The 72,089-nt window shown below is 37.1% G+C and overlaps 2 protein-coding genes across 4 annotated transcripts; both read right to left on the bottom strand.

The window, feature by feature from the left end:
• Nucleotides 1-16,116: 16,116 nt before the first annotated feature.
• Nucleotides 16,117-63,059, bottom strand: LOC126373306 (connectin-like). The gene is made up of 3 exons (XM_050019411.1): nucleotides 62,803-63,059; nucleotides 18,150-19,190; nucleotides 16,117-16,930 (listed from the first exon to the last, which is right to left on the bottom strand). Exons 2-3 carry the CDS (start codon nucleotides 19,162-19,164, stop codon nucleotides 16,206-16,208), a joined length of 1,740 nt encoding a protein of 579 aa, XP_049875368.1. The 5' UTR covers nucleotides 19,165-19,190; nucleotides 62,803-63,059; the 3' UTR covers nucleotides 16,117-16,205.
• Nucleotides 47,595-53,011, bottom strand: LOC126373360 (uncharacterized). Of its 3 annotated transcripts, none has more exons than XM_050019507.1 (3): nucleotides 52,831-53,011; nucleotides 48,421-48,821; nucleotides 47,595-47,969 (listed from the first exon to the last, which is right to left on the bottom strand). In XM_050019507.1, the coding sequence occupies exons 2-3, from the start codon at nucleotides 48,743-48,745 to the stop codon at nucleotides 47,830-47,832; spliced, it is 465 nt and encodes a 154-aa protein (XP_049875464.1). In that variant the 5' UTR covers nucleotides 48,746-48,821; nucleotides 52,831-53,011; the 3' UTR covers nucleotides 47,595-47,829. The 3 variants fall into 3 exon arrangements, with proteins under 3 accessions (XP_049875464.1, XP_049875463.1, XP_049875462.1); XM_050019506.1 differs by lacking the exon at nucleotides 52,831-53,011 and adding an exon at nucleotides 52,301-52,382; XM_050019505.1 differs by lacking the exon at nucleotides 52,831-53,011 and having other exon boundaries at nucleotides 48,421-49,582.
• Nucleotides 63,060-72,089: the final 9,030 nt, after the last annotated feature.

Genomic DNA, 72,089 nt, shown 5'->3' with positions numbered 1-72,089 from the left:
CTTTTTACTAAACGTTAAAATACGAATTAACTATGGAGTTTGCATGAAAAAGCAATAAGGCCGCCTATTGTACTTATGTTTTTATTCGTATGTTTATGTCCTTTGTATATGTCGTTGTGCAATAAAGTATTATTGATTGATTGATTGATTGATTGATTGAAAAAGCACACTGTGACGTCATAGAAAAACTTGATAAAATGTCAGACTTATAATTACTTACGTGTTTTTTATTAAAACTCATAAATAAGTTAAAACCCCATGTATTGTTTACAAGGTTGTATTGTTTATTTAAAAACGAAAATGTTTTTCGTCAGATTTATACCTGTCTTTATTTAGTAATCAAATTTATGTTGAACCTAGTATACACGACCCAATTACGTCGAATAATTCTGATTATACTACACATCAACATTAAATAAAATATTTATCAATAATAACTTATAATAAATAAATAAATAGGCTATATACGTCCAAGTAGGAATTAACCAGCGGGAGTGTGGAGCATACTCCACCAAGCTGCTTTTGTGCGGATTATTGAAGGTGTTTGGGCTAGTAACCCGGGACCAACGTCGTACCGTGCTTTCTCATCCTATCTTTTAGCTTGAGATGTAGCGTTTACTACTTGGCGGGTCAAATGAGGATCTCTGAGGGCTCTCACCCGCGCGAACGTCGGCTCAGGGCGTGGTCTGAGAGAAAGAATTTAATTTAAAATAATTAATCGGCTCTAATGGGCCGATAGTGATTAGCGCTGAATGAGGGAAATCATCGACCACGCCGGCGGAGTCGGTATCGGAGTGTTGAAATGTTTGTTCTTGTGAGCTGAGCGAAAAAAGAGAGTATTTTTTTAATATCACCTAAAAATTTATGTGAAATTATTGTGTGTTTATTCGGAAGGGACGTTAAGCCGTTAGTCCCGGGTTACTAGCCCTAACACTTCCACGTGCACTGGAGCAGCGTGGTGGAGTACGCTCCACACCATACTCCCTCCGGTTGACTGAGCGGGCGCCTGTGCCTAGCAGTGGGACTTATTATAGGTTATTATTAATAATAATTATAATCTTATTTTATTATTTTTATAATCTTAGAGTAAAATTATGATTACTAAATACAATGTTAATAAAATATATAACATAGTCAAATTAAAAACCTACACTACAATAAGTCAAAATACACACACACATATATATATATATATATATATATATATATATATATATATATATATACGTAGCTATTTATCTTCATTCGTTCATTTAATTTATCAATTATTGTTTCTATATGCAGGTCCAAGTTCAGTTTTTTGAATACCTACACAACGAGTACAAGCGGAGTTTCGTTGAGATGAATTATAAACTGTGTGATTTGATTAACGACGACCCCTATATAGGGCCAACTGTAAGAAGCATTGGTATACCGTGCCCCGTACCTGTTGTAAGTGCATTGTATTTATTTATCACCCGACTACCGACGACGAGCTCTGACCTGGGGGATTAAAATGGCCACATCGAAGCAATTCATCTAAGAAAGCAATATTGCTATTTGACATTTGTTTGCATCGCACACTTACTTTTATATGCGCATATGTCAAATTGTAATATTGCTTTTTTAGATGAATTGCTTTGATGTGGCCTTTTAAACCCCCCTGGTGTGCGCGTGGATAACGCAAAAGGGAGCGGCCCTTAAGGACCTGGTAATTCTCGGCATGTCATGGGAGGTGTATAAGATCGCGCTTCTCGCCGGCGGGGTCGGTATCAGGGTCCTGAAGTGTTTGGTGTCGCAAGCTGACTCACTGCCTCTTTGGCTAGAGTAATCGGGTCGTCGGGATCGTATATTACGTCCTTCGGACGCCGATACTTTTCAGTACCGTCTCACAACCCACACCGAGGCTAAAAGCTTACTACCCTAGTACCCCTTTGTTGCAGGCAACATACCACATAACTAATAGAACATTGCTAGCTATACCAGCAGTCGAAAACTTTCCATATCAATGGCCATTTGAAAAAGGAAAAATTTTAGCTACTTTACGAACCAACCCAGAGAAAGAACTGGTGGTTGAAGCATACGGCATAGCTACTTTCAAACAAACGACGAAGAAGAAGAAAATGACAAAGCTGTAATTTGTTGTTTTATTTGGTTGAATAAATAAAAAATTATGTTTTTTTTTTGACGTGATTTATTGTAGATCCGCCTCGATTCACCGATTAATGGCGCAAGTGGCATTAACTACTTGGCCGGGAGAGGTTATTTATATAACATAATAACAAAATAACATAAGGTGTCGCAAACTCTTTAGTTAAGCAGCGACTGTCTGGTCTCCGGCATGTCATTGAATTACATTTTTATTTAATTTTTTGATACGTTTTTGTTCTTCGGTTGACTTTCTGCGGTGCTCCGTTGCTGTTACATATATGATAAAATTTATATTTATCATACTTACTATACATATTTACTACTTTTAATATTATAGCTAACAATTGCTTAAAATTAAAATTACCTCATTCCATGTTGGTAATGGTAATATGTAGAGCGAAGTTTTACAAGAAATTAATTATTTTAATACGCTTGAGTGAAATAATATCTTCAAAAACCTCACAGTAAACTTACAGGTAAGTAAGTAGTTTAGACATAAGTACATACCGTACTGTCGCGTAATGACTGCCGACTAAATACTAATCTATACAGGTTGAATACCTCATAATCTGCTTAGCTTTTTTGAGCTGTTTCGACGCATTCGACAAGATATTAGAGACGTGCACAGGCTGCGGAGTTTTCTCGAGAGTTTGTCAACGTTATTCGTCTTTAAAAATGCTAATCTTTATTCGGCACCCCGGATTATGAGCCTTCAACTTAATTTTTCTCGCAAATTGTACGTAGGAAAGTAACGCTTACGACCATCCTTCGCCATTCTAAGCCGTCCTACGCACGACATGGATCTAAATTGCCCGGAATAAAATTGCTTCTTACACATTCTAACGTCCATTCAATTTAGCTTTAATGAAAATACCGAAGTCCGTTATTGTGTAGGTACGCTGCATAACGTCGCCTTGTAAAGAAGACCTTGTAAGCGTCTTTGAATCACATTCTTATGCAATTTCCTACAACACCTCGAAACGGACACGCTACTTTGATTCCAGCACACCCCGGGCACTTCATACAAACAACCTCGTTTTACACAGACACTACACAATGATATTATCGTACACGCGCATCTGTGTGTGTGTTGTCTGACGCCAAACGATTGTAGACTAAAGTAAGACCGAGGGGGGTGAAGTAAACCTAGCTGAGACGCTGGTGGGGAGCGTAAAGTTGCCGTTCTATACGTAGTATTCCTTATTCTATGATTCCGTGGTCCAGTGATTGAGCGTTGGGCTCACGATCCGGAGGTCCCGGGTTCGAATCCCGGTGGGGACATATCACAAAAATCACTTTGTCACTCCTATTTTGCTTAGGATATTACAGGCTGATCACCTAATTGTCTGAAAGTAAGACGATCCGTGCGTCAGAAGGCACGTTAAGCCGTTGGTCCCGGGTACTACTTACTGATGTAAGCACGTAGTCGTTACATGAGTCATGCCAGGGGCCTTTGGCGGCTCAATAGTACCCCTGACACCAGGGTTGATAAGGTTGGTAATCGTACCTCACAACCCACACAATAGAAGAAGACCTTGGCTGAAACTCGAAGCTACAAAAATTAAGTGCTAAATCACTTTCGTTGTCTTCATAAGCGATAAAAATTACTTACATATAAATAATTATATAGTTTAATAATTGTATAGTTTGTTGGTTTCATTTACGGTAAATGTTGTGTACGCATGTTATTGGCAAGCATACATACCAAATTATTATTTTTTTATAATGCTGTCTGTGCAAGTTTATATGTATATTAATAGGTTTTCGGAAAATCTTATTGAATTTATATTTTTGCTTCACTAATTCTCTGTATAGAAATGTGATTTTGGTACATACTTACCAAGAATTTAATAACAGAACGTCTGTCGCCTATAGAAACATGTACAATGGCTGTTTTGTTGCTATTCAGTCACCACATTAATATAAACGAGCGTGTTACCTACCTACTAAATCACGCTTTAGAATCACAATCTAAAACTCCCACACCATTTAAAAAAATTAACTGCCTGCGTAATAAACATGAATTCGAAGGCATAAATAAATACAAAACATCCCCCACAGATTCATCCCACCTGCCTCTATATATAGTATAAGAGTGAGGTCACACGGTCTGAAATCGTTGCGACGCGACGTCGCGTCGTACGGCATAGCCGTCAGGATCAAGCGGAGCAGTGAAAGTTTAGAATACAATCGCTCTAACTAAATACCGACTAAGGGCGAGGTTTTTTTATTTCCTCCGCATGTCTTGCCTTCAACCTTAAGATATTCTGGAACGCTGCTAATGCAATTTTCAACGACGAATAGTAGATGATACCGGACCGGACCCCGAACTGGCACCCCGGTACTGGACTTGCAGCAATGAGTATTAGTTCATCTTTAGTGCAGTTTTCACTAACACAGTTGGCTCGACCATTATAAATGACAATACGGTTCACCAACTATAATGTTGGTCTAACAAAAAGCTCAGTAAGGTGTGGGTAAGTACTTAGTTCATCTCGTGACAGGTGGACACTAATTGAATTAGAGACGTGAGCTTATGTGTGTGTGTGTGTGTGTGTGTGTGTGTGTGTGTGTGTGTGTGTGTGTGTGTGTGAGGTAATGGGAGTTTTTGGTCTGGAATCTTAATCGCTGTCTAACAGGAACAATGGAAATAAAACAAGGAGTTCGCATTAGTTTTTATAGTTTTGTTTTACAACAAGGACGCGTAAAATACATGAAACAAGAAACATTTATTGTGAAGCTAGTAAAAATAAAAAATAAAAAGAATAAGAAGAATAAAAATAAGAATAGTAAGAATATCTAAGCTTTCCGTTTCCTAACGTTGCCACTACTACTATCAAAACTTCGCAAGTAACAACCTTGAAGTCCTAGAAGGTCGTTTGTAACGCTGTACGTCGCGACGACGTAACGATCGTGTGGCCTCACTCTAACGCCGACAAAAATACGATCCTACACAAAAGACTGAATAATAATGTAATAAATTCCATGTTCTGTCATGATTACGCTATTTGTCAAGATTGAGAGCGCTCCAGTTGTGTTATGGTGGTTTTATTTCATGCGTCACGGCCAATAAATACGGAAAACATTTGAAACATACCTGCACTACGTATGATGGAGCTATTCACATAATATTCGCATCTGTGTACCTTCTATGCTGGATTGGCGAATAAAGAACATGGGACACGTTTAGCTACTTATTTTCACGTCTCACGTTTTAAATACAGAACGACTTTTGATCAAAAAAAATATAAATGGTATCCTATGTATTATTCTAATGTATATAAGCTACATTATTGTAAAGATTCATTAAAATCCATTCAGTAGTTTTTGCGTGAAAGATTAACAAACATCCATACTCACAATTTTTCACATTTATAATATTAGTAAGATATTGGTGCTAATTCCTGTAAATACCATCTAATTTTATTTTAAGTTATATCTGTCATTTTCTTATCCGCCGAAAAGGAAAGGGACGGGTAATCGACAAGCATAAAATTTATGGAACACACGTCAATTTTAAGCACAAATCTAAACCAACCGTCTAAAAATTTTACACCCGTCAATAACCCGACATAGTTAAGTAGACAGCACGACAAACGGATTGCATACCAGCGACGTACCTTTTGATTCGCCCGGGTTATTCATTCATTTACTCATTCTTCCTAAAATTAAGAGCTGTGAATCATCCGTCCCTTTCCTTTTCGACGGATATGAAAATGACGGATATAACTTAAAATAAAATTAGGCGGTGTCTGCAGGAATCGGGGCCATTAGTAAGATTTTCAAATTCATATGATATAAAACGACGTTCACAGCTACTCCCCAAACGTCGATTCCCGCTATGGCGAGTGGCTCTACGTCGCGTTAATATTATAATGCTCGTGACCGTACACTTTGGTACCATGTCACATTAACTTTATTGACAAATTGAACTATAAGTCTCACTAAATGTCAAATATGTTAGTGCGACAGAGTCCTAAAACGGGTACATTATATTGCTCATGACTGTACAGTTCAATATAACGCAGCTAGATTTTTTTCGCGCATACAATAAATATTTTGAATGAATTAATTTCATTTTTTGAAGGATCAGGAAATTTACTTACACAATGTATTATGTAAACTTTTTTATGATGATAAATTATGAGGAAAGTTGTTAATAAAGCAAACAAGTAATTGAACTTACTTCCGGATATGTACGACTTCCACAAAACAATATGATAATTATCTTGATCCTGTCATCAAGTAAACAAAGTAATCAATCTCTATTTATTCACACTTAATCCTCGTTCACACTGAGCCACATTTACCCCGGAAACATCGGAAGATATCTAAATACGATGCGTGGCGTTCAACTTATTATTAATTTTTCTTTGATGTGACGTATTGTATCGAGAGCCGGGGAGGAAATATGATTGGCCACCTGATACGACACGATTCATTTATAACAAACATTATAGAAGGAAAAATTGAAGGGAAGAGAGGAAGGGGTAGACCTAGGATAACATTTATGAAACAAATAAAAGAGAAGGTGCAGGTCGTGTCGTATCGGGAGGTGAAGGTTTTGGCGGGAAGAAGAGAGGAATGGCGATTACTCCACCGACTAGAGCGCAGCTCTTAAATAGAGAGAGAGAGAGAGAGAGAGAGAGAGAGAGAGAGAGAGAGAGAGTGACGTATTGTAGATTTATAGCCGGGCACATGGGGAGCGCTGAGGGCTCTGATGTATCGGGGACACTGGTCGCTCGACAAAGTCGGCTAGTGGGGATGATGCTTTACATTCACGAGCAACAATCAACTTTGGTAGGATTGACATTAGCGATAATATTCATCAACATTGATTTATTCTGTAACTGGTAAATAGCAAATAGCGATCTTTCAGGATTCTCTCTCCACCACTACCTCAGCCTTGCAGGAGAGTTTCTAAGTCGTCGCGCCATCTTCATCATCTTCGCATGTGTGGCAGAAAATCAGTTTCAACAAAAAAATATGTAGTACGGGACCGAAATTGGTAAATTCACATTTTTATTAGCGACTTCAGATTTGGATTTGCATACAAAAAGAGTTTTTTTACAGCCTACAGTGATCGACAAAGAATATTACCCATGCTAACGATGCCAGATGCCGGTTCAATAAACCGTCGGGTACTGAAATTGTTTCGAATTAAAAACACTGGATGCGACTAGGTTTGAAAATCCACCTGGGTTGACGAATTTTATTGGAGTGCGCTCAGGTTCATATCACACACACACAAACACTCTGAACAAGTAAATCAAAAATATGTTAAATCTTTATTTCTTTATCAAATATTTATTTATTTGTAGAATTGGAGCCATATTCAAATTCAAGTTCATAAATATCTTCATTCAGTAGGTAACATAGTTACACTTTGAATCGTCATTTTTTATATTACTTATAACGAACGTTTCATCCGCCTAAAACTACTGCAGCTTCTCTCAACCTACAACCTAGAAGCTGGATGTGTGTATATATATATCTTTATATAGGAAAACTAGACGGGCCCGGTGGCGCAATGGCTAACATACTCGTCCCGGGTTGATAAAAGCTGCGGGTTCAAATCCCGTGCGAATCAGTTTTTTTTTACTGATTTAATTTTCTCTTTGTGATGTGGCTTTTGTAGTTACGTTTTTATATCGGTATCAAGTCACTCGCCGTAGCGGGAATCGCCGTTCGGGGAGTCGCAGTCAATGACATAACTCGACGTGAACACCCTCGAACGAGCGAGTACCACGCCATATGAAAGCCTTCCAGTGAATATTCTACATCATTGTCAGACCCTTTCTAAATTACCTTATTCATTTAACGGCAACACCCTGTAGCAGATGTGAATTTATTTGATTTTTTCAAACATAATTCCGCGCGTAAACGGTCTTTGAGGAAGTAAAATTTTCAGTTTCAAGTTGTAAAATAATGTTTTCATTAGAATATTTAGAATATCTTAAACGATAAACAAGTGGAATTTGATCATTCTTGGGAGATAATTAACTTCAATAATTAAGTGAAATATTTAATTACTTATGTACGTTCTAGTTTTGTTAGTTGATTACTGTCTTCTTATCGTGTCGAAGTTGATTACCGTAAAACGACGTTACATTGATTAATTTTCAAATTTAAATAGAGACAGCTTATTAAATTAAATTTAAAAATAATTATTAAAATAAAATTGTATAATTAAATATTAAAATAAAAATTATTATGTATAACACTACAAAATCTTGTAGCGACTTATGTTACAGATTTTATATTAATTGAAGTTATAATAGTAACCGTTTTTGATGCACTGTCTCGCATCCTAGTAGTTTTTTATAGCAGATTCCTGGTAGTGATTGCATGGAAGAAATTGCTTCAGAGCAATAAGGCCGCCCATTTGTACTGTTGGTAAATGTTTGTATGTTTTGTTTGTGTGCAATAAAAGATATTTTGATTAAATTTAATTTGATTTACCTAACCATATCGTTGTGAGAAAAGTAATAAAATACACTATTCTTCAAAACTAGAATGAATGGCTCACCTGACCCTGTACGCGGAAGGAACTTATGAATGCTAGGTAAGTGTGTATACATAATTGGGTTGTGGACTAGGTTCAAGATAAATTATGAAATTTTGATTACTAAATAAAGACAGATCTAAAACTAACAAAAACATTTTCTATTTAACTTATTTATGAATTTAAATCAAGAAAAACGTAATAATAAGTCCGACATTTTATCACGTTTTTCTATCACGTCATAATTTTTTTCATACAAATTCCTATTCATACAAAGTAATAAATCATACAAAGTAATTTCGTGTTTTGACGTTTAGTAAAAAGTAACTGATTTGACTAGTTGGAAACTAGACTATTAATTACTACTTAGTGAAAATAGTTTCCCCTAGTTTTGACCCTATGGTAATGTTCATCATTTACTCAATATAGGAGCTCGGTGGCGCAGCGGTCAACGCGCTCGGTCTGCGATTGTTGAAGTAAAGCAACTTGCGCAAAGGCCGGTCATAGGATGGGTGGTGTGCGTTACCCCAACAAGAAAGTATCTCCTAGAGTTATATGAGTAGAACGTATAGTTGGTGCCTTATCTGCTGTAAATGTGCGCCCACATAAAAAATATGTGCCCCCTGTCGTTTCGAAAAAAAATCGAAAAAACGATTCTTGCTGGGGTAACGTTTTTCTAGCAGGAAAATTCTAAACGAATGATCGGAGAGAGAAAAACTGTGCATGGCCAGATAGCTGATATGTGTGCCAAAATGTGCCCCCAAAAATAAAATCTGTGCCCCTTCAGATTTTCGAGATATTGCATTTCCTGCTGGAGTAACGTTTTGATGAATAGTATATCTCTAAAACCATTGCATGTGCCCCTGTAGAATAAACATACGCGAGTAGCTCTTAATGTGTGCCCCTTTGTGCCCCAATTAGATTTTAGAAAATATTTATAGTTTTCAAGTTATCGCGGTTTTATGAAAACCCGAAAAAACATCGCAGCGCCTAAATGAGACAAGGCATAACTTCGCTGAAAACTGTATTCGGTCTTTCTTGACGCTAATAATAACCATACAAAGTTTCAAAAATGTTCATGCATGCGTTTTTGAATAATCTTGCTAAAAGTAAAAACGATGGTGTCATAACTTTGACGGCAAAATACAAGGAACTGGCACAATCCCAGATGTGTAGGTGTAAACCAAAATCTTGTGCCTTTAGTCAAAAATATATGGTGAAAATATTGAGCTTCAAATGTTACGCATTAAGTAAATATAAACAAAAAACCAAAATATGTAAACAACGGCTGGTTATCCGACCAAATTTGAATGACTACTAAAAAGCGACGGATTCATACATATCGATGACCTTCTTTACTTTACTCACTAACCGGTTCACACGTGTTGTGCCTGAGTACACTGAAGTAGAAAAGTAATAACTAATAAAATAAAGTTGTTATTGGATTATATTTTAATAGCTGTTTCTATGACCTTACACATGATTAAGTACATTTATAAGAGCCATTTTCAAATAAAATGTACATGTGACTAACATGCTCAAAATCGTGACCAAACTGTTTTGTGACATACCTGTATTTTTATACTAATGTAAATAATAATTTCCACATCAACAAGCTGTTTCATTTATATAGTCACAAGGTGCATTTAATATATTTTTTAATTAGCCCTCAAAACTTTTGAACGCGACTGTAAGGACAACAGCTTAGGTATAATACGTCCAATAAAGAAGGTCCTCGTTAAGTATGAATCCGTCGCTTTTTAGTAGTCATTCAGATTTGGTCGGATAACCAGCCGTTGTTTACATATTTTGGTTTTTTGTTTATATTTACTTAATGCGTAACATTTGAAGCTCAATATTTTCACCATAAATTTTTGACTAAAGGCACAAGATTTTGGTTTACACCTACACATCTGGGATTGTGCCAGTTCCTTGTATTTTGCCGTCAAAGTTATGACACCATCGTTTTTACTTTTAGCAAGATTATTCAAAAACGCATGCATGAACATTTTTGAAACTTTGTATGGTTATTATTAGCGTCAAGAAAGACCGAATACAGTTTTCAGCGAAGTTATGCCTTGTCTCATTTAGGCGCTGCGATGTTTTTTCGGGTTTTCATAAAACCGCGATAACTTGAAAACTATAAATATTTTCTAAAATCTAATTGGGGCACAAAGGGGCACACATTAAGAGCTACTCGCGTATGTTTATTCTACAGGGGCACATGCAATGGTTTTAGAGATATACTATTCATCAAAACGTTACTCCAGCAGGAAATGCAATATCTCGAAAATCTGAAGGGGCACAGATTTTATTTTTGGGGGCACATTTTGGCACACATATAAGCTATCTGGCCATGCACAGTTTTTCTCTCTCCGATCATTCGTTTAGAATTTTCCTGCTAGAAAAACGTTACCCCAGCAAGAATCGTTTTTTCGATTTTTTTTCGAAACGACAGGGGGCACACATTTTTTATGTGGGCGCACATTTACAGCAGATAAGGCACCAACTATACGTTCTACTCATATAACTCTAGGAGATACTTTCTTGTTGGGGTAACGCACACGGATGGGTGACCACAAAAAAAAAAGTTTTCATCTCGAGCTCCTCCGTGCTTCGGAAGGCACGTTAAGCCGTTGGTCCCGGCTGCATTAGCAGTCGTTAATAACCATCAATCCGCACTGGGCCCGCGTGATGGTTTAAGGCCCGATCTCCCTATCCATCCATAGGGAAGGCCCGTGCCCCAGCAGTGGGGACGTTAATGGGCTGATGATGATGATGATGACTCAATATAGAGATCTTTTCTAGTGATTTAACATAAAGTTGGGTGAGGCACATAATGGTAAAAGGTTGGGAGACCCGGATATAATTGATTCAAAAAAGGAAATAGTAATTACTAAATTAAAATAGTTATTAGTTTCAACGGCGGCGGTACTAAAATTGATAAGAATCATTTTATGAAAGTGAGTTCAATAATAAAACTGTTTTAGCTATTAACTTAAATTACAATTTGCAATTTTAAACTATAACCTCATCTACTATTAAAACGACTAGTGCCAATGTTTTTCACTGTACCTACTTACAACTTTTTTAGGATCCCGTACCAAGACTGTATTAATAAATTCATTTATTCAACGTAATTATCTAAGTAAGTACTAGTTGTTAAGTGCAATAAAGTTTATATTTTTATTTTGATAAACTTGTTGTAAATGTGAAATTAAGGTGATCCGTTTTCCATACTACAGGAAACGATAAAATATGGAAGATTTCGCCAACTTCATCGCGTCAGAACTCAACACTAAATGAATAAATGGAGAAAATACGAAAACTTCTCAATTAACGTCATCTACTGACGCAACGTTACCTAGCTGACTGAAACGCATCCCCTTAAGTAAGTAGGTACTTATTGATTTTACATCATTTAACAAGATGGACCTGAGCTGCGAGTGTGGTGTTACGCCACAGAGTATGGCTCACCTAACCCTGTACGCGGAAGAAACTTATGAATAGCTACCGAAAATGCTGTCCGGGTGACAAAATACTGGGCTGAAAACATCTGAATGCCATCGAAACGACAAGAAGAAAACGAGATGTAAATGGCTGACCGTCCCAACGAGCTCTGACCTGGTATGCGCATGGAAAACGCAAAAGGGGCGGCCCAAAAAGACCTGGCGACGCTCAGTTGACCAGGGATTAGAAACTCAACGAGCAAGCTGCAGATGCTGCAAAAGATTTAGAATATAAATCTGTTATTTTGAACCCAACATTAAAAGGATTAGAAGAAGAAGAAAATGAAAATGCTGAAGATAAGACATCACAAGAAACTCCAACCGCCACTATTATCACAGCCTGGACACTTCACACAAACAACCTCGTTTTACACAGACACTACACATTGTCACCGGGATTCGAACCAGGGACCTCGGGATCGTGAGCCCAACGCTCAACCACTGCACCACAGAGGCCGTTAGTGAAAGCGTACACAGAAAAATGAATAAATGCAGTAAGTACTAACGAAAATGAAAGACATGTCCGTTCATTTCACACAAAGGGCCTTAATTGGCGACCAGCGGGGCGCTCGCTGTAGGGGTACGAAGAAACATGTTTATTTTGGCCAATATTTATTAGTTCCTCGGAACAGGGGTCCGACACGCAAACCTATCAAGCAGTATCGGAAGGGAAATTGAAAGCCATCAAATAACATTCCGGATTTCAGCGCAACCCATAAAATACGGTTGCCGCGGTAATATGTGGATGCTAGACGTATTTTGTAAATACAAAGTTCAAAGTTGTAGACGCTCGACGATTCGAATAAAGTTTGAATTGTATGAAACGTTTAATTGAATGATTGAATAAGAAAATCATCTTTGGTATCCTTGGTTGGGCCGTTGGTCCCGGTTACTACTTACTGATGTAAGTAAGTAGTCGTTACATGAGTCATGTCAGAGGCATTTGGCGGCTCAATAGTAACCCTGTCACCAGACACCACACGAGAGAAGATCCTTGATATCTGTTTATTTATGTGAAAACCGGACCTGGCAAGTTTTCAGGTTAGGTAAGCGGACCCTGTGAAAACGGGAGAACTTTAGATGATGACTACAAATACAAAATATACTTTATTGCGCTAAAACAAAGGAATAATGACAGTCTTCTTCTTATCTGACGGAGGATCTGGGAGGTTAAAATGGCCACATCGAAGCAATTCATCTAAAAAAGCAATATTGCTTTTTGACATTTGTTTGCATTGCGCACTTACTTTTACATGCGCAAATGTCAAATTGCAATATTGCTTTCTTAGATGAATTGCGTCGATGTGGTCATTTTAACCACCCTGATGAGCGCTGCAGATAGCGCCATAAGTGTTGCCAAGTTTTGGGCCGATACTATTTAATTTGCCATCGACACGATAAGAAGACAATGACAATATTATATTTAAAAAGGCTGCAGCGTCTATTTTGATTAGTCATATGAAATAATCCTACCTTTCAGCATAATTATGTTCGTCTCCTGTCCAGTGTCTGCGCTCACCGCCTCGACTGTGGGAACTTATAAGCAGGGGCTGAAATCGAACTAATTATATTATTAAAAGTGAAAAATGTGAAAACCTTTGTTTTTATTTGTTTGAACAGTTAGTAACACTCGCGGCGTTAGAATACAGGGTGTTAGTGACATCGTAACGAATACTGAGGGGGATGATTTAGACCACGATTCTGAATTAATATCAAGTGGAATTTCCTGTCGGAAAATTGATTTTATTTTTATTTTATTTTTTTATTTTTTTCAGTCCATACGTTTGCGATGGAAAATTCCACTTGATATTAACTCAAAATCATGATCTGAATCACCCTCGAAGTTTTCGTTACGATGTCACTAACAGTCTGTATAAAACAAGATAAAATGCAAAGTAATAGGATATTGGTGCTAATTCCTGTAAATACCATCTAATTTTATTTTAAGTTATATCTGTTATTTTCTTATCCGCCGAAAAGGAAAAGGACGGGTAATCGACAAGCATAAAATTTATGGAACACACGTCAATTTTAAGGACAAATCTAAAACAACCGTCTAAAAATTTTACATCACTCAATAACCCGACACGGGTAAGTAGACAGCACGTCAAACGGATTGCATACCAGCGACGTACCTTTTTGATTCGCCCGGTTTATTCATTCATTTACTCATTCTTCCTAAAATTAAGAGCTGTGAATCATCCGTCCCTTTCCTTTTCGACGGATATGAAAATGACGGATATAACTTAAAATAAAATTAGGCGGTGTCTGCAGGAATCGGGGCCGTGAAATATTTGTCGGATTCACTTAGACCATTTTCCTGTGTCTAAGACTAAGTAAACATTTCCAAAGTTTACTGCAACATATCGTAAACGGTGCGAAATCATGACACTAAATAATATATTTTGGCACGAACGGATATAGCATTGGATTTATTTATTTTTATTATTATAGGGACCCTCTGCGTCGAGATCTCTTCGGTTTCCATGTATAAATTGATTACATTTAATAACTTTGTTTTGATGGTATTGTGAAGAAAATAATAACATTAAATCTTTGCTAAAACGAGTACCGGACTTGTACCAATAAGTTATTTATGTTTTCACTAACATAGTTGGCTCGATTATTATAGACGGAGATACTACTCACCGCCTATCACGTAACGTTGGTCTAACAGAAAGGTCGGTGAGGTGTGGGTACTTAGATTATCCTACGATGGATGTACTTCTGACTACCCCAATGGGATATAGTCGTGAGCTTAAGTTATAATAAGTAACCTAACCTAATAACTTATTATTTAGGTAACTTTGTAAGTATCTTCAATAATCTTGGCTTTCGATCTAAATGTTCCAAGTAAACAACTTTATTTTTAAATATTCCTAAAGTGTTTCATAAATTCCAAGGCAAATTGAATGAAGTGGACTCTCCAAAATAATTTGATTACAAAAACTCCAACTGAAATTAACTTCAATGGAGTAGCACTAATTAGAATAAATTTGCCTTATTTTCAACTGTTGAATTATGCAAAATACGGCTGTGGCCACTTAATAAGCATCGGTAACGTTACTTTGAAGAGTAACCGTGACAAATTTTAATTACTAGAAGGAAGTTCCGTCATTTTGAAGTTTGGATGTCTTAAATACGTCACAGTTTTGGCCTGGGGTTTTGGCGATAAAGCGAGTAAGTACTTATAATAAGGATTTACACAGACATCTTATTCATTGACATTATAGTAGACAGTCTGACTGAGGGGGTGAGGCAAACCTAACTCAGACGCTGGTGGGGAGCGGAGAGTTCTACTCGTAGTTCGTATTCTATGCTAGAAACGGCCACCGGTGTTCGGGAGCCGCCGCATTTTAACCCGTTCTCACCTGTGGTATCTTACGATAAGTACCTATGCAAGGAGACGCTAATAAATAAAAATAACCTCCTTCTGTTTTTATGTCGTTTGATAAAAGTAAAAGATTAATAAGTAAGTAGACACCTGCTTCCTACCCCAAGTATAATAAAAATAAACGTAGAAATCTTTCAAATTCAGAATGATTGACCTATAAACCAACGAACATAAAAAAGATCTTGATGAAAGTAGAAAAAGCGAAAATAGGCGTGATTATATACGCAATATACTTGCTCCATCTAACGGTAACACGAGGAACTAAGGAACCTACTTAGTAAGTACCGCCATCTATTTTACCCGACGCGTACTACGTGTCAGTTTAGTTTCTTCTCTGACATAGAAAAGAACGCAGATTCAGTGTCATTTTAATATGAAGCTACAGCAACAGATGGCAGCACTAAAAAACAGGCAAAGTCTAGTTATCTGAAAACTAAGCTATGTTTCATGATCATGATATTTCTTTTACTATGCTGCTAATATAGGCTAATATTTAGATAACGAATGTTATGTTAACTAGGTAGATAACTAAATTTTCTAAATAATCTTAAATTGAGTAGGTAAATGAAACAGAAACATTTCTTAACAACTATTTATTTTAATGACTGTGAGAGATAGCTTACATTACCAATACATTAAACAATACACTACAATACTATTAGTACATTTAATGGAATAGCCTAAAGCATATTAGTGAAATGAGTGCTACACAGCCTGCATTTTTGTGTCCGTCGCTATGTGGACCTTTGTATTCATCTTGTAAACTTCTTTGGGCTTTTAGCTTGTCTGGTTTTGCTTCATCTGAAGCCATATCTTCATAGACGTTCTTCTTTTCAATGGGTTTAGCTGATACGGTAACTAATCGAGTGGTTGTATATGAATCGGGTTTCTTTTGGGGCGCTATTTCGTTTTCAACAACATCTTTAGTGTTGGGTTTAGGAGTAGTTTCATCGACCGACAGATCTAAAACTCCGTGACTTGGGATATTTTCGATGGGTTTATTTCTTTGAGACTGAGCAGCTGTAGTAGATTTCTTTGTTGTAGGTAATGTAGGCGTTGTTATTTTTTGAGGTGCAACGGTGGGGCTGGGCGCTTTGGTAATGATTTCAATTTTATCAGTATTGCAGATTAAGTCTCTTACATCAGTGTAGAATAGCTTTCCATTTAGCTGAGATTCATCATAGTATTCATATTCAGCTGCAGACTGCGTTTCATCTACTTCAAACATTCCTGAGTTCTTCTCCGTTTCTTCAAGGTTGGTCCACTTGTCCCTGAGTTTAGAATCTGGCATGCACTTCAGGTTTTCCATGGAGATCTTCAAGTTCTTGCTTCGAGTTCGATTCATGAGAGCCATGAACCATTCGAGCTCGCAACTGCACGGGAAGTTGTTGTCTGAAAAAGAAAAATGGAGAATATTTCAAGAAGAGTAAAATTAATCAGGTAATTAAGACTAACTTTAAGGGCCATATTTCACTACAACACCACAGTCGCGTCAGCAACAATGTGTTGACACGCGGATAACATAGGTGAGCTAACGTTTAGACTGAATATGTACATTTTATTGTTGTCCTAGCGAGATAGGATACAAATATATATGTGTACCCATATAGATACCCGTACAAAATCGGCTGACAATTTAACTAAGCATCCCAGGCGGATTCCACCAGTCGAGCTATTTTTACTATATCTTCGTCTTCCTTTTTTTGCGTGCTTCCTTATTTGTGCAATATGCCAGAAAAAGGAGCACACGACGAAAACATACGGTATGGGTAAGCTTATCTGTAACAATAAGCGATTTCTTCCAGCTCACCTACATGACAAGATAGATAACGTGGCTTTAATTCCCTGCTGGACTCGGAATGAAAAACAAACTTTCTACAGAAGCCTTTTATATATTGTATTCGAAACCACATTTCTCTTCTGTTGTTCTAAAGAGAATAAAATACTAGGTATTACCCGTATTAGGTATTAAAACGTTCAACCGTTCTTTGTTGACCAATTCACGAGTGCTATGAAAACAATTGAATAAACAAAGATACATATCAGATATTCGAGTTTCGAATACGAATTGTAAATTATTAAATTCCACAACAACAATATTGAATTTTCGGTCACTTATTTAACAATAGTATCAACTGAATCATTTCACTATCGAGAATTTTTGGCTTGTGGTTATTGCATAATTGCCTTCATTCCGGTTATTTATGTAAACTCTTATTTTTTTAAGCCTTTTCGGTCGGTTAAAGAGATGATTTAAATATAATTAGGCCTATAAAATACTTATTTTGCTTATAAAGTTACGTTTAAATTTGTATATTGCGTATTATAATAAATACCTACATAAACCATAGAGTCATAAATCACAAACGACAAACTTTAACTTTTGATATTTTCCTGCATTTGTGTATAATATGTTACTTGTATCTTCAAAATATTTCGCTAACCGATTCATGTTTATATTTTTTTTTTTGGCGTGACTTACTGTAGATTTTCCGCAGATGGCTTTAACCACTTGGCCGGACAAATGGGGAGCGCCGTAGGTTTTCACCCGTACAAAATTTAGGACAACAGGCCTGAGGGTGCCCAGTAAAAAGAAAGAATAGGACCTCACCTTCTATGTCCAAACGACCATCAGCTCCGTTTAAATTTTTCATCAAAGGATCCATCACCGCAGACTTCAGCTCACTAATATTATTCGCTCTTAAGCTTAGCGATTTCAACGCATCCAATCCTTCGAACGTCTTCACGTTCTCTATATGTGACAACTTATTATGTGCTAACGACAACGAATACAGCTTGACTAATCCCTTAAACGCCTTTTCGTCCAACATTTGTATCTTGTTCCCTTCCAAATTCAACGTCTGTAGATTCTTTAACGGCAAGAAAGTATTGTCTCCTATAACTTCCAAATTGTTATTACTGAGATCCAATTTTAACAGCTTCTTCAACCCAGAGAACGTCTCGCTGTTCAAACTGAACAGTTTGTTCTCGTTTATTTCGAGCTCTCTCAAGTTACCCAAATGGACGAAAGCTTTGTCGTGTATCGTTGTTATTTGATTGCTAGTCAAAAACAATCTCTCGAGCGATGGTAGGTCTATAAATACATCCCGGTTTATCTCTATTATGTTATTTTTGTCCAGTTTAATCTCAGTCAAATCCTTATGGTGGGCGAATGCATGGGCCTCTAATACTTTAATCTGACTATCTCTCAGACTTATTTCTTCTATAGAACTTAGGTTAGAAAATGCATACGGATGTATTGTTTCAATGTTGCCATATTTAATATCAAGTAGTATTAATCCTTCGAGGTGTCTTAGAGCGTGTGTGGGGATGTATTTTAAAGAAATTCCTCTGGTGTTGGTAATGGTAAGTTTGGATACAGTTTTGAGTATTCCAAAGGAGTCCCAGGCGTGGTCTGTGTTCTGGACATCTTCAGCGGTGAGGTAGCAGTCAGCTGATCTGATTTGGTCTTGTTGTCGTATATCTTTCACGCAGTAGCAGAGGAGTTTGCTGGGGTTGTTGTATGACGGGTCGCAAATAGAGGTGGTGTCTCGTTTCTGATGCCATCTCCCTTCGACTAAGACGAATGCTACGAAGATTAATGTGAGTATTCTTCTTGCAGACATTGTTGAAGATTCCGGGATACAATTATCTGGAAAAGGAGAAAGCATAATGTTAATGAAAGATAACAACATCAAGGCAAAAAAGCGAGTAGACCACAGTAACAAAGGCAATTCATTTTAAAGTTTTCGTCGAGATAAATAAATTAGCCTTTTTATTCAAAGTAAAAAGATTAATCTTCCAAGAACAGATGCAGCCTTAGAACTTCCGCAGAAGAATGCGCAAACTTTATCTTTAAAGTGCTTTTTATTAGTTCTTATTTTGCTGTATAATAAATACTATGACTATAACTTAGGTGTGTTTGCTATTGAATCTGGTATCTCAACAGACGAATATTTAAACATAGTTTAGAGTAAAGGTCTTTGTACTTTTACTGGAAAATCGCAGATGTGTTGTAAATGAAATCGAACCATATGGCGATATCGCGCGTGAGTATAGGCAAACGCCTACCTATTAGTAATATCGAGTATCTACCTATCGAGCGACGTGGGGACAATCACTAATCTTTATAATGAGATTATTCAAAAAATATATTTTCTTAAGTTATGGATCCATAACTTGATACATTTGTGAGATTATAAGTTGTCAAGGGTACATATTTGTAGCAATTACTTATAATAGTAAGAATTAGAGTCTGCGGTGCCAATTAAGTAAAATAATAAAAAAAATGTGATGAAATGGATCGAGGGATGGTAGCAAATGGAGTTCCAAGGCCTCCGTTTATCCTGGAGGAAAACAGGCGTGAGTTTATGTATGTAGGTATTTCAGTAAAATCTTAGTCAAATTACACAAAGATACAAAATAATATATCAAAATTGGCCCCGATTCCTGCAGACACCTCCTAATTTTACTTTAAGTGATACCTGTCATTTTCTTATCCGCCGAAAACGAAAGGGACGGATGATTTTCAGCTCTTAATTTTAGGAAGAATGAGTAAATGAATGAATATCGCGGGCGAATCAAAAAGGTATCTCGCTGGTATGCAAACCGTTTGACGTGTGCTGTCAACTTAATTCTGTCGGGTTATTAGTCAATGCAAAATTTTTATAGGGTTGTTTTTGACTTGTGTTCAAAATTGACGTGTGTTCCATAAATTATAATTATAAATTGTCAATTACCCAATTGCATAAAATTTATGGAACACACGTCAATTTTAAGCACAAATCTAAAACAACCGTCTAAAAATTCGCTCGGGTTATTCATTTATTTACTCATTCTTCCTAAAATTAAGAGCTGTCAATCATCCGTCCCTTTCCTTTTCGGCGGATAAGAAAATGACAGGTATAACTTAAAGTAAAATTAAGAGATGTCTGCAGGAATCGGGGCCATTATCTACATAAATATAGTTTACCTGTATCTTAGAACGATTTATGACTCATATTGTCATCTAGTCAAATACCATTGACATTAGCTTCCTACTCGTTATAATAAATGTAGGCGTGTGGCTGAGTGAGTGACAGGTGAGTTGAGATGATTGTGTGAGAAGTAGACGAGTAACATGAGTAGTACAGAAGGTATAGAGTATAGAAGGGATGCATAGAGAAATGATAGATTGAGTGAAGGAGTGTGAATGAGTGAGAGTGATGGAAGGAGGGAGAAGGGAAGGCTAGAGAGCGGATGGCGGACGAAAACGATGGTGGTGTAATTACGCGGAGGTTAAAATAAAAATAAGTGTTTGAACCGTACTTGACTGTTTAATTGAGCAAACCCAAAATCCCACATTTTGGGGGCTCGTCCGGGATGGGTGCTCATTAATTGGACAGGATACGGTGGGACAACGACGTTCGCAGACGGCGAAAATTTTCACGACGGACACGAGGCGCAGACGGCACCGAGTGGCTAGACGACGACGAAGACGCGAAATTATCGATCAGACGGCTCGATTAATTTCGATTATCATGACGACGGAAAATATGAAGGGCGGACGACGTGGACAACCAGATCCAGAATCGGTACCGGTTGTACCAAATTACTCGATGATGTACGACGGCATCATACCTAAATTCTCGGGAAATGACAAGATGTATACTGTGTCACGATGGGTGGAAGAAATTGAAGATAATGGCGAGATCTTCAACTGGACGCCTATACAAAAGCTTATTATAGCGAGGCGATCATTGTGTTCGACGGCGGAGCTATGGCTGAAGTCGGAGCGTGTTTTCAAGACGTTTGAGGATTTGAAAACCGCGATTATGAAGGAATTTTCTGATACAATTAACCAAAAAGAATTACACGAAATCCTAAGTACGAAGAAGAAGACGAATAACGAAACATGCTACGAGTATATGTTAGCTATGAAGGAGCTCGGCAGAAGAGGAAAATTACCTGATTACATTACTATCCCTTTCGCACCTGAGATTTTTTTTGTTCAGTTTGAAAAAAATAATGACAAAAATTAATTAAATCTAACGCACAGATAACTATAAAAATAGTGAAAAAAATCTAAGTGCAATCATCATTTAGAAAAACGGGTATCACGTTCGTGAGTTCTAGGTCTCAATTCTACCAATTCACGAACGTGCGTTTGTCTATTATGTGTAAAATTATAATGGTAATGGACTTTAAACTACTTCTCAAATAGTATTATTTTTAAATAGAAGTAAAAGCAACACATTTTAAATCAAAATCAACTATTTATTGTACTTAACACTTAACAAGGTACATTATATCACAGTTCTGTGAACCAATTAATATTATTATTGGGATTATTCAGAAAACTTTTTATTTTTCGTGCGCCCACGCGACTTCGTTGTTACTTTTCTCCAGAAGTTTGAAACAAATTCTGACAAAGTAAACCCAGGGCCAGTGGACAATGGACAGCGGCCGTGTACGGGGTAGTAGCTACACGTGATAATCCCATACACCGGTAAAAATCTTCGTCCAAGTACAGATCAGAACAATTTCCATCTTGAAGCAGTTCGAGGACGAGATCATCTGTTAATTGCATTCCTGAAATATCATTAATTTTATGAGAAATAACACAAATCATGATCGTGAGTTGGACAATTGCAACCTGGACCTCACGGGCGTGCGTTACAAAATTTAGGTCAACATTTAGAAGCAAATGCGACAACTAGTGTAGAACTTTTGTTTTCTAAAGTTAGTTTATAATCCTAGCTAACTAATTTTGCAAAAAAAGCAGTGTAAAAACAAAAAAAAAACATCAAAATTGTAATATTACTTACGCCGTCCGGTCGCGGGGTCATGGAACGTGGCCATGTTGACGTTTGCCACGACGCAACTGATTCCAATTTGAACCACAACGCGTTTCTATTGGTTATTCGATGAACGCACGATCGAGCGAGCTCGGTTTGGGCCGGATAAACAGACTTCGCGCCAAAATACGAATTTTCAAAGTGGGAACTCACGATCGTATCAACCAGGTGCGAAAGGGATACACAGTATATTGTAGACGGTATACAAGATTATGAAAACAACAAGATTATGTTGTATGGCGTATCGACGTTTGGAGACCTGAAAGAGAAGCTTAAAATCTATGAACATGTCTGTAAAAGTGTGAAGCAACGACATAATGCGACGAGAGAACAGGATAATAATACAGCAAGACGAAGACAGGAAGATAGACGTGTGAAGTGTTATAATTGCGGCGAAGAAAATCATGTTTCATCACAGTGCCCACATCGTGGAAAAGGATTAAGATGTTTCCAGTGCGGATTGTTCGGCCATATTGCATTGCATTGCCCGAAAAATCCAATGGTGATAGCAGCGACAGCGACATCTGGCGGTTCGGCGAAACCCCTGTCGCAATGCGACATGTCGGCAAAGCAAGTGAGTGAACGAAGACCGGTCCAGTCGGCGAAACAATGGTGCATTAAAGTGTCAGAAAATGGTAGGAATTTAGATACGAATACTGGCAACACTGAGATGAACGAGAATGACGTGAAGAATGGAGTTGAGTTTGACAGATCACATACCGGTGCATATTCGCAAGTTATGATGATAAACGAAGAAGTTAATGGAAGAAATCGGCCGTTAAAATCTGTACAGGTTAATGGAAAAACGGTCTGCGCGCTTATTGATACGGGAAGTGAAGCGAACTTAGTGTCTGCGACGTGTTATGAGAAGTTAAACATCGATAAACCAGAGAAGTGTGACGTGATATTATCGGGATTCGGCGCAAGCGACGTGCGATCGTGTGATTGTTTTGTTACTGTTGTGACAATAGACGGTAAATATTTTACGGACGTAAAGTTTAATATTGTGCCAATTCATGTAATGCCGTACGATATGATTATTGGTCAACAATTATTGCAGAAAACTGTCATGTTACTGGATCACAACAAAGTCACCTTTTTGCCTTCTTTTGACGATTCGTGGTCAACAAAAATCAAACATTTTCCTGCTGAGGTTGACTTTTTAGGTTGTGAAGTGAAGAGCAATTCCATACAAGACAAAGTTGAGTCCTTGGACACTTCCTATACCCCGACGAAGACGAGAGAATCTCCTACAGAGTTGAAGAATGTTTTGAAGGATGAAATACCTGTAATCCGGCGACTTAGACGTTTGACAGTCATGGAGCAAGAAGAGGTTGAGTTAGAAAGACTGGAGTGGCTTGGAGAAGAAGGTGTTAAAGTCAGTACCTCCAATGATGCTAACCCGTTAGTGCTACTCAGGAGGAAAAGCAGCAGGAATTTATGGTTATTAAGAGAAGAAAACCAAAATTACATGTACAATAGAGAAGAATTGAAACGAAAAGTCAAGAAGTTGAAAAGAAAAGAAGAAAATAAGAAGAATTATGATAGGATTAGAAAGGAAAGTACACAGGAAAGAGAGAGAGCAGCTAAAAGGACTCAGTTTAGGAGCAGTATGAAATTAATGCCAAAATTATTAGAACCCTGTAAGTCTATTAAAGTCAGATGGAGAGATTGTTGTGACGTTGAGAAGATGAAGAAGTTCGATGCTAGTGCAGACTTCATGCAGATGTATCCTTATGGCATTGGCTAGAGAGGCTTGAAGAGGTTTATTTTTTTTTGTTTACTATTTCATTATTTCGCATCACTTTTAATTAGTATTTTCTTTAAAATTATACTGAGGTTCAGACCCAGTAACCATGCTTTGTTTTTGCTTGAGTTGTTATGTAAAAGTTAGGGTGTAAATTTTTACATGTCATAAGTAAGATAATGAATATTAAGACTGTTTATTGAAATAATTAAGACTGTTGGTTAAGAAATTCATTTATTGTGTTTACAGTTTCCCTGATAAGACTTACTTGTACTGAATTTTATAGTTAGTTTGTTATTACAACATATGAGAACTTTATCTAGTTTTGTTTGATATTTAGATGTTTAGATTGTTGTCGAAGTACACAAGCTGTATTGTTTAAATAAAATTGAAGGAAATAGTTTTGTTTTAGATGTTCTTTTATAAAAAATATATTTGAAGGTGTTTCAGTTTAAACATAAGTTGTAGTAGGTATGTCTTGTTTCTTAGACGAGTTTTAGTGTGGAATGGAACTTTTTTTGCATTAAAATATTTTGAGAATATCTAGGGTGGATAAGACTTAGTATTGTGTAACAGTGTTTAATACCTATTGACTTGCTTATAGAGTTTTTGTATTTTTTTTAAGATTTATAATTGTAACGAGAATTTTAGGAGGTGTGATAGTGTATGAATGAGTTGTTATACGAGAATGTTTTGTTTATGTAATAGAGTCATTGTCATAGAGTCATTGTCATAGAGTCATTGTCATAGAGTCATTGTCATAGAGTCAATGTAGTAGAGTCATTGTAATAGAGTCATTGTAATAGAGTCATTGTAATAGAGTCATTGATGTTTTGGTGTAGAGCCATTTGTAAAGCTTGAGGGCAAGCTTTATGTCAGGACAGCCGAGTGTAGGCGTGTGGCTGAGTGAGTGACAGGTGAGTTGAGATGATTGTGTGAGAAGTAGACGAGTAACATGAGTAGTACAGAAGGTATAGAGTATAGAAGGGATGCATAGAGAAATGATAGATTGAGTGAAGGAGTGTGAATGAGTGAGAGTGATGGAAGGAGGGAGAAGGGAAGGCTAGAGAGCGGATGGCGGACGAAAACGATGGTGGTGTAATTACGCGGAGGTTAAAATAAAAATAAGTGTTTGAACCGTACTTGACTGTTTAATTGAGCAAACCCAAAATCCCACATAAATTAGTTTGTGAGACACATTCAATTTGAATACAATTTATCTTTGCATATAATAAGGTCATCTCTAAGCGTTAGGCATTGTTCACACAGTAAAAATAATCGTGCCCGAATTATTTATGGCCTTATAAAGGGCGTACCGGATTATGGAATTCAAATAAACATACTTAGATATACTTATAGGCAGAGTACGGTCACGAGCATTAATATGTATATGTCGCAGGGATATGATAAAAACGGGGATTTGATCAATTCCCTAAGGGATTTGATCAAATCACGGAGGATGTTAAAATAACCACACAATTTTATCTCTTCCCTAAACAAATCTAGTGAATTGAACAAATCCCTAAATTGGTTCAGTGAAATGACAAAAATATTTTTGCTTTGGTATTTTAAAGGTTTATTTGGTTAGATATACATACATAATTATGATAATCAGGTGTGTGTAATACAAGGAAATATTAATATAATAAAAAAACATTACTTAGAAAAATGTTTTTTTTTGAACGAACGAACAAAAATTTCTTTAAAAAATTTCTCTAAATGTCAAATATGTTAGTGGGACAGAGTCTTGAAGTAAGTAAGTAAGTAAAAAGTTTATTTCCCCTACAAAAAAGAATCCATAACAAAAGACATTTGGTTTGTGCATACAATTTTTGAGAAGAGGCTGGTGCCTAAACTAGGTGAAACCTGTCATATAGGACACCAGGTCTCCACCAAAAAAAAAAAAGGTAAAGTGGGTATATTATATTGCTCATGACTGTACGCGCCATGACAAATGAGAGACTTTTCAGGCTGCGTTCCTCAAAAACAATATAGATGGCGCTGTAAAGATTTTCCTTCCTACAACCTTCTTATTTCATGGATAACATATTATGCATCTTTTATCTTTGTTTTTGGGTATAATTGATGACCCCTTTCTACCCGATACCGACCCCGCCGGCGTGGTCGACGATTTCCCTCATTCAGCGCTTATCGCTATCGACCCACTAGGGTCGATTAATTCTTTCAAATATTTTTCCTGTCAGACGACGCCCTGAGCCGAGGTTCGCGCCCAACTGGGCACCCTCAGGCCTGTTGTCTTAAACGTTGTACCGGGTGAGAGCCTTCAGCGCTCCCCATTTGTCCGGCCAAGTAGTTAATGCCATCTGCGGCAAATCTACAATAAGTCACGTCAAAAACTAAAAATAAAAAAAATAATGACCCTTTTCATTACACCCAGACACAATTACATCTTGCATTATTATTCTGATCAAAATAAACAGAAGCAATATACGTAGAAATAATTATATAATATACATAATATGCCCAGCAGTGGGCGTACGGCTGATGATGATACATAATATGATCCAAATAACAAACAACAATTATTTTCATATATGCCTCTGCCATTAGATTATAAATTTGAATAATTATGTACGCCAAGCAATGAGAAAATTGGTAACTGGTGGTTGGTAATTGGTTTATTGGTTTTTGGTTTGGTTGGTTGGTTGGTTGGTTGGTTTGGTTTGTTTGGTAATTATCACGTTAAATCTGAACAGCGCCATCTATATTTTAGGGAACATAGTCGAGAATGTCCGTCATTGACAAGTCATAATGATTCTATGCTGAGGAACTCGGTGGCGCAGCGGTTAATGCGCTCGGTCTGCGATTGTTGAAGTAAAGCAACTTTCGCAAAAGCCGGTCATAGGATGGGTGACCACAAAAAAAAGTTTTCATCTCGAGCTCCTCCGTGCTTCGGAAAGCACGTTAAGCCGTTGGTCCCGGCTGCATTAGCGGACGTTAATAACTTCCCTAGGTCGTTAAAAATTCTATCCAATATTCCACGAAACCACATTAATAGTAATGAGAACTTTTTATTTTAGTATAAAACCAGTCAGACAACTCACTGTATCAATTCTGAGATTATGAAATTATTTTCTGTGTTAAAAAAATGGTTGGATCAAAGAAATACCAGTCCAAGAGTACTTTAAACTGTCTTGCAGGTACCTAAATATGAAGATGCTGATTAGAGAGAGAATAACAAATAGGCACCAATGAGAAATATGTTGCATCTACATGCCACGGACACTTTAGTACATTGTCGCTTTAACTTCTTTAACGAATTAATCTGTAAGTCCCACAGAATGTCAAATATGTCAATTTGACAGGGTTCTAAACTGAAAACATGATATTACTCATGACTGTATGAGCACGACATTGTTGCAGTTCACTGAAATTTTATTACACTTCTGACTTTGCCCTAGTAACTAAAGAACAGAATTAGAGGTGTTATTGTAGAGTATAAACTTACTATAATACAAATGACTGTATTAGATTACTTTCTCGCCCGTAATCTCTGCTAAGATGGTCAGAGATAGTAATAATTATGATAACTAGGTAGTTGCAGCCACTTCTGATATTTACCATATCCTTAAATAATCTACAATAATAAGTATCTATTATAATTACGAAAAATAATTATCTTTTCACGACTGCACCGCTGAAACGAACCTTACGCTGGTATATTAAACTAGTGTTTATAAGATTATGATACAGAGTGATAGTGACATCGTAACGAATACTAAGGGGGATGATTCAGACCATGATTCTGAGTTGATATCAAGTGGATTTTCATTTCAGAATTTTTTTGAATTTATTTGTGATTTTTTAAATTGTTTTCAGTTCCATACTTTTGCGACGGAAAATTCCATGGTATTAACTCAGAATCATGTTCTGAATCATCCCTCAAAGTTTTCGTTACGATTAACGATAAAATTAAATTTGTAGTATTTTTTAAAGACAAATCAAGCTCTTATCGGTGCGGGACGGAGTGTCCCTTCTGTACATATTATTAGTTTATTCTATGGTCTAGGTGACGCATGGCGCTCACGCAAATTATTCAGTTTATGATCTGTAGCAAGAAACATGAGTTCATACGCTAACTACGGCTTGTTTACTGGTTGAAACTGGTTATTACCGGTTTTGAGGTAGGTTAGTGTCACTTGTATTTGTTGTTGTTACCTATTCGACAGCCTGTCGTGAAGTGAGGATGACACAAGTGCAGTCGGAAGTCGATAACTTTTAGTACTCATGAGAACCACTTTCGAACTCAGTCGCGTTGGACTGGTTTTTCCTTTGCGGGTTGAAAGGTCCGACAGTTGCTTTTATAAATAATCGGACCTGGTTTGACTTCTGGTTAGGTTAGCGGACCCTGTTGGAAACGGGATAATGCTGAGGACAAGATGATTTGAGGTGTATATTTTCAATTATCAACTTTTTAATAAAAATATTATTTTCATTTTGAAAATTTTGAAAACCCTGCCTCTACACAAATCCCTGTCCAAGTTTTTGTAAGATTTCAGTTTATAAGTAGGTATGATTATTAAAACAGCCTCCGTAGTCTAGTGATTAGAGAGTTAGGCTCACGATCTGGAGGTCCGGGTTCGATTCCCGATGGGGACATTGTAGAAATCACTTTGTGAGACTGCCCTTTGTTTGGTAAGGACTTTTCAGAAAAGTAAGATAATCCCGTCTTCGGAGGGCACGTTAAGCCGTTGGTCCCGCCTATTAGCCGTAAAAACACCTTCACCAATCCGCAGTGGAGCAGCGTGGTGGAGTATGCTCCATACCCCCTCCAGTTGATTGAGGGAAGGCCTGTGCCCAGCCTGTGTCTGTTTATGGTGATTATATGATGAGATAAATATGTAGAGGAAATTAAAAAACTACTAAGGATTGTGTTAATAAACTAATCTCAGCTTCGGGACTGCCCTCAAGAGCATTTCAATGTGACAGTTCTCATAATATATAAAACAGAGACTTGAGCGTGATCATGCTCAATCTAATATCACCCTTAGACTATTCTTATACCAAAAAAATGTTTAAAAACTAAAAGCGCTCTCCAAAATTCTTGCCTACAAACAACAAAACATACTATTTCTCCAATTACCACATTGCTTGAAAGCATAACACCTAGAAACCCGTAAACTATTGCATATACACCACATCGTCTAAATTTAACAATATAATATTGCAACACGTAACATCTGCAGTAACACAGGTGTTGGTGTAACGTACAAATTCCTGAAATTGTCTGCCGGTAAACAGGACGACCCAGATTCGATCTTGCTCTATGAAATTTCTTTAGAGTTGTTACACATTGATAAAACTTTATGAGGGCTTTTTCGCTTCTAAATCTGTATTAGAATTAATTCTGTGGTAGGTAATTCATATCGTATGTTGACAGGTTAGTACTTATTATATCTATTTATTATTTTCTTCATCTTAACTTGTATATCCTCATTAATTTAAAAGATGTGTTACTGTTGCAGTTTCTTGTCATTTCTTCTCCTCAGCCTCACTTTGCGAAATGACGTAAATACAAAAATGTTACATGGACATTCAATAAGTTTATCCATGATAATTACGTTGAATAAATGATTCTGATTTCTGATTTTCTTCAGAATCGGAAATCATTTATTCGCTTAGTTTGGTGGGTACAGAGTTACCTACTATTGGCATGCAAATATCAAAAAAACACTCATGCTAAAAACAATTATTAATAAGTCATTCGCGTAATTTATACGTCATTATTATTGTAGAACTTCTATGTTTTGTAGATCAGACAGGCAGTCGCTTCTGTAAAAAACTGGACCTGACAAATCTTTAGGTTAGGTAAGGGGACCCTGTGAAAAACGGGATAACGTTAGGGAGATGATAATGTTGTTCATATTTGTAGGTATTCAGCTTATTTGCTCGGTCACACCACCAACAAAATGTATGCAGTCATATAAAGGCAACCTTGGTTGGTCAACTTTACCGGGAACCGAATCCCCTGTAATTTCCCACTAGTAAAGCAACCATGGAGTCCTGTGAAATAGGACCCTTAGTATTTTTCATGCCATGGCGATATATAAGTAACTGTAAAAAAGGTAAATTAGTGTAATTGCAAGAAAGTGCAATCAACTAAAGTTAACAAACACATTTCTAACTTACTAGACTTTTCCGATCCAAAAATCAAAATTAACGATACAGTCTTCTCGAAATTTAATATGATACTTATTACAATCGAAATGTCTGAAAATAGCTCCATAGACAAGTCAGATTTAGACCAAGTTGATAGATTCTGCATAACATTATTCACACATAGTTTAGATTTGAGATTCAATCGCCCACATAACGTGTTGCCAAGGCCATGCTAGACAGTTTGCCTAAAATAAAGTTGTTACAAATTGTTATCTAAAATTGCGAATTGACTAAGGAATTACTTGTGTAGGTACAGTGCATCATCGCATTTTCGTACTAAAACTGAGAACTTGTGATTAAAAAGGCCATATCGATTCAATTCATCTTAAAAAGCAATATTGCAATTTGACATTTACACATACATATACTATAAAAGTAAGCAAGTGCGCAATGCACTCAAATGTCAAATAGCAATATTGCTTGTAAGTATAGATAAATTGATTCGATGTGACCTCTTTATGTTGACCCTGAGTATTTTATTGTTTTATTTTTACTTTTTTAAAATTTATTTATTCAATAAAAAGAGAAGAAGGCAGGAAAATAAGGCTATTAAACTTTACAAAGCAAAACCAACAAAATGGCTACACGATCCATACATTACGCGTTTGGACCATCTCACCCGACGATCCGATTACTCTAGCCATAGAGGCACCCGATACCGACCCCGCCGGCGTGGTCGACAACTTCCCTCAATCAGCGCTTATCGCTGTCGACACACTAGGGTCGATTAATTCTTTCAAATATTTTTCCTCTCAGACGACGCCCTGAGCCGAGGTTCGCGCCCAACTGAGCACCCTTAAACGTTGTACCGGGTGAGAGCCTTCAGCGCTCCCCATTTGTCCGGCCAAGTAGTTAATTCCATCTGCGGCAAATCTACAATAAGTCACGTCAAAAAAAGGACCATCTTCCCTTTCGATGATGATGACCCTAAATTTAATCATTTAAAAAATCGGAAATTCTTACCGCGGAAACCGAAATCCACGCGGACGAAGTCGCGGGCAGCCGCTAGTTCAAAGTATAAATCCCTCCTGTCTAAAACTAGAGCTACATTATCCGTGACAGGTGCAACATTTCTTTGAAAAAATAACCCCAGTTCGAAAGCCCCAGCATCAATCTTAATAACATAAATATTCTAGGAGAAGAGAGGCATAGAAATGTTATTTGTAAAATGTGCATTTCTGGCATGGTCAACACGCGTGCCGATAGCTAGATAAAATGTTGTCTTGCCTACTTGGACTTCAATTTTAAGTCCGTCTCTGGAACATACAATTAAGTACCTACATATACTTGGAAAGTACCCTACATCGGTCCATGGGTTTCGTTCTGTCTATATGCCAATTTTCATTCAAATCGGCTTAACGGTTTAGGCGTGAATTTAACAGAGTTACTTTCGCATTTAATTTATATGACAAAGCTTTCAGTTTATCGCGCGTAGTAGATAGAAATATATTATTTAATCTTTATTTAGATGTAAAACTTTACATTACATTTGACATCATCATGATCATTTGTAATTAGTACATTTACAATGCTAAAAATGAATGTAAAACTGTAAAATCCTCTTTTCATCAAACCCGGTGGTAGTTTAGAATTTTTCGAAGCAAAAGCGACAAAATACACCTATCATAACAGACAGCAATGGAAGTCAAGGCAACGGAAAGGTCAACTAAGCATAGTAGATAATGGATGGATAAAGCAAACTTAATTACGAATTTACTGCTTTACTGGGGCGTTCACAAACTAGAATATAACTTTAAACCCTAATCCGAAGTAAACCGCCCGTTAAATACAATCTGGGTTAAATCATTAATCCTCATTTATTTGAATCCAGGGTGGTCTAGGGCAATATCTTCACTAATTTAAGAGCCACGCTCTTGTCGGTGTAGCATTCTCCATTCTTACCTTTCAAAGACTTACTGTGTGTACTTACAATGGTGCTAATTCCTGTAGACACCATCTAATTTTATTTTAAGTTATATCTGTCATTTTCTTGTCCGCCCAAAAGGAAAGGTACGGGTAATCGACAGGTATAAAATTTATGGAACACACGACAATTTTAAGCAGAAATCTAAAAGAACCCTATAAAAATGTACATTGGCTAGTAACCCGACAGAATTAAGTTGATATCACACATCAAACGGTTTCGCCCTGGTTATTCATTCATTTACTCATTCTTCCTAAAATTAAGAGCTGTCAATCATACGTTCCTTTCCTTTTCGGTGCATTAGAAAATGACGGGTGTACTTTAAATAAAATTAGGAGGTGTGTGCAGGAATCGGGGCCAATGTCTGATGTTGCTTAATACAGAGATGTCTGCACGGCACGAATTGTACGATATAATTCGCGTCGGGCGCGGCGCGGTTGTCATGCAGATTCTGCTGGTATCAAAGTACAAAGTAATTTCTTTTACGTAGTATTATCATGACCGTAGTATTATATTAAAAACTTAAAGGTTACCCAGGTGAGATTGTAGTCATACGCAAGACTTTTTTCATTTGTACACTATTATTGCATTTGAGATTGACAAACAAGCTCACAGCTATATTCCCAACTGGGGTAGTCAGAGATACAGTACCCGTGTTTTACCGAGCTTTATTAGTGGTGAACCGTATCTTAAAGGTTACTGAACTGTGATAAATCGTTTCTAATTAATAAGCGCGCTTAGTTAATTCTCGAAATACAAGAAGGAAACTGTAACTAAATATAGGTTTTACAAAAGATATTTTCTATAACTCTACCTCTAACGGAGAGATAAAGAATAAAAAACGTTTACATAAATGATGAGTTTTTGAACTAACAGCGGCTCAAGAGACTATGTGTAGCGGGAATCGCCGTTCGGGGAGTCGCTGTCAACGCTACAATTCGATGGAACAAGGTAAAAAATAACTAAGAAAAATGAATGCGTTGGGATCTAAGGGCTACCTATCAAAAGTGGCTGCAAGATACTTCCTGATTACTTGAGGCCCTACCAAACCTAGTAGGTACTAATGATGTCAGTGTGTGCATGTATGTAAGAGAAAAGTAACATAGCATCACGCCTGTATCCCCAAAGGGGCAGGCAGAGGTATAGTATAAATGTCGTGACCAGACGTAGAATTGATCGTCTCATGATATGTTCGACCACAAAAAGTAACGTGGATTGACTAAACCTTATAATTATGTAGGTTAATATTTCATTTTAATTTGTTCTGTATATTTTTTTGTAATTTTTCTATAACTATGGCTTTATTGGCTGAAATAAATGAGTATTATTATATTTTATTATTTCATGAAATAGCCAACTTAAGGTGGATGGAGCTTCACATCCTATATTTATGATCGCCCGAATAATGTCCTACTAACACTAGTTTTTAAGTCGTTTGTATACTAACATTCTATGGACTTTGTCCGAAATAAACGATTTTTATTTTATTTATTTATTATTTAAGTTGACCATATCGTTGAAACGCCAATGTTGTTTCAATTAAAGGTTGGCCATATCGTTAAAGTAGGCGGTGTCCATGCTATGTGGTGCAATAAAAATAAGAATAGTCGACTAAATTCTTAGGTTCAAAATTATGCACCTATTCGATATGAAAAATTGTACAATTAAGTACATTGATTCATCGATTATAATATCAATCTAGTTTTAAATATAATCTACACCGGCGCCACTATCGGCGGATAAAGTTAGTAATTTTACGAAATCATTGCAAACGTTTGGCCATATCATGAAGTAATTATGCATTTAGTTGCTCATATCGTTAAACGTTTTGTGTTCATTGATCTGGCCAAACTACATCATAATGTGCCCAACGTGTGATATTCTATTTCATGAAATATGACCATTTCATGTAATGATCGAGCACATCATGAAATGATCAATTCTAAAATCTGGCCATGACATATACACCCATTTCTCGCCGCTATGTTTAAGTCCCAAGAAAATACCTTCACAATAAAAAAGTCCCCTGAATAGCGACTATTTTGAAATATTTCGACGCGAACAAAGTAGCGGCTTGCTAGTTTAATATAAGTATTCTTTAGTTATTTACTGAACTAATTAAACGTCTGACTATAAAAATAGAGCGGATTTAAGTGGATCAGGCGAGTCAGTTAATGACCACTCTATTATACCAGAGCCGAAGTGAGTGAAAGTCAAAACACTCAGAACAATTTGTCAGTTGCCTAGTGATGGGACGAATTTAGAGTCGTTGTTTTTATCTTTTGTTGACATGTTGATGGACGGAGTTGAGGAAAGGATAGCATCAGACTGCACTTCGGGGTGTGTGCCCGCGATCTACATGAGCTCATTCCACCATCCTCCTTTTATCTTAAGACTAACAGACTTACGTCCGGATTCCATCGCTATTTGGTGGATATCCCAACAATTCGCACAAAGCGCTTCGCATCATCTTCCTTTATTATGCGCACTCCTAGGAAGTGGAATTCTTTGCCGTCTTCTGTATTTCCGAATGCATATAACCCGGGTGCTTTCAAGGCCAGAGAGAACAGGCACCTTCTGGGCGAGCTCACTCCACCTTAGGCCTCGTCAGTGCCTTCGAGCAAGTCTGGGGCCAAGGGCAAACCCATCAAAGGTAAAAAAAACACAAGTGCCAGCAAGTTATGTTCTGATTACTAACGGATGCATTCAATTCTTTAAGGTCTACAGGCGTGAGTTTATGTATGTTTAAGAATAAAACCATTGGAGTTAAAAAGGTTACGTGGAAGCAATTCATCTAAAAAGCCTCCGTGGTCTAGTTCCGGATTCGAATCCCAGTGGGGACGTATCACCAAAAACACTTTGTGAACCCTAGTTTGGTAAGGACATTGCGGGCTGATCACCCGATTGTCCGAAAGTAAGATGATCCGTGCTTCGGAAGGCAAGTTAAGCCGTTGGTCCTGGTGACTACTTACTGATGTAAGTAAGTTGTCGTTACATGAGCCACGTCAGAGGCCTTTACCGGCTCATCCACCTCACAACTCAGACGATGAATAAATATCTTAAAAGCAATATTGCAATCAAGAAAATGCTCGGTGTCAAGGGGGGTTAAAAAGGCCACATCGAAGCAATTCATCTAAAAAAGCAATTACCATTTGTTTGCATTGCGCACTTACTTTTGTATGCGCAAATGTCAAATTGCAAAATTGATTTTTTAGATGAATTACTTCGATGTGACGTTTTTAACCCCCAAGTACGTCAAATAACAAAGCTGTGCTTAGAAATTATTCATCCAGAATATAAACATTATGATTTTTAATGCGAAGATGTTAGAAAGGGCACAATCCATATATCGCCTTTTACAACCAAACGACTGAATACTTTTTTTTTTTCACAAGTCCAGTAGAAAACTACTTACCTCAAAATCACGAATCCAACCGGATGTTTCCAAAACATCATTTTACTTGTGCAAATAAAACCAGGCAATATCAAAAGCCAGTCCCTCCTAGATTAAAGTTTCCCTTTGCCCGACCCCAGACTAAATTTTCTCGATAACTCTCTTTCTGAATTCGCAACTGTCCGGAGAGCCGGCAAATATTCTCTTTGCTTTTACCGTGAAATCTAAAGAGAAATCGTTTTTATTCTGTGGTTTGTCCGGCCAAATAGTTAAGGCTTTTTTATCTTAGGACGTCCACCACCACCTTATGATCATTTCGACGAACATCCGTTTTGCTTCCCTGTAATTGTTTTGTGAAAATTTTAAATGATGTTATTGTCTTGTTTTTATATGTGGCGTCGTTTTATAATAAACAATTTCTATTCTATTCCATTCCACTCTATTCTATTCTTAATGCCATCTGCGGCAAATCTACAATAAGTCACGTTAAAAAAATATTCTGTAGTAAAAACTGATTCTGTCATCTGTCTGTGATACACAGATTGGAAAGAAAAATGTTCTTTTCAAGAGCAGGACAGTGAGCGGCTATAGTATTATCCAGAATTGTCAGAGCAAAGAATAAGTTAAATGTCGAGTTTTATTTGATGATTTATCGCTCCTGGCTTTTGTTAAGCTCTCTAAGATGGACTGGTTGTGGAAACTTAGATTTTCTTGCCTTGCGTGGTTTTGGAACCTTAGATTCAAGTTGTTTTTCGAATAAAGGAAAATCCGTATTTTTTTTACCAATATAATCCGTATGAAATATGATAATTATTATTAACATAACATAACATAACAAATACTTTATTGCACAAACAGGAAAAAACAAAATAAAAAACAAAAGAGAAATAAAATGAGTACAATAGGCGGCCTTAGTACTATTATACTATTTATTATTATTATTTTATTTCTTTTGTATTTTCGTATTCTACTATTTTTAAATTATTATAAGTTAAATTATTACTATTTTCGTGGATTATAATATTAATAAAATGTTGCAAAAGCAATATTCTATAAAATAAGTAAATCAAAATATTTACAAACTATACAGTCGAAACTTATCTTCTAATTGGCAATAAATAAAATCTCCTACTCAAATATAAAAGTCAAGAAAGAACAAGCATAATAGCATAATATATCTATCACCGGACATGGCATAACAAAGACAAATTAAATCATCATTTTATCGTCTCATAAGCGATAAATATTCGTAACTGGCCTACTATAAAGACATTAGGATAGCCAAAAAAATAAAATGTATGAGTGTGTGTGTGTGTGTGTGTGTGGAAAAGCCACTCATACATTAAAACGAAGTAGAGCCACAGAATAAACAATAGTATGAAGCTGAGAACCTCACTAAGAACATTCATAATGTTGGCCTACTCCGCGAGCGTGGCATAAATTAGTTGAAAAGATGTTCTACTATTGTTTTAAGGTTCAGAGACAGATATAGTTTTGCGTTTTCAGTTTTCCTTTTTATTTTTTTTAAAAACTATTTTAATTTTTACTTTATTATGTCACGATAAAGTACCGTTGACGAACAAAACTAAAATTGGCCTTTTTCAACTATATTTTGTTTGACATCATTTTAGAACTCTGAACAATTAGTTTTACGTTTGAATAGGATAGTGTCCAACTATTCAAATCAGTTACTGTTTACTAAATGTCAAAAAATGAAATTATTATGGAATTCATATACTTAATAAAAAGCAACCTGTGACGTCATAGAAAAACGTGACTTACGAGAATTCATAAATAAGTTAAATAGAAAAACGAAAATGTTTTTGTCAGCATTAGATCTATCTTTATTTACTTATCAGAATTTCATAAATTATTTTTGACCTAGGAAGTTTCCTAGGTAATATTAAGTAGCGGGTTAGGTATTGGGTTTAGTTGGGTTAACTAATTTTGGGTAATTACCCAATTAAAATATTTACCAAAATATCTTGTATACAAAGTTATTTATAATATTCATTTTAAAGAGAATACGCATCTATGTATCTGAGTTGATTTACACAAACAACTCTACGAACTATAAATTCGTCATCATGCAAAAGATAAATTATACGGAAACATCCTATTGATTGATATTATAACTTGGTAGTATTGAATAGATAGACCAACTTGCCCTTTCTCTAAAGTTCAAACTCGTACATTTCTCCATTTTTTATGCAGCCCAGCTAGTACGGTCACGAGCATTAATATGTATACACTTGGGTACCATGTCACATTAATTTTTTTGACAAATTGAACTGTAAGTCTCACTAAATGTCAAATATGTTAGTGCCACTGAGTCCTAAAATGGGTACATTATATTGCTCATGACTGTACATAAGGTATAGTGACCGGCTTGTTTAAGACCTACCGACATTAGAAATTGTTAACTTTATTATGAAATAAAAAATTAGAATGGTAGGTTTATTATAGCACATTTTGTTTGTCTCATAGTGATTTTCTGAGTTATTGTAACCTTAATAATTATTTTCCACTAATATCTGTTTTTTTGCATTTACGCGTCCATCCGTTACACACTAAGATAATTTTATATAGAGAGGTATTTTATAATTCTCTAGTTAAGTGAATTGTATTCTTTTGGAGAAATAAATTTCTTAAACCGTTTATAATAAAGCTTGATACACAAAAAGGTAAGTAAGTATAAGTCATTTCTCATATAAAAAGTAAATACATACATACATACATAAACTCACGCCCGTAATCCCTAATGGGGTGGGCAGAGCCACAAGTAATCAAAGACAACTTGCAGCCACTGTTGATACGAAGTCCAAAGATGGATATGATGAACCTTAAAAGTAAATGCCTTTAGCAAACATAATAACCTCTAAACTGCTATAACATTAGTCACAAAACGCATCTGAGCTCTAAAATTTTCACGACCGCAATAAAAATACAATGTGGCCAGATATTAGTTTCACTGCGACGTGCATTTTGCAGCTCCCCAGAAATATTTTCACGGAAAATGAAATTTTAATAAAATAAAAATTTTTGCTTTATATTTCCTCGCATCAGGGCATGGATAGAAAAAATAAAAAATAATGATAAAAACTTATCTGTCGTAGCGGACTTGTTATTAAAGTGGTCTGTATGCTAAAAACATACCTACTTAGATTTTGTTTAGGAATTGGTGGTAATTCCTGTACACACCATCTAATTTTATTTTAAGTTATACCCGTCATTTTCTAATCCACCGATAAGGAAAGAGACGGGTGATTGATAGCTGTCAATTTTAAAATGAATGAATAACCCGGCCGAATACAACAGGCATCTGGCTGGTATGCAACCCGTTTGACGTGTTCCAACTTGATTCTGTCGGGTTATTGACCAATATAAAAAATTGGCAGGGTTTTTAAAATTCCTGCCTAAGATTGACGTGTGTTCGCTATTGACCACTGGTAGGCTAAGTTACCACTTGCCGTACCTTCATTCTCTCCATCTTAGCACTGACAAAAGTGACTGAACATAACACAACATACCATAAGCTCGCTCCTATATCCCTTCTCTTCTTCTTTCTTCTTTTGATTGTGCTTCTCTTGTCACTTTTGTGATTATAAGTGTTGTGTTTACATGTGAAATAAAGCGTTTTTGTATTGTATATCGCTGATGTGAGACGGAAAGCCGCCAGACTCAAATGGGGTTGGGCCGGACATATTTGTCGCATGCACCCTGAGCGGTGGGCACGGATCGTCACGCATTGGGTGCCTCATGACGGGTACAGCGTCGAAAGAGATAGCGTGACGACTTGGACGCTTGCCGGAGGGACTGGCCGGAGTACGCACAGGACCGCGAAAAATAGAAAGAGGAAGGGGAGGCCTTTGCCCAGCAGTGGGATCTTGTAGGCTAGATTAGATTAAATTAGATCCCAAATGGGGTAGTCAAAGGTACATACATCGCAACGCATAGAGCTTTCTGAAAAAGTGACTGCTGTTATCTAATTGCTTCTGGCTTTCCTTCAGTGTCTACGAGGATTAAATTATAAACATGTAATGTGTGTGTTTTAGTCTCGTGAGAAACAAGCTTTAAAACTTTAGAATTAAATACGATGTTATTTATATTTTATTTATTAATCTATTGTTATTATAAAAAAAAACATAATTTTGTATCAAATTCACGGCCTACGCTATGATGTAAACGAAATCTTGTGGCGTTATGTCTGTGTTCCTGTTAAGATTCGAGGCGATTCTGAGATATTATTTCAAATATTTTTTATTATTAAATACTGTTTTATTTTTATATTTTTGTTGTTGTCTTTTTTTGTGTGTGTGGGGTCCTTTTATAATAAACTATTTCTATTCTATTCTATTCAAATATTTCTTCTTGTATCATTTAGATAGTAAATTATGTGCAACTATTTCTGTGAACACTGGCCATTTCTCATTCGTTCGATTCAAACTCTTTTAGATGTCATCAGTCTTTGGCTTTTTACAAGAGCTCACATTATAGTCCCTTTTACTAACATAATATGGATGTAAGTAATGTGTCTTAATCCGAAATAAACATTTTATTTTTATTTAATAGGCGGTACAAAGAGCGCGCCAAACTTGAAACTCGAAGTTTACTTACTTAATCCGCTTACTTAAATTTACTTATAATTAATCCGCGCTGTGATGTGTACTTATGACTCTTTCACATATATACTCGAATATTGTGGATTACCGAGACAACTGACTGAAGCAGAAACTAAAACCACTGCTTTACTTAAAGCGCTTAAGTTATACAAGCAGTTAAAGTTACGCTTATAGGAAATCGGTCCCGTAATGTAATTCCTTACCGGTATAATAATGGAAGCGTAACCTTAACCGCTTGTGTACCTTAATGGATTTCTAGCCCTACTTTAGATAGATAATAAATCGAAATATCATCATATTGTTATTGGTGCTAATTCAAGCACACACCATCTAATTTTATTTTAAGTTATATCTATTATCTTATCCACCGAAAAGAAAAGGGACGGGTAATGGACAGGCATAAAATTTATGTAACATAAGTTTTCAGGCAGGAAAAGACCCTCTTAAAATTACACCGACAGAATTAAGTAGACAGCACACGTCAAACGGGTTGCATAACAGCGAGATGCCTATTTAATTCGCCCGGGATTTTCATTCATTTTACAATTAACCGTTAACTGACAATTGTCAATCATCCGTTCCTTTCCTTCTCAGCGGATAAGTAAATAACGGGTATAACTTAAACTAAAATTAGGTGGTGTCTGTAGGAATCAGGCCAATGACTCGAAATATCATATAATATTATTATCTTGTACCGGAACACCGCCCTAAACAACAGATTAGTCTTATTAATAGACGGGCGACATCTGCTACGGAGTTATAGACTTTTTTTAGTTCGCCAGAAATTAGATCGTAAACGCCACCTGCCCGCTATATGGAGCACGTTTCTTAAACAAAATATATACCTAATTATAAAGTCAAATTATGACCTTTGTGTTTCAATCTCGGGTAATATAATTCGTAGCAAATATAATTAATTATATTAATATAATTAATTAAAGTAATTATAATTAATAGCGAGGAGAACCGATGGCCGATGGGGCGGAAAGGTTCTGGAATGGCGACCACGTGTCGGACGACGCTCAGTGGGTAGGCCCGCTACAAGGTGGACCGACGATCTGGTGAAGGTCGCGGGAAGCCGCTGGATGCGGGCAGCGCAGGACCGATCGTCGTGGAGATCCTTGGGGGAGGCCTATGCCCAGCAGCGGGCGTCATACGGCTGATGATGATGAAGGGAAAAAAGGTAAGTACGCTAATTCTAAAACCATTTCGAGATTTCGTCTTAATTAGCCTTATTTTTCTAATTTGAGCTGTCAAATCAGCGGGATGTTGTTTATTTTAGTAAAAATCTGCGTGAAAAATGTAGCCTGTTTACCCAAATTGTGGTTACTAAAAAGCGTTTATAATAAATACAATTTAATATTCTGTCGTCATCACTAGGGTAATGTGTCATACAAACATAATATGCGCCCGGTAACAATCATAATAAAATAACTATGTACTTGTACATTAATAATGGCCATTACTAACCCCCATCACGTTTATTAGAAGCATAGATTAATTAATGATAACTACATAATTAAAGAAATTAAAAATTAACAAAATGTTATTTATATCTACAGGTCCAGATAGGGCCTGAGTAATCTAGGGACCGGCCACAGTTTGGCCTAATTACCCTAACAAAATGTCAATACGTATTAAAATTTTAATACAAACTAACCAAAGGCAAAGGCATGAACATCACTCTGCCAATTGTAGGAGACATTTTATACACAATCATTCATTTAAAAATATAAAAGAACACCTTCAAAAATACTTTACATCCGGTACCCAACTAATTTGTTATTCTTCATTGGTTTCTTTAGAGTAAATATACGTAATAATTAATTTAATCTAGATTTGAAATGAGCGTTGTTTTTACAAGTACTTATAGATTGTTTTTCTAGCCTCACCTTGTTAAAACATAGATATATAAACACTGGATCAGTCAGGACAACCTACATCAATCACGCCGCTGCGTTCACTAAGCTTCCATCGTACTCGCGCATCAAAGCGCCTCGCTTTTGTAGTTTTAACCTGATTTTAAAGTCATGTAATATGTATGTTTCGTGATTGATGAGTCAGTTTTGTTCGATTTGTGAATTTGAAAAAGAATGCTGTAGGAATAACAATTACCCACGAAATGCTAACGGCTAGGTTAGGCATAGAATAAGGAATAAATACTACGAGGTGTTTTGTATGAAGTGACTTGTGAAAGTGATGCACATTTATTTTGCGCGAACCGTTTTCTTACTCTGTATAGGGTAAGCTGATGAAACAACATGTTATCTTTTATTTATGACCTCTAACAATACTTTCACTCTGATCAAAATGATGATATTAATTTTCTTTGTCGCGAAACCTTTGCCAACAAGCACCTGCCTATTTTATTTTAATTGTGTCACTTCGAATTAAAGAAAGCTTCAGTGAGTCATTCTGTAAAACAATTTATTTTAATTCTCTTGGTCGTTACACCAGTTTTGATTTCCTCTTTTTTAGTTGCCTGTAACCTGAAAAAATATTTTGTTGATTATGTCCCCACCGGGATTCGAACCCGAATCCTCTTGATCTTGAGAGGCAAACTAAACTAACTTAAATCACTTTCAAATTCCAATTCAAAAATATCTTTATTCAATAGGTAACATAGTTACACTTTGAATCGTCAATTTTTACATAACGAACGTCTCATCCGCCTAAAACTACTGCAAACGACTACTGCAGAATTCAAAAATATCTTTATAGCTACACTTTGAATAGTCATTTTTAACATAAACATTCACCTAAATCTACTGCAGCTTCTCACAACCTGTATAGCCGAGGAAAAGAACCTACTAGAAAAACCTCGAAACAAGGCCCTGGACGTTCTTAAAAAAAACATAACTACGTACATGAATAAGTTTCAGGTAAGTAACTATAGATTTACCCTTACAAGGTTGATCCTACATCATATGGCCCTATCACAATAAGACCTGACGTCTCATCGTTTCCTGATACCTTCTTCCGACCCTCCCGTATCCTTTCCTGAACCCCGGAATTCAAATTAGGAACATTAAAGGACTAATACCAGACAACCTTGGGGAGCTCGGTGGCGCAACGGTAAACGCGCTCGGTCTGCGATTGTTGAAGTTAAGCAATTTTTGCAGAGGCCGGTCATAGGATATTATGGGTGACCACAAAAAAAAAGTTTTCATCTCGAGCTCCTCCGTGCTTCGGAAAGCACGTAAAGCCGTTGGTCCCGGCTGCATTAGCAGTCGTTAATAATCAGCAATCAGCACTGGGCCCCCGTGATGGTTTAAGGCCCGATCTCCCTATCCATCCATAGGAAAGGCCTGTGCCCCAGCAGTGGGGACGTTAATGCTGATGATGATGATGTACAGTACAATAAAAAAAGATGTCATAATTACATTATAAAAAGAAAAAATACAGTTCTTAGGATCTCATTTTATGTAGGTATGTTATGTTATGTTTATTCAAGCGTAGAGTGATTCCTACCTTTGTACTACTTTTCTTTTAGAAACTCTCCATGCTGACGAGCTTAAGGCTACGTCTATAAATACGACCACATAATTGAATAGCGGTGGATTACTTGGAAACCTTATCGAAGAGTTTTCGATCTGGTCCTACATTAATCTTCAACTCGCCGCGTCATCAAACTTCATGTTTACAAGAAACTCTCAATAAGATTAACCTCCACACTTATAGGGATGGCGATGAGGTCAGAAGACAGTCGAGAAATGGCAACATAATAATATAACATGTAACGGCCCAGTAACCGGTACGGTGAGCCTAAACGGTACACTCATGAGCAATATCATGTACCCACTTTAGAACCCTGTCGCACTATCATACTTGACATTTAATGAGACTAACGGTTTAATTTGTCGAAAAAGTTAATGTGACATGGTTTCAAAGTGTATACATATTAGTACTCGTGACCGTACGTGGGGTTACCACGTCCACACGTGATAGCCCAGTCGGAAGAACGCTTGACTCTCACTGCGAGGTCGTAGGTTCGAATCCCGGCCTAAACCAATAATTTAACGGCCTCTGTGGTCCAGTGGTTGAGCGTTGGACTCACGATCTGGAGGCCCCGGTTTTGAATCCCGGTGGCGACATATCATAAAAATCACTTTGTGATCCCTAGTTTGCTTAGAACATTACATGCTGATCACCTGACTGTCCGAAAGTAAGACGATCCGTGCTTAGAAAGGCACGTTAAACCTTTGGTCCCAGTTAGTACCTACTAATCTAAGTACGTAGTCGTTACATGAGTCATATCAGGGGCCTTTGGCGGTTCAATAGTAACCCTGACACCAGGGTTGATGAGGTTGGTAATCCACGTCACAACCCACACGATAGAAGAAGATGATATACTCTATTGCTAAAAACACGTGCCTGTCATTTATGTGTATGTGTGTATATTAGTATAGTTGTATTTATATAAGTACGTGTTATTAGTCCTAAAAGGCAAAATTTAAGACTCTTAACATTTGTAGTGTCTCAGATTCCGTGATGAGTGACTCAATCAATCAGCGAGTGACCTTTCTATGTGTAAAGATAGGTAGATAAAACATAAACGTCAAAATACCGAACTCGCGAGCGGAAAGCTGGATGATGATCATCATCCCACCAGCATTATCCCGTTTTTCACAGAATCCGCATACCTAATCCGAAAATTTGACAAGTCCAGTTTTTTACAGAAGCGACTGCCTGTCTGACCTACCAACCCGCGAAGGGAAAACCAACCCAATACAGGTTAGCGGAAAGCTGGTTGATAATAAAGGAAATAATCGAAGCTTTTTAATCGACAGTCTTCCATCCCTAATACATAGTCGAGCGAGCTAAGATCATCAATCCAGGAGGAGTCAAGATAAATGATGCCACCATATATTATTCCAGTCGACGGCCAGTGCCGCGCGATGTGGTATGTGACACGACCTAGTGACGCATGCAAATGTGATTTAGGTAAGTGCAAGTTGGATATGGAATCTGGATATATTGCTTGTTCGATCGGACGAGAATCCGAAATAGAGTCAATTTATAAATAAATGCTCACTGCTTTCTTATTTAATTTGGTTGGTGAAATTTTAATTTAAAACTGAAAAATCTGACAGCGCATACAAAAACTTAAACAAATATACATAGAGATTCATATCCCACAAACAGATTTAGTCACAAGTATACCCGGTAAGGTGGGGACATTGTCGAAATCACTTTGTGAGACTGTCCTTTGTTTGGTAAGGACTTTTCAGGCTTGAATCACCTGATTGTCCGAAAAAGTAAGATGATTCCGTGCTTCGGAGGGCACGTTAAGCCGTTGGTCCCGGCTATTAGCCGTAAAAACACCTCCACCAACCCGCAGTGGAGCAGCGTGGTGGAGTATGCTCCATACCCCCTCCGGTTGGTTGAGGGGAGGCCTGTGCCCAGCAGTGGGACGTATATAGGCAGTTTACGTATACCCGGTAAGAAAACTATATAAATACGTATATATATGAATTCGTATCTAGTAAACCGTTCTTATATTTTCGAAAATGGGGGTAAATGGGGCGAAACCTGAAACGAACCTTTCCCACTAATGCTAAAGCTATTTATGTTGATGTTCTGTCAGCCGCATGTGTAACATTTCTTATTTTATTTTTGTTACGGGCCATTTACTCATAAAAAAATATATTCACTCTTTATACAGTATCATTTTCTCTTAGTTTGGAACCGAGATAGCCCAGTTAGAAGAACGCTCGACTCTCACTGTGAGCTGGTAGGTTTGTGTCCAGCACCAACCTAAACCAATTATTATTTTCGAATTGGTTTTCGAATTCATATTTCGATCGTAAATTTAAAATTATTGCACATATACGTCTGTATACCATTCGATAAAACAAAAATATCTGAAAACAAAATCGAACGAATAAACACACAGGGATTCGAAATTTGAACCTAACTTGTCCGGATTTTTCCAGATATTTCCAGATTTTATCCGCGTGGATTTTTATCGTAGATTTACTAAATTAATAAATAAATACGATCCAGCTATTAAGGCGTGAAAAGATGACAAGCAAAGAATTACTCGTATTAATTTGGGAGAATATTAAAATCTTCAATTCCGTATTTCAGTAACAGTCTTATTACTGTCATCTCTTTCAATGGACAGTGATGAATAAGTGTACCACAGGGACCTTAGCCAAGTTACGAACCATTATGGCAATCGAAAGTGACAGTCATGATATAAGAAAACCAGGTAAGTATGCTCAAAAGTGACAGCTAACGTTTCAAGGTTAGCCCAGCTAACGTCCCACCCTGCGTTGCCATTTCGTAAAAAAATATTACCCACGACCAATGTTTTTATATTTACTTTGCAAGGACATTTTGAACTTTTAGTAAAAGATTTACTTACATTTTTAATGATTTTTATATACTACGTGATAACTAATAGTAATTAAATATTCACTTAATTTTCAAAAAAAAAATTACGTCCTTGAAATGTTGGAGATACCAATTTAATGGTAACACAGTGGTAACACTTACGTCATGAAAGGACTAGCAATGGCGGCTTGTCATAGGATGGATCATACCTGGTTTTGTTATACCATGGTGACAGTGATGAAAATTGTATTGACACAAGCTGACATGTCTATCCCATATATTCATATGACTGTCACTGTAAGTTGCCATAACCGTTCGTAACTTGGCTAACGCCCCAGAGAATCAGTGACAGGGCTATAAACATAATAAATGACTAAGCAAGTAATTTACAAATTGTAACAACACGATCTGGAGGTTCGGGTTCGATTCCCGATGGGGACATTGCTGCGATCACTTTGTGAGAGTGTTCATTGTTTAGACCACATTGCAGGATTACTGCAATTGACTGCAGTAATCCTGCAATGTGACTGCAATGTGACTGCAATGTGACTGCAATGTGACTGTGACTGGAATTTTCCGTCACAAAATTCTTGATTTTTAAATGTTTTTTTTTTAATATTTTAAATTCTACCTCTATACTTTTGCGATGGAAAATTCCACTTGATATTTACTCGAAATAGAGCTGAATCATCCCCCTTAGTTTTTGTTACGATGTCACTTACCTACACCCCGTACAAGTACGTACAGGCAGCGATACAAGTATGTATGGGTATTAATGACACCCTAACGAAATACTAAAGGGGATGATTCAGACCACGATTCTGAGTTGATATCAAGTGGAATTTCCTCTTGCAAAATTCAAGTTGTTTTGTTTTTTTAATTATTTTCAGTTCCATACTTTTGCGATGGAAAATTCCACTTGATATTGACACAGAGTCATGAGCTCAGTCATTCCTCAAGGTGTTAAGATGTCACTAAGACCCTATATAGCCTATTTTTAGCGATTTGGAAAATAATTATTTAAAAAAAAACGGTCAAACGTAGGCAAAAATACTTATAATTTAAATAAATTTAAATAATTACAAATGAACTAGAAAATAGGATTTAAAGCACAAGTTTAGTAAAAAGCAATATGAAAACAGTGAACGTCCGTTCGGTTCCGTAGCTGCGACAAAAGTGAGCCGCGCGCCATGCTCGCTTCTTTTATTGACAGCTGTCGGTGACGTGTGGCGCGTACTCCCTCCTAGGCCTAGTCTTCATCTAACACGGCCTCTCCTGACGACGGCGCGTCCTCGCCCGTGAAGCTCTGAAAGTACTCGGCTGCTGAGGATGGCCCTGGCACTGCACCGTCAGAGTCATCGTGCAGGTCGTAGGAGCTTTCATCTGCACCTGTAATTCCGTCAGAAAAAACACATTGTTAAGTTTGGGCACTAGTATTATGTAGTGATCGTATGTATGCAAAATAGAGAGTTATCCATTGCACATACATTATGCGGAAACAACCAAAATATCTTAAACCACTTTATTATAGAATGCAGAGCCCAGCTCAATGCAAAACATAACAGTACAGTGGAGCCCAGCTCAACACATTAAATAAGCGTGGAGCCCAGCTCAACACATAAAATCAGGGTGGAGCCCAGCTCAACACATAACCAGGGTGGAGCCCAGCTCAACACATAACCAGAGTGGAGCCCAGCTCAACACATAAACAAGAGTGGAGCCCAGCTCAACACATAAACAAGAGTGGAGCCCAGCTCAACACATAAACAAGAGTGGAGCCCAGCTCAACACATAAACAAGAGTGGAGCCCAGCTCAACACATAGCAAAAGTAATACTCACTCTCAAAGAATAAACTACAAGTCTCAGGAGTCCATTCGCCACGCCACAGAGTCATAAATTCGGCGGCTGCTTGCGTGGTCTTGCCATAAGATCCAGCAAGCAGTTTCATATCGTACCGCCCATGTGGCAATACTTTTGTAATTATGTAAGGGCCGCGCATGCCTGAATCAAGCTTGCCAGTTGCTTGACTGCCCTTGTTCACAAAAACGACGTCATCAACAGCGAAGGTTCGAGGAGGTCGTCGCCTCTCATTCACGCGAGCGTCTTGCCGGGTGCGGTTCATGTCCAGCAACTCGGTGGCGCGCTGGCGGGCCATCTCCCGCATAGCCTCTCGGTTGGGGCTACTCCCTTCATGGGCTACGTCTCTCAGCAGGAGCCGAATAACGGGCGTCACTGCTTCACTGCCAATCAAAAGATTTAGTGGTGAACATTTTGTTGACTTATGAGTGGTGATGTTTAAGGTCAGTTGCAATTTCCATAGAACGTCAGACCATCGCTCTTGTCTAAAATTACTTTCTACGCGAATCATGTTTAGGACAGTCCTACAATAGCGCTCCACTTGCCCGTTGCTCTGGTGCATATCAGGAGTAATGAAATATATATCACTCCCCATACCTTTGACCCATTCTACAAACGCCGTACTTTCGTACATACGTCCGCGATCAACGACTAGTAATTTAGGTGCGCCAAATAATGAAATTGCTGCTTCAAACACTCTCCGTAACTCGTTCGAGTCCTGGCGGTAAATAGGGTACAAAAGACAGTATTTGGTGAACGAGTCAACTATTAATATCACATATTTATAACCGTTAGACTCGGGAAGAGGTCCAAGCACGTCACTATGCACAGTTTCAAAGGGTATACTCGGTTTATTCCACGATGTAATCGGTTGGGGCGGTTGACGCGGCACCTTTTTGTGCGACAAGCAAACAATGCAATGTTGGATATACTTCTTAGTAAACGAGCGTAACCCGGGAAACCAAAAGTGTTTCAGTATCAGCTCGACTGTCTTATCGAATCCAATATGATGGTGTTCATCGTGGAATATCCGTAACAAACTTAAGCGATGCCCCTTTGGTACATAGCACAACAACCGCGAGTCCTCTCCCGTTACATGTAACTTGTAATACAAAATATGATTTTGTTGAACGTAGCGATTAGGATCAAGTTGCCCCTCGTTTAACTTTTGTAACAATTCCTTCGTTTCTGTATCCGCGGCCTGTGCCACTTGTGCCCAGTTGGTGGGTCTACGTACTTCGCAAACATTAACCGGGTTTCTGCTCAAATAGTCCGCGTGGGACAGAGCCGTGCCTTTTCTGTATTCAAGCTCAAAATCGTAGTCCTGTAGATAGACCCACCAACGAGCCACTCTAGGCAGCAAATCTTTCTTCCGTTGGGTTAACTTCAAGGCATTGCAGTCTGTTACAACTTTGAAATGGATACCGATGAGGTAATGGCGAAAATGCTGCAATGCCCTGACGACGGCCAGCGTCTCCAGCTCATAGGAGTGGTACCGCGGTTCGGCGCCATGTGTTGCCTTACTGAAATATGCCACAGGTCGCTTGTGCCCACCCTCATGAGTCTGGAGAAGTACCGCGCCATAACCCAACGAAGAGGCGTCCGTGTGGACCTCTGTTGGCAAGGACGGGTCAAATATCGATAACGTAGGCTCCGTGGACAAACGTTCTACTATATCTCGACGCACGATTTCCTGTTCTTCACCCCAATTGAATTGTACGCCCTTACGAAGGAGATTACTGATGCTAGCCGTCTTGATCGAGTAGCCCGGAATGTATCGCCTAAAATACCCCGCTAGGCCCATGAACTGCCTTACTTGTTTTATATTGGATGGAATCGGAGCTTTAACTAAAGCCTCGACTTTATGCTTGCTCGGGCTAACCTGACCGTTACAGATGGTTCGGCCTAAATACTCAATCTCCTTTGCAAGGAAAGTGCACTTTTTTAAATTGATTGCGAAGCCTGCGTCCGTCAAAGTTTGTAACACGTCGCGTAAAGTTTCCAGTCCCTCCTCTATCGTCATACTAGGAATAAGTACGTCGTCAATATAAACATAAACTTTTCCTTTGGCAATAAAAGAACTTAAAGTGTTTGCGATTATCTTTTGATACACCACCGGCGCATTTGACAAGCCGTAGGGCATCTTGAGATATTCAAAATGCCCTTCAGGCGTCACGAAGGCCGTCATGTGTACAGATTCCGGGTCCATGGGGATCTGATGAAACCCCGTTGCCATATCAAGACTCGTGAAGTAGACGCTTTTTCCTAGACGATCTATATGATCATCGATCAATGGCAACGGGTAGCGATCTTTGTAAGTGTTCGCATTAAGGGCCCGGTAATCCACGCACATCCGGTCGCTTCCGTCACGCTTCTTAACGAGGAGTATGGGACTCGAAAACTCAGATTGTGACTCGCGAATTATATTTTTTTCTTTCAAATCATTGACTATCTCACGTACGCGTAGTTTCTCGCTATGAGACATCTTATAAGGCCTATAGACGACAGGAGTATCGTTCTTCAATTGAATGCGCATTGTTCCGGTTTTCACGGTGGTATTAGCCGTGCCCGTAATGAGGTTTTCAGAAAACTGGTCTATAATGTCCAATAGACGTTCCTTGTCGGCACCATCTAAACTAGTATTGATAGGAACGTGCGCGCTCGATTCAAGAACGAATACTCTATCAACGCGAGTTAACCGCTGTTCGCCCCTCGTACGTACGTAAGTAACGCCGTCCCTATTCAAAACGTCCGTACCTACAATCACGGGTGTATTCATACAGCGGCTAGGTACCACATAGAAGTCAACTTCTAGAGTTATTTCGGGGAATTCAACTGTTAAAGTTGTATAGGATGTTGATTCCACATCTTCACTCCCGATACCACGAAGAGCACGATATGAGGGTATCTTATTACACTGGAAATGATCGACTACAGATTCCGAGATTAGAGAGATTGTAGAACCACTGTCGATTAATATATCAACCGGTATGCCCTGAATCACGCCTGTTGTGATATCGTTCTTCCTATAATCGCCTTCGATTTCGCGGCAGAAATTGACATTAGGAGTACCACGTGCACGGGAGGCCGCGCGCTGCTTGGCGAAACAGTCATCTACTTTATGACCTAACTTCTTGCAGTATGTACAGAGCACTTGTTTATCATTTGCATTATTGGACGTACTGGGGGTAGGGGAAGAAATATTCGGAACAGAAGTATCTGAACGCACTCGCTTCGAACACTGATAATGTTTGTGACCTATGTTACCGCAATTGAAACATTTTGTTTTGGTATCGACACGTTCGCGTTTGCGTGACATGTTAGTACCACCACGTGTATCTAAATTGCGATTTCCACTAAACTGGGATTTGTTACTAAATTGTGCGGGCTTCACATAAATGGACAGGAAACTGACTAAATTCTCGGGCAACAAATTTGCATTTGTTGCAGCTGCTCGTATTTGAGGGTCAGTGATCCCGCGTATGACAATTGCAGAAGTTAACTCCTCGCTCAATCCAGTAACAATTCGAAGTCGTAATAGCGATCGTCGCGCGTATTCTGCATAGGTGGGGTAGTTGTCCGAATTTGTTTTCATAACGTCGAATAATATGTTTGCGATATCTATTCGTTGCGGACACAATGCTCTAAACTGGGTTTTGAAATTATACCAACTCCTGTCATTTGTGACCCATTCGTTGAGCCACACTCGTGCGTCACCTTTGAGACAATTCCCGATACGCGCTAAGCACTCGCGGTCATCCCACCCGTTCAAAATACGCACGTGATCCACTTCATCACACCACATATCAAAATTATGCAAAGATGGGTCAAAACTAGAAATGTAAAAGCTAGTCGACCTTACCTGAGTAATGGCGTTAATTGCGTTAGCAATTTTATCCGTTACCTCCAACACACAGTTACGTTCGGTCGGCGTAGCAGTCGCGACGGAATGCGGCAGGCTAGGTGGCGATGACGGGCCTTGCACGTTAGAACCGTCCGGCATCATGATGGCTGGCACCTCGACGGCTCTGCCGTCGATCGCAGTAGACGGGTCAGCTTGCTGCAAGGAACGAGTGTCTTCCAACGCGTTCAGACGGGATAAAATCGCCTGAAGTTGTTGTTGTAGCCCTGGTTCCGGCGAACGTTCACGCACTCGTCCTTTACGCTTTGGTTTTGGATCAGACATTGTACTTAACTACACTAAACAAATGACGTATTCACTATTAAACGAAAAAAAAGCTCTATATTTGGAAATTTATAAGCAGGATGCCAAAACAGATGCGGATATAGAATCCCACTTCTGATTTTAGCGATTTGGAAAATAATTATTTAAAAAAAAACGGTCAAACGTAGGCAAAAATACTTATAATTTAAATAAATTTAAATAATTACAAATGAACTAGAAAATAGGATTTAAAGCACAAGTTTAGTAAAAAGCAATATGAAAACAGTGAACGTCCGTTCGGTTCCGTAGCTGCGACAAAAGTGAGCCGCGCGCCATGCTCGCTTCTTTTATTGACAGCTGTCGGTGACGTGTGGCGCGTACTCCCTCCTAGGCCTAGTCTTCATCTAACACTATTTATATTATATTTATGTTATATAGTACACAGCACATTACATCAATGACTAAGGCTATAAATTAATGATTAATTTTACAAATTATCGATATCTTTCTCTTCGCGAGAGACGCCTTGTACATCATTGTTCTACTCTGCCTACATAAATTCCATAAGCCTCCCTCATCATATCACACCTTCAAATTTTGTATCAAAAAGAGAATCCATAATTCTTGATCCTTTTATACGTTTGAACTGTTCATAAATGGCCTCTAATTATGCCTAATATGAGTCATATTGCTATTTATATAGAGTCAATTCTAAAATAAATTCATAGGACCTCAGTCTGAAAAGTAGGTTGGCTTCATACTTCAAAGAGCATGTTAAGCAGTCAGGACGCTTTTGGCGCTCTTTGGCGGCTTTGTAATAACCGCGACACCAGGGTTGATAAGGCGGGTCATTAGTCTCAAAAACCCCCACGAGAGAAGGAGAAACACGGTGCTGCTCACCAGTTTTGTCACTTGAACTTGGCTTGACACACTCCCGTGTGTCTAAATCATACAATTAACAATATACTGGGTGTTAGTGACATCGTAACGAATACTGCGGGAGATGATTCAGACCATGACTCTGAGTTGATATCAAGTGGAATTTCATGTCGGAAAATTCATGAAAGTTTTCGTGTTTTTATTAATTATTTTCAGTTCTATACTTTTGCAACGGAACATTCCACTTGATATCAACTCCGAATCATGGTTTGAATTGTCCCTTAAAGTTTTCGTTGCGATGCCACTAACACCCTTCATATCTGAGGACTTCGTGTGAAAAGTAACCGATTCTCTAGCGGTTCTACTCGCACATTAACAGACGTTAGATAAGAAAAAAACAATACATGTAGGAAAATTAGTAGAAAGGAACGCGTTAGATTGGTTATTATTATATTAAAAAAATATTAGTGATTGTCTATAAGGTATGAAAGCATGGGATTAGCTGTCTGGGAACTGATATTAGGCAGCCAAATTACTAAATTGTATAATAGTATTTTTTTTTATTTTCATTTAAAAAAAGAACGTCTAGGGCCCTGTGTTGAGGTTTTTTTTGCTGCTTCTTTTCCGCGGCCATACGGGTTGTGAGAAGCTGCAGTAGTTTTAGGCGGATGAGACGTTCGTTATATAAAAAGTGACGATTCAAAGTCTAACTATGTTACCAACTGAATAAAGACATTTTTGAATTTGAGTTTTGAATTGATAAGAATACTTTCTTTCTTTCTTTCTTTCTAGAATACTATGGAAGGATAAGAAATGGTAATTTGGTTGTTTATGATATGAATTCAGAATTGTTAATGAATAGGACGGAAGGAAGTTTTTTGTTTTAAAAATAATAAGGGTGGTCTATGATGATTCGGGTCGGAATGTAAAGGTGCATTTTTTGTAAAAAGGATAAAATAAAAGGAGTAAAGATAAACAAAATATCCCTTTTAATTCTACATTGAGACCTCCTTACTTTGAAGTCGGTTTAAAAGGACAGAGAGGAACAAGGTCATAATACTTCAATAAATAAATAAATAAATACGCTTAAAATAATCAATCCTCATGAATACTCGGTAGCATGGGAAAAACCTCTATAGATGTACTAGATACAGTTGATAATCTTTTGTATTTTAATGTGACAACATAACATAACATAAACAGCTTATATACGTCCCACTGCTGGGCACAAGCCTCCCTTCAATCAACCGGAGGGGCATACTCCACCACGCTGCCTCAATGCGGGTTGGTGGAGGTGTTTTTACGGCTAATAGCCGGGACCAACGGCAATTTAAAGGTGATTAATCTGAAATCTAAAACGGTAACTGGGCTATTCACAGTTGAGGTAAACAATGTTTTATACGCGACGAGATTAAACGCTTCCGGCTGCGTAGGATTCTCGAACGTCGATTTGAAAAACGTTGCAGTTTACCTACGTGAGGCGAGGGTGAATCAGCAACGTTTTCAATTCCAGTTTTTTGTTTGTGTTCTTTCTAACATGATGGACTAGTTTCTAGACCCATTTGGTAGAACGCTTGCCTCTCACTTTCAGGTCTCATGCCTTAACCAATGATTGTCGAATTTGTTTTCGAATTCATGTTAGGATCATAAATGATTATCACGTGCTCAGCGGTGAAAGAAATGCATTTTCGGTATTTGACCTAACCTGTATTGGGCTGGTTTTCCCTTCGCGGATTAGAAGGTCAGACAGGCAGTTGCTTGTGTAAAAATCTGACATCTTGAAGCTGTAAAATCAGACATCTAAATCAACTTTCTGACCAAAGATACAGCCATTGTGACATATTTTCAAAATCGCATATGGCTCAAAATCCATTCATAAAATCACGCCTATTTCCCATGGGGGTAAGCAGAGACTATGGAATTCCATTGGCTTCGATCCTGACACACTTCTCTTGCTTCCTCCACATTCATCAAATCGGTCGGAAATAGGCGTTAGTTTATACTTCACAAACCCACACGATAGAAGATTCTCGACGTATAGAGACAATAGTTTTAATCGTAAAGCGAAAGTCTCTCATAGATCTCTTTGTTAATTCACGGCAGTTGGAGCGGAACCCTTCCGGCCAAGTAGTCAATGCCATCTGCGGCAAATCTACAATAAGTAAAAAAAAAATGATCGGAACCCTCGCTGCGCAAGTCGAACTCGCACTAGTCGCACTTGACCGCCTTTTTTCAAATAAAAAGTATATACCTAAAGCAATAGAAAAGACAATTTGAATTGTTACTTTCACGTTTCCTTTGATGTCCGTTTGCTTTTTATCTTTATGAAGTTCCTAAAGCTTTGACAATGATTATTTGTCTCAAGGACAAAAAAAAACTAGATTTTAAAGACAGGTTGAAAATTCATTTCTAACCAGCCACGTTACGTTTTCAATTTCAACTATAAAGAATATTTGATTTGATTTGTTTATTGGTGATAATTTAATCAAAGCTTACAGCTTGTTGTATGCAACAACATGACTCTCCCATTTCTCCAGAGTAGATATCGCTGTCAGAACTGACACAGAACATGACTAAACCAATTGCGCGACGTTGTACGCATTAATTACACTCGCTTATCGATTACAACATAAACACAAACATTACATAAAGCTGGTAACATATCATGGATCCTTCTTTTTAATAAGCACAAGTTATGTCGAGAATTCGTCTTCTTAATAATCACGGGTTATATTACTGCGTATAACATGTGCGTATTATTTGTCTTGCAATTCAAACAGTCGCGCTTCATTTTTCCATAATTCAGATCACGCAATCGAAATTCAATTTCTTTTTGGCTGTCGATATTGACACGTGTTTTTTTTTTTTTTTAAAGATTTGAGTGCGTATGACTTTTTTTTTACGTGACTTATTGCATTTGCCGCAGATGGCATTAATTACCAGGCCGGACTAATCGGGAGCGCTGAGGTCTCTCACCCGGTACAAAATTTAAGACAACATGCCTGAAGGTGCCCTGTTGGGCGTGAACCTCGACTCAGGGCATCGTCTGAACTATAGAATTTCATTACCTTCGATCTACTATCTCTACATTCATCAGTCGATTACTTTACCCTACTTACTTATACTTGATGGTTACTTTTATATGTTAAACTTGCTTTACAAGTCAGTCGATTACATAAGATTACTAAATCTTTTAAGGAGCAATGTATACGTTTTTACAATAAGATTCCCATTGACATTCAGAATTTGCCTTTCAACTGCTTTAAGACAGTAGTTAAACAAAAACTTTACAAAAAAGGTTATTATAAAGTTAGTGATTATTTAGAAGATATGAATGCATGGGATTAACTGTCTGAGAACTGATATTGCGCAGCTAAATTACTCAATTGTATATCAATATTTTATGTTTATTTTTTTAAAGAACGTCTAGGGCCCTGTGCCGAGGTTTTTCTTGCAGCTTCTTTTCCCCGGCTATACAGGTTGTGAGAAGCTGCAGTAGTTTTAGGCGGATGAGACGTTCGTTATGTAAAAATTGACGATTCAAAGTGTAACTATGTTACCTACTGAATAAAGATATTTTTGAATTTGAATTTGAATTTGTTATGACAATAGATTAACTACATACCCCAAACTACTACTACCATAGATTGAACATCAGCGCTCAAAAAGTGCTATGTTTTCGCCGCATTTTTGTATCAAGCGCTGCATCTACGGTAGTAGTTAATGGTTATGATAAACTGAAAAACATACTTGGCTAAATCTAAACTATGGGATCCTATATCCGGGATCCTATGCCCTGGAGTACCGCCCCGTCTGACATCTCACAGCTAGACCAATCACGTGGAATTGTCTGCTCTAATTACATTCGTCTGTCGATTACGTCGCTTGACAGCATTCCAATCAAACTGACAAGCTATTTGATATAGATTATTGTATTAATATATACATAAGTAATTAATTATACTATCCTAATATTTGAATATGATACAAAATATGACCTCTATGGTTGATTAGACAGATATCTTTGTAACGGTGTCAACCTTGTTGAAAGAATGAAATATTATGTTTATCACAATACATGGTATAAGCAAGTATGCTCAAAAGTGACAGATAGCATTTCAAGGTTAGCCCAGCCAGGATGACGTCATCCCACCCTATGTTGCCATTTCGTAAAAAATAAATTACTAATTACTTTGCAAGGAAATTTAGAATTTTTAGTAAAAGATTTACAGTCGTAGTGATTTTTATAAATGTGACAAATAATAGTAATGAGGTACCGGGTTCGAATCGCGGCGAGGACATAATTGCCTCAAAAATCACTTTTTGAATCCTGATTTGGTTAGGACATTACAGGCTGATCACCTAGTTTTCCGAATGTAAGACGATCCGTGCTTCGGAAGGCTCGTTAAGCCGTTGATGCCGGTTACTACCTACTAATGTTAGTACGTAGTCGTTACATGAGTCATGTCAGAGGCCTTTGGCGGCTCAATAGTAACACTGACACTAGAGTTGATGAGGTTGGTAATCCACCTCACAACCCGCACGACAGAAGAAGATAATATAATATAAAGCACTCGGCTTTAGAAGGCTCAATAATAACCCTGACACCAGGGTTGCTGAGTTTGGTAATCCACCTCATAACCCACACGATAGAAGATCAAACACACGCAACTAGGTAACGAGTACTTAAATTTATCGGTTATCGTAACCCAGGGTCCATTACTTTACAGTTCTTTTCTTTAAGTTTCTTCAAAGAAAGAAACCTCTACCTTTTATTTTTTCCTTTGTTTTAAAAGGAAAGAGGAATACAAAAGAGAGAAAAGACGAATGCAGTCATTGATACTTGGATTTCTAGACATTCTCCGGACTAGATTTTAGTGCTTCTGTCGGATCGTTTTAAATGAGACGTCTAAGACTTTGTGCTTAGGTAAGAATCTAGATTTTATTTTAAAGTGTCATTTAATATTACAATGAAGAGAATTCTCCACTCCTTTACCCGTGCCATATGCGGTAAAAAAGATTAAACCACGTCGAAAAGAAACTCTTTTAAGATGTGCCATTATGATCATGTGTCTACATTACCTACAGTATAGCACCTCCACCTTAGGACTTCATTCCAACTAGAAGTAAAAATCTGAGTAGTGATTTAAGCATGACAAACTTATAGACAGAGATACTTTCTTTTCTTTTTAATCGACTTCAAAAAGGCACTTCGGAATTTAGATTCTAACGTTGTATTCAACAAAAAGTTATTTCTTACTTTTCATTTGACAGGTTTTGAAGTCGTTTTATGTTTTTTATTTAATTAGTTTTTTTTTTAATTTAGTAGCCTGAATGCAACTTGCACAACATATATATATTTTTAATAAAATAGGTTCGTGTTTGACCACTATCTGCCCTGATGGCAAGTGACGATGTGGTCTAAGGTGGATCACGCTTACCTAGCAAATGCCTATTCACTCTAGCCTTGAAGACTCCCAGATTATAACGAGTTGGAAAATACGACGGCAGGCAGTTTCAGTCCTTTGTTGTTCGCATCAAAAAAGAAGAGGCAAAATTTAAATTATTTATTTTAGATTAATATCCATAATTATAAGTACATTAGATTTTATTCCATTGTTAAAATTAAATTAAATTATATAAAATCAAACAAATTTAAAATTATCAATGTCCTAATAACTAAAATAAATATAATATTATTAATAAAAATAAAATACAATACATGAAATAAAATACCCATTGGTGCCCAAATAATACATACATATTGGTGCCCATTTGGGTGCACACAAACTTAACCCAATTTTAGTTCGACAGCTCTTAAATGAGTGCCGTCCTGCACTTACAATAAGTGCAAGAAAGGGATAGAGCTAATTTTTGTCCTGTCAAATTAAGTCAAAATTAGTTTTAACCGTTTAGGTCGGATTTGTGGTATATCCACAACATAAGGATGAAATGTCTGCCGACGTCTAGTAACTGCCACCTTCTGATTACTTGTGACTCTACCCACCCCAATAGACATTAAGTGCCTGAATTTCTATACGGGGTGTTAGTAACAACGTACCAAATATTGAGAAGGTTGATTCAGACCATGATTTTTTTTTTTTTTTTTTAATTAAGATGGGTTTGCTCTTGACTTCGTTCTTCTACAAGAAGAAGAGATCGACGTTGGAACGAGCTTACCCAGAAAATGCCTATTCACCCGTGATTTAAAGGACCCCAGGTTATAAGAGTCAGGAAACACCGACGCCGGCAGCCCATTCCATTCCTTGGCTGTGCTTGGCTTGGCTTGGCTGTGAGTTAATATCAAGTAGAATTTAACATAACAAAGGGACATGTTCAGACGAATAAAATAAGCAAAAATAGGCGGCCTTAATGCTAAACACCACTTCTTCTTCTTCTTCAGTATCCTTTCTATAAGTAGTATTAAGGTTGTGTCTATGCTGCTAGGGAAGCGTGTGACGTAAACCGGCAAGTAAGCATGAACATTTTGATGAGGATGGAAGAAGCAAAATTAGTGTCAAAATTGTATTAAGTGAAATTCCGTGGTGTCTGCCTACCCCAATGAGAAATAGGCGTGATATTATTCATATAAATATATAAGTTACCAATATTCCAAATGGGGCCCAACATTACCCACATCTGGTAGATCACCGGATTGCATGAGCCATTTGCAATTCTGATCCGAACTGCTTTTACGTATTGAATAATCAATCCATTTTGCGGAAATTGAACAGACCTTTAGTGTGATGGCATACGAGTAATGCCATGTTATAAAACAGTTAAAAAAAGACCTTTCCTTTCCTTTTTTTTTTGAGTCTTTTTTCTTTTTTCTCATTTAAGCTATCTTTGCTGTAGTTAATTTTGCATGCCGTTGTCACCTATAATTAGGGTAACAATTACTCTTGTTTACATAAAAGTAAATTGTAATGTATTTATTGTTGTTAACTCTGTTGGTGACCTTACTTACTTTATGTAAAAAAGCTTATTATATGATTAATGACTACCTAAAATAATAAAAATGTCTGGTATTGAATGTGTTCCTCTAGTTATTAAATAACTTGTAATGTATATCCTCATTGGTTTTTAAAAGATGTGTTGCTGTTGCAGTTTCTTGTCATTTCTTCTCCTCAGCCATAACACCTTGCGAAATGACGTAAATTCAAAAATGTTACATTGACCTTCAACAAGTTTATCCATGATAATTACGTTGAATAAATGATTCTGATTTCTGATTACCTTAAATAAATAAATAAATAAGAACGTGCAGCGCTAGAGCAGCTAAATAATAATAATAATAAAGTTTATTTATGTAAAATCTACGACACACATATACATTCAACTCCAACTATTATATTTGGCCTACAATCCGCTATCATATTTTTACATTATAAAACCTCACACCTACTTCCCAACACGGTCGGTAAACCGGACCCCTCAAAACCTTAGGTTAGGTGAGCGGACCTTGTGAAAAACAGGATAACGCTTGGAGGATACATACATAAGTACTAAATATATAATACATACAACATTACGGTACGGCCCAATGCGCTGTATGACGAGAAAATCAATAAACTAAAACAACAAAAATAAACATTGAATAAAAAAAGAAACAAAAAGAAAAATAAGACTAAAAAAGAAAAAAAAAGAAAATAAAGATAAAGTTAACTGACACATTATAAGCTCCTTAAAATTATAGATCCCTTAATCGAATTCTACGAGACGTTCGAATACATACATACATAAATTCAGCCTATTTTCCACCGGGGTAAGCAGAGACTATGGAATTCCATTTCCTTTGATCCTGACACACTTCTCTTGCTTCCTCCACATTCATCAATCCTTTCTTACACGCGCCACGGGTCAGAGTAGATCGCACTGAACCTTTCCTAAAGACATCTCCAATTTAATCATATTTTTCTTTCCCACAAATAACCTCTCGAGCTAGAACATTTGTCGTCATACAAAACTATAGTACTTATACAAAATATCCTATCCATAGATATACCAACTTGCCCATTCTCATTTGTTTTCGATACACATGTCATGCAAATTTTAACATAAATTAAAGAAAATAAAACTTTTTCGGACATCTCCGAAATTCCTAGAAGGACGTACTTACATTGACCAAATTGGAGATGTTCTTAGAAAAGGTTCTGTACGACCTACTTTGAACCGGCGCGCGTGTATGAAACGATTGATGTATGTGGATGAAGCAAGAGAAGTGTGTAACGATCGAAGCAATTGGAATTCCATAGTCTCTGCTTACCCCGGTGGAAAATAGGCGTGAGTTTATCTATGTATTCGGGCATCTCGTAGAACAGGAAAATTTTGTACAAATATAATAGTAGCGGGTTAGTGCAGACTAAAATAATACATAATTAGAACTAACTACATGAGATGATTAACCCACACGATAGAAGAAGAAAAATATTGTGAGCTTGTGTTATGTTATATCTATCTACCTGAAATAGAAATGTTATGAAGATACGCTATGAGTAAAAATCCGGTAATTACGAATCCATTTTTCAAGTTTCAGTTTGTATGAAAAGAGCCTTCTCACATCTCCCTAAAAGAATTATGGTTGAACCGTCGAGAATTGTAATATCTCAGTTTTCAGAGGAGCATTTGAATTTTTTCAGGCGAATTTCTTTTAATTTCCTCCCTTTCACCGTGTTAACTCAAGCTAAGCCGCAGAGTATGAAAATGTTTGTAGGAAAACCAATTTGGAAAATAATGTCCAGAAAAAAAAATCAGTCAAGTGCGATCTGAGTCGCGCATTATCATAATTAAAACACCCCCTATTCCCCCTATTTTATGTGTTTTAATTATCCAATATATTGTTGTATTTATTGTGATTTAAAAAAAGAAGTTGTACGTTTATGTATTTGTACGTTTATACAGGGTACTTAGGTTGATATGAAAACTAATACTAATATAAGAACAAATAAAGATTTTTTTTATTATCATACTTCAGCACTTAAAGATTTTATTAATTACTTTAAAGCACGCTGTAAAAATACTAATGTGAACCGGACTAAAATAAAATAAAATTATTATGGTTCTTTCAATAAACATTTATAATTGATATACACGAAAGAGCAATGCACAATTTAAAAAAAAATTGCGCCTACACGGAAATTAAAGAAAAAACTTTTTTGTTTATTAAGTAAGTAGTACTAAATTTTTAATATAATATATTTATATAACATTATATTTCATACGAGAACATAAAATGCAACTAATTATAAATAAGTAAGTAACACAATTCCCGATAACTAATCAACAACATAATTAGACAAAACAGCAGAAACTTTACTTACTTATCACTTCCACAGTCCAAGTTTAATTTCACCAAATTCGTTCCAAGTTTAAAAAATCTGAAAGCTGCCCGCACCATACAGGTAATGACCATCGACTATTGTTTCACTGTCCATGCAAATTATATACTGATCTAATAGTACTGTCATAATATAAATTTAAAAAACAAACAATAACAAATCACACAATAGGCAACATCGCTCGATCCGCACACGTCTGTCCGGCGTAGGACCGCGCGTTACACTGAGACAGAGCTCCGAATATTTTTTCTGTCTGGCTTTTATCAATGAATACGGCGTGAGAAATTCGATTTAGAACTAGAACTACATACCTATCACGTCCATTCCCTATTGGGATGGGCAGAGATCGCGGAATTCTACTTGCTTACTTACATACTTTACCGATTTATAGTACCTACGGTCACGAGTACTAATATATATACACTTTGAAACCATGTCACATTAACTCTTTTGAAAAATTAAACTGTAAGTCTCACTAAATGTCAAACATGATAGTGCGACAGCGTTCTAAAGTGGGTACATGATATTGTTCATGACTGTACCTATCTCATGTCTTGAATTTTCTTTAAAACATCCTAAATTTGACTACGGTAAACTTCCCTCTTCCGACTTTATTAGCTACATTCGCCTTGTGTATTCAGAAGTGATGGTATTTTATTTAAGTATAGAAGAAGTGTAGTTTTATTTAAGTGTAGTAGTATTAGTGTCCATTTGATTGAGGGGAAGGCTATGTCTGGCAGTGTTGTATACACTGCCTATATACGACTATATAGTCGTATATAGGCTGTTTATGTATTTAAGTACGCGTTTTATTTTAATTTATTACTAACTTGCTTTCACAACATCCTTTATAAGCAACTCCGGGACATCGTCCTTCGTCTTTGGTTATCGCGTTCAGTATTCTAAATTCGTCCCTGGACAATGTATCTTTGTCTGGACAAGAAGTTAATGCCATCTGCGCCAAATCTACAATAAGTCACGTCAGAAATAGACAATGAATGTCTGTATCTGTCCTAACTCCTATTTAGTCCAATTTTATCCAAATCGGTTTAGTAGTAGTGGTAACCGAGAGACAGGTAGAATCACTTCGCATAACTCATATAATTATTTATTAAAGTTCACAGCTTGTGAATATTATAAAAAAGTTATTATTGTTAACAAAAGAAATATTCCTTGTCTTTTTTTGACAATTAAGTAATTACATGATAAAGGAATTGAGTTTAGAACTTTAGAGAAAATCATTATTATTCATTTGGTATAAGTACTTGTTGAAGTGGAAGATCGAAAAGCTAGTTCCCTGTCAAAGAGACTTCGAAGCGCTTGATTACTCAATAAGTTTCTACGAAATTAAACTTAATGCTAATATTTCCTCTGAATCAGTAGCCGTAGTTTTGTCCGGCCAAGTATTTAATGCCATCTGCGGCAAATCTAGAATAAGTCACGTCAAAAAATAAATAAAAAAATGTAGCCGTAGCATGGAGCTGCCATTTGGGATAAATAAACTAATGCTCTATAAGACTCTGACCTAACAGTAAATAAGTTGTAAGCAATCTAGTTTTTAGCAATAAGTAAAGAACATAACAATAAAAGGAATTTTCTAGTAATTGTTATGAACATAATAGGCTTTATTTCACAATGGGCCTCAAACATCTGAGCCACAACACAATACTATAAAATTATAAATAATGGCAAATAAAAGGCAATATAAAATACCTGTTATTATAATATTTCAAGCATCATTTATTCTTTCTATTCTATCAAACAGAATTTTAGAGTTCATAATGGTTAAGTATTAACTCAAATAGAAATTTTTAGTTGCGTAGGAACAAATATATGTTATTTTTTTATTGTTTGTTGTATTACTCTCATCTTTATTATAATAACGTTACATTATTAGACTTGCACCGCGATTTATATCGATTCAGTCGCGATGTAGCATCGATGCTGTTGTCGCGTTTGCATCAATGAAGGTGTTAACTATAGTAACAAACACAAAAGTAAATGTGTGTGATACAATGGAACACCTCTAGTAGTATTGGAGGGAAGAGGAACGCGCATTCGCTATAGCCATAGAGTTGCGATGCTTTATCGCTCTCCGGCCTAGTAGTTAATGCCATTTGTGGGAAATCTGCAATAAATTAAAAAAAAAATTATCGCTACTGCATCACGACAGTAAGTATCGCTGTAAAGGTTGATGTTTTATGGTTGAAAAACATCGCAGTGTGTAAAACGCCTCATGATCTGCATTTCTACAAACAAATACAACTGCATAAACTATTTTTGTTTCATCACATATTTTTGTTTGATCCTACAACCATTATCACAAGTATCAAATCGCGTTCGTTTATATAGGCGTCCCACAAGGCTCTACTCTCGGACCATTCCTCTTTATTACGTATAGAATTAGTTTGTTCAAGGAGTAATATCATAAAGTGTAATACAACACTTGAAAGTTCCTGTTCTAACCGTCTGGTACAGTGGACCATAAAATTTAACCCTCTATGGACCCATGAAACAAACGCAATAAGTTAAGAGGGTAGATAAAGTACTATACCTATTATTAAACTACTTGCTTAGTGGTCAACCTAAGTGCAGTGAGGTGGGTATGATTTAACAGATTATTGGGATAGATCCTGTTTATGAATGTTTGTGAGCCGTAGTGGTTCGGTTAGAAGTTAGAAGATCAATATCGAGTTAGTCAGTCTTCTGGCTTGTGGTTTCGATCTGTTTCGGTCGGTCCTTGAACTCCTTGTAAGGCTGCTTCCTCATGACGCTATCGGATATCGCGTTGTATTACAATCTGATTTCGGTGGGATACCGCACAAATATTATGCGACTGAAGAAAATTTATGGACGAGTGAAAAGACGTTCTCACAGTAATCGTTGGATCTGTCGATATCGCTCGCACTCGTCACTGGTATCACATTGCAAGTACATCCTAACGACGCGACGCAAATTGCGTCGCTTAAGATGTCGCATGTATCTGACTGAAAATGTATGGATGGTCGCAAAAATATAATATAAATCGTACTATAGTGTGATATAATGTCATCAGCTTCATATGTCATGGATCTGTGGTATTAGGTTTGCAAACAGATCACGTCGTGCCGTGGAAACGTAAGTACTTACATGCAATTTAATTCGGCAAATTGATCTGATATTACACGAATTGCATCACGTCGTGAGGGAGCAGCCTTACTTTCATTCCAGCAGAAGAAATTATTTGAAGAATTTCGAACGACACTTACAATAGATACTCAATACCAAATTGTACAGTAGAGGGATTTGGCGTATTTTAGAGCCAAAGGTAAAGATCTACTTCAGATCTGAAATTACATTAAATGTTACGTAACTTTTGGATGATAATAAATATATAAACTCACGCCCGTTATCCCTAATGAGGTGGACAGAGCTACAAGTAATCAAATTCAAAGACAACTTACAGCCTCAAACCTATAAATTACGAAAAATAACAATAGAAATCAAAGAATCGAGAAAGTTGTCAAATGATACAATTTGTTGCTAACAAGATAGAGATTTGTTGTCATTAACACAATAATATCAAAATAAATTGTTTAGCGGAACTAATTGAATATAAAAACATTCAGGGTAAATTCTTAAATAAGAAAAAGTGTTTAATGATGAGTCCTACAAATAAAGCGAGTGTACTCTATGTAAGTGATGAACAGCGAAATTTGTGGATTGGAAAAGTTTAACAAGAAACGCTTTATAGGTGATATTTTTGTAAAAAAATAGAAATACGAATCTTTTTTATAATATTTACACTCAAAAGTATTAAAACAGATATCAGATTATAACATGTCTTCTTAAAATTGTCCTATTTTATTAGCAAACAGTATGATCGAACGCCATTGACATTAAGTACACATAATAAATCAGGGTGAGAAAAATATTCATCTTTTAATGAACTTATTAATGTTACTTTACATTAATTCTTTCATTAAATTGTATGTTGAGTTTCATCTATAAAGGCGGATACAAAAACATAAGCCAGTCTTGTGCCCCGTACACCGTACGCCGCACGCTATGCTATGTGTTATACGTGCGAAGCACATGCATCACACGAATATAAAAGTAGGTTACTTACACACATTGCGAGCCATGCGTGGGGCGCATGGTGTGTGGGGCACATGCCTCGCAATGTTTGTATGCTTTTTTAACTAGAGTGAATAAGCATGTACCACCACCACAAATTCACTTATCATCAGAAAATAATTTAGTCAAATGTTAACCTATTTTTAATAATAATAAACTAGTGAACACTTTGAAGTCATTTTTATTTGAGAGAATAAATAAAATAATTTAGATAAGAGTCATTTAGTTAGTACAAAAACACAAATTCCTGTTACTACTCGCCGTTACTTTTATTCCTTAGCAAATTCTTTACTCTCTTTGTGACGAAACGCTTTACTATCATATAATATCCAAAGAATTTTCAAGCCATTGTTCCTGACGGGCTCTCGAGACGGTTATTCTTTATCGACGTTGCCGATAGTGGTCGTAAAATGAATTCACGGGGCTCATTTGATCGATGATGGAAATACCGTAGGTTGTAGCTCACTCCACGTTATGAAAGGAATAGAGATGTAGCGAAAAATCGATGCTGTAAACAGAGTTACGACGGCAGGAGGGAAAATATTAAGGATTTAATATCGCAAAGAGCAAGGTAAAAGGTACATAATCTGTACATTTAATAAATGTTACAGAATTGAGACGGTGCGAAAAATTTATCAGATAGTAGCCGTTTTATGGAAGGAAGATTTTGTAGACAGAATCTCTGGAAAGTGTAAACCTATGTTGGTCCCTATTTCGCGCTGAATGTATTTTTTTGACGTGACGTGAGTAGATTTGCCACCGGACAAATGAAAGAGCCCTCAGCGCTCTTTCACCCGGTACAAAATTTAGGACAGCAGTCCTGAGGGTGCCCAGCTGAATTTGTTCATAATGTTTAATTTGAAAGTAACAGAATGACAAGTGATGTCAAGAGTGACATAAATTTTGCCTCATTTGATCTAAATAATCATATTTTTTGGTATTATCATGGTCATCATTTATTTATACATTTATGTAGGCTTCATCTCCTCTTCTCAACTTCCGGCGGTCTTGTGCCGTCTACCATGAATACCTATCATGCATACCTATCTCCGGATGTCATCGAGCCATCGTCTTGGAGGTCTGCCCTTCTCCGTGTGGTCCGAGTCTTCATCATAGGGTTTTTAGTGTGGTAGTTGTTAATAATTGTACTAGTAGATATTATTGGAAATATAGTCGTGAACTATGTTAATAGTTTTAAATTAGTAGAAGATAATTAATTCGTTAGTAATTTTGACGTACCCTATGGTGGATAATCTTCTTGTATATATTTCATAATCAAATTACATAGATTATTAGATTATTATTTATTAGATTATTTACTGCTAAAATAATTAGTAAGAGTACTACGGGCTGCTATCTCTTGTAATCATGGTAGTCTATGTGTCATGGGATATGCTTACCTAGTAAAATCCTTTGTAACTGTTACACCCAAGCCTAGCCTAGCTTAGTCTTTTGGAAACATACATATATATTGCGGCAGGCTGTTCCAGACTGCCAGTTCTTTTTTATTCGCAGATTTAGGTTTATATTAAAACCAAAGGTTAGGAAAAGAGACTGGTGTCTACGGCGTTATTACGTTGACGTTGAATATTAAATTGTACAAACGCCCCGAGTTTCCGCAGTTACACAGGTTATCATGGCGGCTTATCAAACACAGTATTAAGCGGCCAACGTTACTTAGAACATAACACATATACAGTCTTGAGCAATATAATGTACCCACTTTAGGACTCTGTCGCACTAACATATTTGACATTTAGTGAGACTTACAGTTCAATTTGTCAAAAAAGTTAATGTGACATGGTACCAAAGTGTATACATATTAATGCTCGTTACCGTACATGAACTCAAGCCCGTAATCCCCAATGCAGAGTCACAAGTAATAAAAACATAACACAACTTGTAATACGTAGTCCAATGATGAAGGTGAACATTATATGATGATGAGACGACTATTGGGGGGGTCCTTCTAAACGTGGTATTATTCATATTCATTTATTGCATGTCACAAACATAAATTAATGTGGAACATAGTAAAAAGATACATGTGACGTCCTGCAAGGGCACGGCAATATAAAAGAGGCGACAATGGTGCTAATTCCTGTAAATACCATCTAATTTTATTTTAAGTTATATCTGTCATTTTCTTATCCGCCGAAAAGGAAAGGGACGGGTAATCGACAAGCATAAAATTTATGGAACACACGTCAATTTTAAGCACAAATCTAAACCAACCGTCTAAAAATTTTACATCCGTCAATAACCCGACACAGTTAAGTAGACAGCACGTCAAACGGAATGCATACCAGGGACGTACCTTTTGATTCGCCCGGGTTATTCATTCATTTACTCATTCTTCCTAAAATTAAGAGCTGTGAATTATCCGTCCCTTTCCTTTTCGACGGATACGAAAATGACGGATATAACCTAAAATAAAATTAGGCGGTGTCTGCAGGAATCGGGGCCACTAGGTGCCTTATTATAATAATATTATAAGATAATTATCTAACTAAATATTAATATTAAGCAATTAGGTACAAAATTATACACATAGTTACAAAATTATATAATACAGCTATTTAGAATACCACACGTGTTTAACCTATGCACCAATCCAGCTAAGAAATATCATCAATACATATAAGTCTAAAGTCGGTACACTGTATGGCATATGCCACGCACGCCGTGCGCCGCACGCCTTCCTATGTGTTATACAGTCATGACGTTGCGAGGCGTGCGACGCACGGGGCGCATGCCTCGCATGGTTTACAGAGCACATGCCTCGCAATGCTTGGATCCACCTTAAGCGGTTTCTTTATGTATACTGTAGATTATTTCGTTTAGCGAGTCGATCGCTAGTAACTATTATAAAGCAATATATTCAGGACCAGGGTATATTGCTAGTACGGCAGTTTAGTTTGTAACTCGCTCAGCTGGTACTAGTTAGTACAACTTCCATACATTCAGTATTCGCCCACGCCGCAGTAATTTTAGACCTGTTACTGACCTAGACTGGTGGAAGCGGTTTTGTAACCTGAACTAATCGCTCTTAAAGAGATCTATAGATTGAAGTAATATAACATAACCTATATACGTCCCACTTCTGAGCACAGGCCTCCCCTCAATCAACCACGCTGCTGCACTGCTGGTTGGTGGAGGTGTTTTTATGGCTAATAGCCGGGACCAACGGTTTAACTTGCGTGGATTGAAACAACCTCTGTGGTCTAGTGATTAGAGCATTAGGCTCACGATCTGGAGGTCCGGTTTAGATTCCCGATAGACATTGTCGATTTCACTTTGTGAGACTGTCCTTTGTTTGATAAGGACTTTGCAGTCTTGAATCACCTGATTGTCTTTTGACGGAAAATTCCACTTGACATTAACTCAGAATCATGATCTGAATCATCCCCCTCAGTATTCGTTACAGTGTCACTAACACCCTGTATATACCCACTCCTCGCTCGTGTAATAAAGGCGAGCCTATTATCACTAACCACGGAATCCCGGAAATCACGGAAACCACGATAACGGAACATAAATATCATTCAATTATCTATTGATGTGTACACATCACTAATTTAAGAGCCACGCTCTTGTCAGTGTCACATTCTCCATGCTACTTTTTTAGGGAAAAATAGGGCAGTAGTTATCCTCTTGCCTTCCGCCGGTTAAATGGCCACATCAAAACAATTCATCATATAAAAGTAAGTGCGCAATGGAAACAAATGTCAAATAGCAATATTGCTTTCTCAGATGAATTGCTTCGATGTGCCCATTATAACCCCCCTCTACTCTGTCTGACGTGAGGGGGATGGCGCCCAGAGTAGTCTATTTCAAAGCCACTACCGTACTATCACCGTGTAAATTATTTTAAAAGAAATGATTCTTTTCAGTGAAAATTAAAACGTCATTTACTTGCTTAATTACATAAACACAGAAAATGAGCCTTTCCTTCCCCGTGCGAAACCTTCCCTAGAGTAAGTAAAATATATTCACTTGTGTTGGGAAATGACTCGCAACTTCCTCCTAGCCTTACAAATGCATAAATCTACTAAAAGGTAATAAAATAAAGTGTATGATGGTCTCTAAAATAACTACCTCTCAATCAAAACACCATCTTCTATCATCTTAATATTATTAACGCAAAATTTTGTAAGTCTTACTTAATAAAAACTTATATTTTTTAAACCAACGCATTTTACGTATTAACCACTGGACGGATTTGCTGAAGATTAGCATATACCTAGGTCCTAGATAGAACGAAACTCTAATTGTTATACAAAGTCTTGACTACTAAGTATGACTAGATGAAAAAAGAGAGGCACAGAGATAGCGTTTCCAATAACGAAATTACAGCATTTTTCAAGCTTATTTTAATTTATTTAATGTTTTAAAGTCCGCGCTCACACAAATTTACTTGCGGGGAAGAGTTAGTAGTTATCCACATACACGATATTCTAACAAACAACTGTTCAATCAAATCAAAACACAATCGTATTTCATCGCATCGTAAATTCGTAACTACAAAGAAAATACTATAAACCTACATTTCTAATATATTGTAAAAGCAATAAATTAAACAAAACATTTGGTTTCTATTTTCAAAATCACTCGACTCAATTGCCAGCTGTAAAGCAAAAGAGTACTTTCCAGAAATAAACATTATTTTTTTATTTTTCATTTTATCTTCATTACTATAATTATACATATAATGACAAAAGCGTGCCTAATAAAAATGCCTTTAAAGAGCTACAATTTATAAAAGAGTTATTAATCCAAATCTTTTACTTTATTTTAATCGGGTTATTTCCTGCTGGGTTGCTAGAGAATGTAAGATTCGAACAATAGATTTTCAGTTTTCCCAATGTTATGCTTGTCAAATCAACGGGCCTGAGGGTGCCCAGTAGGGCGCGAACCTCGGCTCAGGGTGTCGTCTGAGAGGAAAAATATTTGAAAAAAAAAATATTCGACCCTAGTGAGTCGATAGCGATAAGCGCTGTTTGAGGGAAATCGTCGACCACGCCGGCGGGGCCGGTATCGGGGTCCTGAAGTGTTCGGTGTCGCGAGCTGATTGGTTGCCTCTATGGCTAGAGTAATCGGGTCGTCGGGATCGTATATTTACGTCCTTCGGACGCCGATTTTCAGTATCGTCC

The sequence above is a fragment of the Pectinophora gossypiella genome, chromosome 15, assembly GCF_024362695.1.
Source record: "Pectinophora gossypiella chromosome 15, ilPecGoss1.1, whole genome shotgun sequence".
Lineage (NCBI taxonomy): Eukaryota > Metazoa > Arthropoda > Insecta > Lepidoptera > Gelechiidae > Pectinophora > Pectinophora gossypiella.
This window is presented reverse-complemented; position numbering and strand designations above follow the sequence as displayed.

What these genes read in the sequence shown, in the direction of transcription:
- LOC126373306 (XM_050019411.1), bottom strand. Translation starts at nt 19,164, where the DNA reads ATGTCTGCAAGAAGAATACTCACATTAATCTTCGTAGCATTCGTCTTA. An exon ending in TGGTCGTTTGGACATAGAAG is followed by an intron (nt 16,931 to 18,149) that starts GTGAGGTCCTAT and finishes TTTCTTTTTCAG; the next exon opens with ACAACAACTTCCCGTGCAGT.
- LOC126373360 (XM_050019505.1), bottom strand. Translation starts at nt 49,072, where the DNA reads ATGTACGAAAGTACGGCGTTTGTAGAATGGGTCAAAGGTATGGGGAGT. An exon ending in TTGTAGTTTATTCTTTGAGA is followed by an intron (nt 47,970 to 48,420) that starts GTGAGTATTACT and finishes ACGGAATTACAG; the next exon opens with GTGCAGATGAAAGCTCCTAC.